At 32.3% G+C, this 54,191-nt stretch overlaps 2 protein-coding genes across 2 annotated transcripts; both read right to left on the bottom strand.

Moving 5' to 3' along the window:
• Window positions 1-5,143: 5,143 nt before the first annotated feature.
• Window positions 5,144-12,848, bottom strand: LOC123705083 (6-phosphogluconate dehydrogenase, decarboxylating). The gene is made up of 12 exons (XM_045653693.1): window positions 12,726-12,848; window positions 11,705-11,816; window positions 11,277-11,391; window positions 10,782-10,933; window positions 9,934-10,026; window positions 9,228-9,378; window positions 8,723-8,833; window positions 8,230-8,373; window positions 7,485-7,639; window positions 7,136-7,225; window positions 6,283-6,483; window positions 5,144-5,712 (listed from the first exon to the last, which is right to left on the bottom strand). Exons 1-12 carry the CDS (start codon window positions 12,731-12,733, stop codon window positions 5,593-5,595), a joined length of 1,452 nt encoding a protein of 483 aa, XP_045509649.1. The 5' UTR covers window positions 12,734-12,848; the 3' UTR covers window positions 5,144-5,592.
• A 2,561-nt stretch (window positions 12,849-15,409) lies between these two features.
• Window positions 15,410-31,293, bottom strand: LOC123705277 (sterol regulatory element-binding protein cleavage-activating protein). The gene is made up of 22 exons (XM_045653993.1): window positions 30,958-31,293; window positions 30,649-30,770; window positions 30,214-30,321; window positions 29,358-29,466; window positions 28,404-28,590; window positions 25,853-25,998; window positions 24,403-25,575; window positions 23,957-24,165; window positions 22,623-22,776; window positions 22,195-22,288; window positions 21,516-21,676; window positions 21,048-21,133; window positions 20,918-20,952; window positions 20,625-20,752; window positions 19,878-20,208; window positions 19,391-19,577; window positions 18,963-19,070; window positions 18,644-18,753; window positions 18,220-18,367; window positions 17,695-17,840; window positions 17,179-17,299; window positions 15,410-16,937 (listed from the first exon to the last, which is right to left on the bottom strand). Exons 1-22 carry the CDS (start codon window positions 31,074-31,076, stop codon window positions 16,807-16,809), a joined length of 4,113 nt encoding a protein of 1,370 aa, XP_045509949.1. The 5' UTR covers window positions 31,077-31,293; the 3' UTR covers window positions 15,410-16,806.
• Window positions 31,294-54,191: the final 22,898 nt, after the last annotated feature.

Here is a 54,191-nt window from a genome sequence, read left to right as displayed (position 1 = left end):
AGAATAAACGAATAACACATCGACCAACGTTATTCGTGTGAGAGAGATAAGATTGAGAACAACTCCAAAGGTGATATTAATATAAGAATAAATTGACGAATGTTTTATAGAGAATATAATCATGTAACTTTTAAACAGCCGGATCAAATGATGTACACGGAATTCCCAGTAGATATAGTACTCTCCATCACATCACCAGGGTATTTTTACCGAATTTAAAATTATTAACTTCGGGCCCATCTAAAATATAGTTACTTAGTCTGTTCAAAATTATAAGTTTTTTGGAATTTAATATAAAATTACCGGTAAAAAGCTTTAAGGTGTATTAAAGTATGATTCAAATTAAACTTGACATTTGCGCACAATCAGTCAAGCACGTAAACCCATTACCGTACATTTTAATTTGCACAATTTCTAATTGTTTCGTTTGGCATAAAATGAAACGTCTGTTCCCTCATTTCACTGGAGCAATTATTAACGTATTAATTTCTATACTTTCTACATATATACTGTACAATCCTCTTGCTGAAATTCAAGTCTCCGTATCCATATTACGTATGTACAGTATAATGATATAAATATATAACGGAGCGTGTTACGTGTTTCTTCGAAATGAAATGAAGATACATTATATTCATCGCATTTACTGTGGTAACTCTACACAAAAAATTTGTGGAACACATTTCGATTCATTGCATGACAATTGATTAAGAACTACTTATGAGGCGTGTAAATATATTTGATAAGTTGATGGCACCTACGCCGTAGCCTCCGTAGCAATAGCTACAATTTGGTAAAATATAAACCCTTCCTTTAATATCATATCAGATAAATATATATACATATATATACGTATCTATGTATTTATAAATATAAAATGATTAGGAAATTTGTACATATAACTTTAGTATAGTATTATAAAAAGTGGTACCAAGTACACGCTCTAGATATTATAAAGGTTTATTGTACCCAATGACATTATAAGTAAAAGGTGTAGATAGGTTATATTAATACCAACACAAGTCACAACTATCATTCGAACATTCAAAAACAACACACGGCACACACGATTAGAGGTCAAAATTGGTCAAAGTGAGAAAATGGCATGATTGAACTATCGTGAGCGACAGAGACTATTGAAGTAAAATGTGACTAATTCGCCTTCCAGTACTAACAACCCATCTGACTATCTACACCTTTTTACATATAATATCATTACCTTTAAAAAATAGTGTCATAAAAATTATAACTAAGTCGTATACAATTGGCTAAGGAAACATTACCTTTTGATTTAGGTGTGTGTCTCGTTTATTAATTTTCAAAATCTAATATATAAATTACAATAAGTAAGTAGATAAGAAATAGATTTAAGAAAAGTGAGCTTATTTCATGGACCTATGATTTTGTGCGGTATTAGGAGGGAGGTCTATTTTTGTATTAAAATTTATTGTACAATATGTAAATACTATAATTACCCCTATATAAAAACAGAATGCCATTTTCGTATATATTTGAAATTATTATTATATAAGTACGTATATTTTTTCCAAAGTATGTATAATATAAGACTTAATTTTTACAAAAGGGACCTACATAGTTTTCCATTATCTATGTATAAATATATATACATTCATAAATAAAAAAAATATTCACTTAAGTTTCAGTTAAAAGACCGGTATACCAAATAAAAATAAGGATGAAAAAAGTTCTTCCTCACAAAATTGTCCAAAATTATAGGAACACAGTAAAAGAGCCCTTTATGCATGTCGAAACGCACAAAGAAAGTAGATTCTACTGGTTGATTGAACAAGTCCCAGTAGATTTTTGTAGAACATTTTGTGTTGAAATTTTGTTGTAGATTTTTATTAGGTAATATAATATAGATGGGAAACTTCTTAAAAAGAAGTGTAAATTTCCTTTAATTAGTCTAATATAGGTAATCAGAACTTAAACTGATTTAATGAATGTCGTAGAAGTAAGAACATTTATACATTATGTATATTTAATTCTCTTAAATGCTCAAGAAGCATCAGTAGTTGATAAATATAAGTGTTAGTGTACGTAGCTAGTCAGTAATTATAAATATCTACTGAATTAGTATGTTGTCTGAAAAAACAAATTCAACAACATAAATTTGTCTTTTATCCTCCAGTTTTAATGCTGTATGATAAAAAGGCCGACAGTGTCCTGTATTAAAATAGTCATACTGAATGGAATAAGACCATAGACGAGCGAACGAATTTAATGTATGAATGTTCTTTGTTTTGGATCTCTACGATCGCATAATTGCAAAAAAGAGTCCATGAGAAAAGCTAAACGAGACCTTGTAGCTTACAGACGTAATAAATAAAATCAAAACTTCCAAATTGGCTCTACATTTCACTCAAAAGATTAACATCGTATTTCGGAACCATTTTATTGTTACTTAAATTTAATATGTATCTACACATATTCATCATATTATTATCGCGATACTTATAGGAACGCGAAATTTAGCTCAAAAAATTACATTTTGGCCACCAAAAGGTTTTCATATGTCAATAAACTTTGTAGCAAGTAGGTAGATAAGTATATTGACACTGACGTCATTCGAATTTTGATGTGTCTTTAAACTATTTTCTATAACTTGATAGGAATTAAGGATTAGATTATAATTGTACATACAATTGAAAGACATAATAGTGAAATTAAAATTTAAGCTTTAATTATTAACTTTGATGAATGGCCTTGATGCAGTGAGAGTGAAGAGATATTTATTGATGTTGGAATAATTATAAAATTGAGTAGTTTTTATTAACCCTATATAATTTGTTATCATTAAACCTTCTTCATTTCATTCTCAAAGAATATTATAAATAAAATACTCTTCGTCCAGATTACCTACATAGAAGTAGGTACTTATATTTTGAAATCGATATTATCCTAAATTTAAGAATATTATATTTTTATAAGTATAAAGCTTGCTTCCATATAACGTTTAATAATACATATTATATTTTATGTACAAAACAATTAGTTACAGTCCGAGAAGATATATTTAATTAAGTAAGTACCTAGATATAATATCTAAGAATATTTTCTGAAAGATATTTTTCTAAAATTGTATCCGTATTAAAAAAATATTAGTTCTTGCATTAGTCACAGTTTTTCTTAAAAAAGTACTATATTATACGGTTTTCATTTGAAACAGAAATAATTCAATAGTTAAATATATTGTATCCTGCCATTATCCTGCAAGCAAAGTCCGCCCCTAGTGAACATCGTGTCCAGACTCCAGAGTTAAATTTTGTTACTATAAATTATGTAATAATTGATTTTAAAAATATATCATATATGACTTATAATTGTGTTACGTAAATTCCATAGTGTCAGCTGATTTTGTTTATATCTAGAATTCTTAAACATATCTACTACCTATCCCTGAACATTCATCCACCTTTGATTTCATTTGTTTTTTATTGTGTGATGAAATGGATTCTGAATGACTGCGTTTCATTTAAATGTTACTAGTTATTAAGATAGATATTATAATTGCTCTACAGTGGTGATAACACGTAGATAATTTTAAGTAATAGGTAGTTTAACATAGTATAAATACATTTTATGATAAGAAATCTGTGTTTATTAATAGTCAATAAGTGTGTGAGGATTACAAGGTATTAAAATACTGTTAAAAACTAGATCTTAGTTCACTTAATGAGATTTCATACCATGGATGCCCGAGATCTATGACGAATAATAATTTATCCATATCTACCTTAACACCCAGGTAGTCACTAGGCATCTATAGTACTATTATTAATCACGATTTCTTCGTGCAAATTTATGTTATTTAGTAATATACACTTTTTTTGTTTACTTAATTTCGCAATGCCGAAGGAATTGATAGTTTAATTCGGTTTAAGAATATCTGGACAGTTCAGATTTAACTTGATACAAATGTTTTAGGATAACTGTGTTTACTGTGTACTTTGTGCGCATTAGGTATGCGTATAAATACGTTAATTTCCAATGATATCTAATTTTTGTCCATAGTTAAGAAAATATAAATTGTAGTTATTGGCAATATTTATTTGCAAATAATAACTACTTACTGGACTAATTGTTATTAATTATTATAAATAATTACGTAATATTACAAAGTGGATGTTGTTTTATTGATAATGAAGTATATTGTCAATAATAATAATAATATGTTAATTTACACTCTCTCTCTGTTAAGAAGATAAAAATTGTAGTTGTTTGCAATATTTATTTGCCAATAATAACCTACTTAACTACTGGAGTAACTAATTATTATTTTTAATTACATGTTTCAAATTGGATGTTGTTTTATCGGTAATTGATGTACCTATCCATGCTTTTGTCAACTGTATTACAATTCTATCGATGTGATAAAAATAAAATGTTAATTAAAATAGAACTTTTACTTATCACTTTATTTTACAGCACTCGGAAGTGGGAGTAATGAGGAAAACTCGATTTTTTCTGTCCTTTGCGAATACTGGTTTTCCTGGTTTCGCCCATAAGCCTCTCTTCAAACACGGAGCCCATAATATTATGACAAGCGTTGTTAGCAAAACTCCACAGACCATTATTTTGACACAACATTGATTCACAGATCGATTCTAATACATAATACCATAAGTATGTTATTAATTTAATGGTTCCATCCCATAATTTTGTAAAGCTCTTGAATAAACATAAATTTTGAGCTGATCGTCTATGCCATTTGCAAATGCATGACAAGTGTCATGATAGCTTGCTATTTTGAAGTTCCCTGTCGATTAATGATAGAAAAAAGTTTATGTACAACAAAGTACCTTTTTTTATAGTGGGGAAATCTTCCAAAGATACCCACAGCCCCCGGGGAAGAAGCCGTGGGTTATGTTGGATTCTTACCAACTAAAACCCCACTGAGTTCCGTCGAGCCGCTTTAATGATGGGACCGCGGGTAACAACAAAGTACCTACCTACATGCTACCTACGAATTCTAGTTCAAGTATAAAGGAAGGCCCAAATTCATACTTTATATGAATGAAATTATGAATTATATTCTTCTTTCATTATTATTGTACTATTATAGACACATACATAGAAAAACAAACATTCAACGGTTAGTTTAATAATTGAAACAAGCATGTTCTAGAATAGCCCATTTATTTCAACAGCATTTAAAAACTATAAAATATGATTCATTTTGGACCCATAATTTCTAACGACGCATACAGAACATTCACCAATACAATAACAAATAATCTATAATATACAAGTCTGTGTAACCATTGATGTACATTAGGATCGATTATCGAAAAAAAATGCAATAAAATGGAACGTTATATAAAATAATACCAAAAAATTAAATAAGATACATCGAAAATTCGCAGAGCGTTCGCACGTTATTGTCTTAACCTAGGAACAATGCGCTTACACCTAAGGAATGTTCATAAAAGATCACAACACTAACAACTGTATGGTTATTACAAAAGATTCGTAATTTGATTCCTTAATACGTTTTTATGAAAGCATTTCTCGAATATTGGCCGAAGAGAGGTAAAATTTATGCGCAAGCGTTGTTCTTGTACAAATAAATTAATTATTGTACGTGGAAGCGGAGACATTGCCGCCATGGCCGGTCCAGTTGGTGTGGATGAAGTTCCCGGGCTTGTCCACCAACTCGTAAGTATGGGCGCCGAAATAATCCCTTTGAGCCTGAAAAATAAGGTCTTGTTAAGATAACCTCTTTGATTATTTCTTGAAAAATTTCTTGGAACATTTTCGTATCACAGAAAAGAGCTTGACCGCCTACGAAGTTTTAAACGTATACATAATATATTTGCTTTCCTTTATTTATACATAAACAAATTCTATAAGGAAAGCTCATTGTCTAAAATGACTAGGTTACGAGATCCCACAATAATGACTAACCTATCTTACTGACATTACCTGCAATAAGTTAGCTGGCGACACCACAGCCCTGATACCCGAAGAATTCCCAGGATTTATCATTGAGATATACATATAGAGACGACACCGCCTACATCACACATGTTCCGCTCACCATAAGCCATATGGCTTAACTGCACGCTCATTTTTTATTTGTTTTAAAGTGAAACGCATCAAATATGCCTTCGTGTGTGTTACGATATTGCACAAATAATATAAATAATACGGAAAAGTGCAAAGGAATAACTTTTCATTGGTAAGATTTTGTTCGTGGTGTCTCCTCCATACGTAGTAATTATCTCAATGGGATATATAGACCTCAAGCAAATCATTTACCTGCAGCAAGTTAGCTGGCAGTACCGAAGCCCTGTATCCATCATAGAAAGCAAGGGCAGAAGAGAACGCAGGCGTTGGCACTCCGCTGAGAGCAGCCTGAGCGACCACTTCACGCAGCGCCTGCTGGCTGTTGCTGATGCGCTCGCTGAAGAACGGGTCCAGGAGCAGGTTGCTGAGCTGCGGGTTCTTTGTGAACGCGTCCTGGTGGGGAAAACATGTTTATTTTTAAATTGAAAAATTCAAATTCAAAATTCAAATTATATTTATTTGCAAGAATGTAGTCTTTAATTTACCCATTGATTGGGTGTGCAAATATTAAACAGAAAGTTGATTAGTCTAATTATTATTTAAGTATACACACAATTAAAATATGATTAAGATAATAGCATTAAAAAAACAAAGTAGAAAATAATAAGGAATAGACAAAAATTTGATTGTGTGGCATAGTGTGGCAACGCTTGGTAGTATTGTCTACTATCCTGTTTTTTATTTTCTCACTTATAGTCCTTTACACCTAAGATGATTCCTGTGACATATCGATTGTTGACACGTGTAGAAATTGCCTTTACTGAAATCGTATCAATTGTTTCCGATAATCGATAATATTTTAAATGGAAATGAATAAAGGACCAAAATTAGTCATTTCGGCATTTCGCCAACAATTTAACTAAGGAATCTATGAAACAACAGCGACAAAAAGTGAACAACAACAATTAGTAATATAATAACAGAATACCCCGTAAAAAGGACAGTAAAAATAGAATATAAATTAGGATTGCATATTCACTCTAAAAACGAAAATAACGATAACACATAATATTGATTTTTGTTAAATATTACAAATGTTATTTACCTTGATGTTTCCAAGGAAGACACTCCTGATGATGCAGCCTCCGCGCCACATGAGAGCAATACTGCCGTAGTTCAGATTCCACTTGTTCGCCTGCAACAATAAATATTATAAGTCTGTTTTTTATAGAAACAAATATTACAAATACAGACAATTTTTATAGTTATGAAGTTTGAAGAAACTTTATGAATGCTAAATATTTTTTGGAGCGATAATTATTTAATGATAATAATTATTTGCCTATATGTCTACTCTAAACAATGGAGTCTGTTTTCTATTTTATGCACAATACAAAAAACACCCTGGCGTCATTTAGGTTTGAAATAGAATAAGTTTAATTTTATTTAGATACCTTAGCAGCCTCTCTAAGAAGCATGAATCCTTGTGCGTAAGAGATCATCTTACTAGCGTAGAGGGCCTTACGAAGATTTTCGAGGAACTTTTTCTTGTCTCCGGAGAACTTGGCCGCTGGACCGGGCAATACTTTGCTGGCTTGGACACGCTCATCTGTTAATAGTAAAGACATATTAGTTATTTTTTAATTTTAATTTTTATTTTGTATTTCTTCTTTTTGTTTGTTTTAATTAAGTACCTTATTTTTGTAAAAATTGGTGCCAAATAAATGAGTTTGAGTTATAAAGTGAAGTCCCATGTCCTCTAGTGGGGTAACGGGCAGATGCAATATACATCTGTTTCACTGATCGATTTTCTTTAGGGACAAGTAGGTGATCAGCCTTCTTATCTGTGTACTGCCAAACCGAGAAATTATTTTTTTTTCTTCGTCTCGGGAATTGAACCCAGGACCTCTCGGTGTTACGCGGTGCTCACGCGTCAACCACCGTACCAAGAAGGCGGTATTAGTAATTATAACTTCAACCTATATTCAATATTCATATAAAAATAACCTAAAATATTTTTTAAACAAAATTAATTACAATATAGAAAATCATTGTTAAAACAATCGACACAGAATACCTAAAAGTTTTTGGAACAACCAAAATTTTAATATAACATAGATTCACTAATTTTATTTAACATAACTATTAATAGGAGTGTTTCTTCAGTTTTCTTAAGAATATAAAAAAAATATAATTTACCCTTAAGAGCAGAGAGACAGCGAGCGAACACGGCTTCACCAATTAGAGTGACAGGCACTCCATACTCCAAAGCACTGATTCCCGTCCACTTGCCCGTTCCCTTCTGACCGGCTGCATCCCGAATCTTCGGTAATAGGTATTTGCCTGTAAAACAATTATTAATAAATATTACTTATCTTATAATACACTAAATGCTATGTGAGGTATTCAAGATAGATAAGATAGAATATAACAACACTAATTGATCATAAGTTTAATAAAAACTAAATAGAAAAATACATGAACTCAGAATAATCAACCTGAATGTCAAACTTTAAAATTTTCATAGGATCTCTGAAATAATTCAGCCCCTGGAATCACAGACACAATAGAAAATCTATTGTGTCGTGGACCGATCGGGCCGCTTGGGGCTGAATGGGTAAAATAAAATTCACTGAGAAATTATGAAATCACTTTAATTTCTGATGTTTCATAATGCAAGTATTACACTTACCATCTGAGTCCTTAAACTTCAATATGTCTCTTGTGATTTCAATAAGGAAAGAGTCCAGTTCACCTTTGTTCCATTCTTCGAACACTTGAGCCATTTCATCTTGTTCAATGCCTGATAACATAATATACAGTTTAAACGTTTAGTATAATACCTAATATGCTCTACAAAATAAATACTTTTTTTAAACTCTAAAATTTTGTTTTTATTGTTATAAAGATAGTCTACAGTGATCATTACAAATGTGTTGAGAAAGATATAGTCTAGTTTGTTTATCTGTGAGGTAATGTTATTGTTTTTTAAATGTCTTTCTATATCTAATCTTCTTCTTATATTATATTATTAACAATTTATGTATATAATCTTATAATTCAGAACTAATCAATTGGTTTTCCTTCGAAAGCAATAATTATATAATGTTAATCTTGTATACTAAGTAAATAAATATTCTATTCCATTAATCACACTTAACAAATGTACAATTAACTAATATTATTCAATTACTTACCCAAAACATCCTTCATCAGGTTATAAGCTTCACAAATGAGCTGCATGTCACCATACTCAATACCATTGTGGACCATTTTGACAAAGTGACCGGCACCTGACTCGCCCACCCAGTCACAGCAGGGCTCGTTGTTTGCCTTTGCACTTATTGCCTGTAAATAAATAGGTGTATTTAAATCATTAGGTATCTAATAATATAATAGTTCGTGATGTTATTTAAAAAAGATCATGTATGCTGAGGACACGTGTCAAAAGTGATATCGTCACCTTACTCCATGACGGGTATAGCCATGCCGCGAACTTAAAATTTTACTCTCAACGCGCCTAAAGAAGAATATTCTTTGAACAGTAACGAGCATAATTTAAAGTTTTAACTAAATGAAAAGGATTTAGACTTATGGAAATAGGATTTCAGTTATCATGTATATTTTATGAAACACCAGCTGTTCCCCGCGGTTTCACTCGTATTGCTCCGCTCCTGCTAGCGTGATGATCTATAGCCTATAGCCTTCCTCGATAAATGGGCTATCTAACACTGAAAGAATTTTTCAAATCGGACCAGTAGTTCATGAGATAAGCACGTTCAAACAAACAAACAAACTCTTCAGCTTTATAATATTAGTATAGATTAATTAGAAACTATAACTGCGATAAACCTTATGTTAATTCTATGAAATGTCAGTTACACATTGCTATAATTATCATACCTGGAAAATAGGTTTAACATGGGGCCACGCAGCGGGATGACCACCAGGCATGAGAGATGGACCATAACGAGCGCCATCTTCTCCACCGCTCACCTACAAATAAAAAGTTTATTAACTAAGAGGTTTCTTAAAAAAATATGACTTACGAGTTAAGTTTGAACAAATATATATTTTAGACTTTAAAGGTATATGGACGGATTGCATAATATTATGAAGTAAAATTTTGGAAAAAAATATTTTGTTTTTTTTATTAAACATATTACTATTTTTCATCATAAACTATAAAAAAAAATATATATTATTAAGACTCTATTCTGAGTGATTATTCTTATTAAAATTTTTCAATAACAAATACAAATTAAATCTAAGGAAATTCACAAAGTGGTATCAGTAAAACACAATGACCTTTGTACATTCAAGGACTGAGAAGGTTATTTGCAAAGCATATTGATGTAAGTAGTATAGTTAAATGAATAATTATCACAAATGAACTAATATATCATCCTGTATTCATGATCATAATGGTATAGATATTTGCAAGAATATCAGATATAATTAATGAGGCATCATTATTATCATACAGAATTATAATAGGTATAACAAAAATATAGTTTTTTCCACAAACATAGTTAATATCCTCGTATTTTAATGAATAATGATAACAAATCAATTTTATTTGTACCAATGTATTTACTACAGCCAACCAATATGAATTTGCATGTACACTGTACAGGCAGTATTATTCTGGAAAGTTTTATCAATGACTTCTATTTGATTTATATTTTTACCTTACTTGAATAAAATACAATCATAGTATAGTAGCTAATAGTATATCATAGATGACTTACACCCATTCCAATATAGTAGATACCAGTCGATTGCAACTGTTCACACCACCTCTGCGTGTCGGTGTACTGTGAGTTTCCACCGTCAATAATGATGTCACCCTTTTCCAATAAGGGCACTAGCTTCTTCACAAACTCATCAACAGCAAAACCAGCTGTAATTACAACATATGTAAATAATTTCACTAAAGAATTTTCCTTACTTGCCAAATTACATAAATAAATCTAATAAATGTTCATAGAATAATTTATTTAATACATAATAGATAAATCAAAAGCCGTTATTACTTATACAATAAGCTGGTATTGAAGGTTTCTAAGTCACTCCCAGTTTTTGCGGTCAAGGTTTAATAAACAGGTGTCCAAATTACCTTTCAAGTGACCTCTAGTACAAATTATTTTTGTTTATACTATATTATCTTGAGCATGCTGCATGCATTCTTAATATTAAGTTATATAGATATTTAATTTAGTAGAATGGTAGAAAATAATGATTACCTTTGACCAATAACATAACCTTCCTGGGCTTTTTGAGTTTGGCCACCATGTCTTCTAATGACTTGGCTCCGATGATTTTTGTTCCTTTTGCCTCATTTGCAAGAAATTGGTCAACCTATGCAATAGAACAAAATTTGTAAATGGATGGAATTAAGGACTTAATTTCTATTATTTCATTTTTGTAAGAAATAATTTATGTTCTTGGAAACAGGTAAAAATTGGTCACAAACTTTTGCATACAAATTGTTTGTTAAATAATAGAGGAAGGGAAGAACATTAACAAAATTTTCCTCAAATTAGGCTACAATGTGTAATAATATAGGCAACTGAAAATTTATGAGTTCTATAACATTCTTTGATTAAGTAGAAGATCTTGCAAACACACGTACAAAATACGAACAAATAATTTTTTTTTGGATGGCACTTACTTTTTCAACAGTTCTATTGAAGGCACAAACAACAAAATCCTTTGAGTCCATGTTTAGAATGAGGTTTTGGCCCATCACGGCCAATCCTATGAGAGCGATATCTGCTTTCGGTCTAAAATATAATTAAAAATTTCAATTATTCAGTTTATTAGAAATTCTGCGTTCATTATTATACATTTCTCATGTTATAAAACAGTATTGAATGTATATTAAAGTATTATAGTTAAACTGACTTAGAATGTATTTTACATAAATTATCCTTATAACCTTTTAACTTATACATGTGCAAAGAAATTATGCTTAACTCGGTGTGTTTAAACTATAATGTAATATTACGCCTAACGGTAACACTTTCTCAAAAAAAGTTAGGGTCAATTTTATTATTTTTTAGTCAATAGATATAAATTTTCATATTTTAAAGACATAACTTATTTAACTTAATGCATCTAACATCATTCACCTTCAAATAACCTTCTCATGATAGTAAGAAATTATATGGAAATTTTGACTATTCTGTAAAATATTATATCAAGGCATGTTTCAGCTTTCACGATGTTAATATTAAATCATCATACTATGAGTTTTAATAAATACATTTATCATACAAAAAGGTAATGTTAAGTTTACAAAATATTATAACTTAGACTTATATTAATTGACTTGCTAATTTATTTAACAAAAATGAGCCTAATTTAGCTTTATCGTTGCTCTAAATCATTTTTTAACATCAATCAAGCAACACTTACATTGAGATAGTTCATATCTCATTAAGACTACATCAATTTTAATTACAATTAGATTCCTGTATGTATAATTATATCTTTAAAAATATATTTGGAATTGTTTTCATATCTATCTAACTCATTACCAGAAATAAATTAATGTTTTGAAACATATCTCAATAGTTTTCTAATAGCATCCAGTCAATTTCATAATCCAAAGTCATGCTAGGTCAGCGTTCTTTTTAAAGTTTTTTTTAATCATTCTGAAACAAACTTTTCATAGGAAATGCAATACTTACTCGGCCATTGTAAAGTAAATAATTGAGAAGTAACTTAGATAAATAAACTACAACTATTCATAAATTTAATTTTGTCACGACTGCACTACACGAGCAATATAACACGTTTGTTCACAGTTCAATAGCGAAGCCTGAAAGCCGATCATACGATCCAATTGCTCATACCGGTAGGTACTTGAATCGTTGATGATGATGTTGATGACGACATCCTTGACCTGACACTTACAGCATGACATTGACGTTAGACGTCACTTTTTACTTTTTATTAATTGTTGCCATACTTATAAAAAAAATCTCAGGCCACACACGAGTTGGCCGACAAGTTGGCCATATCTTAAAAAACCTTGAAGAACGAATTAAAAAGGTGACCTTTTTTTCTTATATTTTCTTTTTCGTATTTATCTATGTAAGGATCATTATTAATTATTTAAAAGCTCGAAAATGTAAGTATTTATGTTTCAAAACCACCCGCCGCTCTCGCGAGTTTTTCCTTTTACCCCTAATGTTCCTGTAGCAATATCGGTATGAAAAATAGCCTTACTTACTCCTTATACAACAGCTTTATATCAGGTGAAAGTCCCGTCAAAATCGCTGCAGCCGTTTCTAAGATTATGGGGAACAAACAGACAGACAAAAATTGTAAAAATTACTATTTTGGTCTACATACAGTGTATAAATCAATTAGGCCGGTATTTTTTTTTTTTTTTTTAATTTATGTACACCGATTACTCCGAGGTTTCTGAACCGATTTACGTGATACTTTTTTTGTTCGATGCGGGATGGTGTCGAATTGGTCCCATAAAAATTTTATTCGGATAGGCCCAGTAGTTTTTATTTTATGAGCATTTTTGTCTGTGCAAGTTTGAAGTCGGTTGTTTTTAACGCAGTTATTTCAATATTAAAAAAAAGACACTCCAATAGTATTATTGGTATAGATGAGGTGCATTTTTAAAGTAAAAACATTTTTATAACAAAACATTTATTAAAAATATTTCATTTACAATGTATTATTAAAATAGGTAGTGAAAGCAGGAATATGTGTGAATAAATAAGATTTTACAAACTAGGCAATCCCAAAATTAATGATTACATTAATTGTATAAAAATTAATGTCTTCTAGAAATATTCATTACAAAGGATTTATCTACTTAAAATAAGACCGTACCTTAGAACGTTATATAAATAAGAACAACCCACTAAAATAAAACAAAGCATTAAATAAACTATTACAACTATGTAACAAAACTACAAAAAGGCTTATTTAAAAATGCATACAACACTAAAAACTGGCCCTGGAAGCAACACTTCAAAACAATTGACATTTTTATCAGGGGATTATTGAAATGGATTTATAATTTCAAATTGTTGAGATCGCGTTGGTCACAATAATTATCATTAACATATTCATCATAGATAAAACTAAAGTATTGCAAGTGAGTTTTATGGTTAAGATGAGTTATAGTCCTATATACGTACCAAACACATTATCTAAAAGTAATTAATGGATATCAATAATTGTACCTTAACAATTTTAAACAAGTCATATATTGGGAAGAGGGACGGATTAAGGAAAGAAAGAAAGGTATTGCATATATTATTTACATATTGTTTAAATTACATTCTTCGAAGAATATTAATACATTCCTTCGCACCAAAATACAACATTTACATTGAATTATTGTAAACAATAAAAACTCAAATAATTCAAGGATTTTTTCCGAAACAAAAATCCTCTAAAAATAATATATGAATGAATGTCATTCGTTTACACATAGTACCTACTTCCGATATACATAAAACTACACAAATAGTGCTAATAACCAATTAAGTACGATTATTATAGCAAATAACCGGTATTTTTTTGCATGGCACTGTTATTTATTTTCTTTTACAAATAATAAACACCTAAATATTGCACAAAAATAGAATTGTCTTATATTTTTCTATAAAATTGTGATGTCGCAAAATACTATTTTGTATTTAACTATAGTCAGAAAGATTTTTGCATGAATTATATTATTATTTTTCGATTATGGCTCTGTTCTTAAACAAACTAACCACATTCCAAATCAATAAATCGATTTAATTAAAAACAATTAATAGTCAAATAAATATAATATTTAAAAGCTTTGTCATACTTATAAAAACTTTATTCTGTCTATGTCTTTGGGTCTATATGAATGAAAAGAGATCAGAAATAAACCGAACAAAATAAATAATATAGGTACCTAATGATGTTATATATAATTTTACTCTCTTTTCTGCATATGTGCAGATATTTATTTCTGTACCTTGGTTTATTAAAAAATAATCAGAATCCAGGAATCAGATGAATTATAATTTATATTTTAAATTATCTGATACGAATAAATATACACGAAATTAATCTTACGCTTACTTCTGTCATTTCACACTCAGATCAATGTCAATTATATCAAATTCACATACATCATATTTTTGTTCTCATAAGAGCAGCGCACACGAGCAACTTTTGTCTCCGCAACTATTTTGTCTCTCCCATCAACACTATGGGGAGTTGCGTCGCTACGTGCGCGCACTTTCATACTAGCCCATTTGTGGAAAAGACAAAATAGTTGCGGAGACAAAGTTGCTCGTGCGCGCTAGCTCTAAGTCAGATGAAAAAAAAAATTAACATTTGATACTAACAACTCGATTTTACAAATATTACCCTATCTTACTATGATCGGAAAATATTCAATAATTTTATAGTTCATGGAAAAAAATGTAAAACACATCAAAATCATTAATAATAATTAATAACTTACCTTACTCACTATATTGAAACGCACATATCTTAATTTCGATTACAAATTTTCTTACAAATTAATAAAACTTAAGCAATAGTAGAAGCATATAATTTACAAGACATTGTTAAATAAATAAATAGAACATCACAAATAGTTAACATGTAATTATTCTTTAAATAATAGGAAATGGAAAAGTATAGGATATTTGAAATATGTACTCATCTTAAAATTACATCACCGATAATAATGCCAGATATGGTAAGTATCATTAAATTAAATTATTGCATTTTTTTTCGAAACACTTTTATAGGGCCAGTTTTACATTCATACAATTTAAAAGGAGTATTTCAGTCGTGTGACGACATTCAAAACATAAGTATAAAGTATTCCTGAAAGTTTTACTTCCAGTTAATACATAGGACTCGTATTTGTAAAGAATTAAATAAATTCGGAAATTGGAAGAAGGAAGTTTACAAAATAACAAATAGATTATAAACAGATATTAGATAGAAAGTAAAATTACATAGGCACTTAGCACATTTTCTTTCACATTCACAAAATAACACCTTTTTTGGGACAAAATTAATCATAATTAAAAACATTTTAAAATATGAATCGTGTGCGTATAATGGTAACGAAAAAAGGTTTACTGTAAAATTAGTTTATTATTTAGGCATATTTAATTTATGTAAATGTTGATCAAATAGTAATAACTATCTGTTTGTGTTGAGAATATTCGAGTAGCTATATAAAAATAATATGCAATAAGTTTCACAGCGAAAAATGTAACGTAGGTATTGATTGTAAATCTGATTCAATTAAATATAGCATATATACGGTAAGTCACTTGAAGTCTTGTCTATAAAATTATTGCCTTACGCTAACTAAAATAAACAAAGCTGAATGATCAGATGTTGTGACTTATGGCACAGTATTGCCATGTAAGAAATTTAGAGAAAATATGTATTGGTGGACTTGAAAATAACGAATGGAAAACAGATTCAAGTATGAAGACATTAGTAGAATTATAAAATTACACTTAAATAAAGCAATGTTACATATCTCACTATTTGTTAGGTATACGTATTTCTATAAAACATTAATAATACACTGGATGATAAAGGATACTTGATACATTTTTACAGTCAGTTTATAAAATAATAATTAAAAGTTCATTGATTCATTAATACTCAGTATTAATGGACTATGTATGGAGATTTGAGCTCAGCGAATCCAGAAATTATTTCGTATTCGTAGCATTTTCTTCCATATTCGAATTCAATATATTGCCATATCAATTAATTAACAACAATTTATTCATTTTTCATATCAAACCTTGAAACGAGCGGGAATCGCACGATACGTAGTTGGTTCGCGTAGTCACAGACTATGGCGTCCTTTAGCGGGAGTATTTGTCGTACGAATATACAGCCGTCACTTTGACCTGCAGATTAAAATAAAAAGATAATATTCTGTACAATAACTGCAGTTATTGTATACCGAAATATCACATTTTATTCAAGTAAAATACGAAAATGTTGTATAAATTCAATAACAATTGTTCTAATAAGAAATAATTGCATTTAGAAACATTTATTAAAGATCTTAGTATTATCTACCTTCATCTGCTATATCTTATATGAGTCTTCCTCCAAATTATACAGCAAAATAATAAAACATCTTACCAAATAAAACCCTTCGGATAACATCTCCACTGCTTAAATCGTAGGCTGTGAGTCCACTTCTATCGCCCATCACTAAGAGAGTGTGAGTCAAAGGTAGCATACGACTCATGTAGTTTAAACCCTGATAAAAAGAAAAATAAATAAATAAAACAATATTAAGGCCTTCTACACACCGTAGAAAAATCCGATAACTTTAAAAATATTTTCGAAAGTATTTATAAAATAGAACAAGTGATAACTGCGTTAAAAACAACCGACTTCAAACTTGCACTTGCAAAAATGCCCATAAAATAAAAACTACTGGGCCTATCCGAATAAAATTTTTATGGGACCAATTCGACACCATCCCGCATCGAACAAAAAAAGAATCACGTAAATCGGTTCAGAAACCTCGGAGTAATCGGTGTACATACATAATAAAAAAAAACATACCGGCCGAATTGATAACCACCTCCTTTTTTGAAGTCGGTTAAAAAAATAAGTCACATTTCAAAAACAAATAAATAAATGACTCACAATATGTATAGAATTGAGCATATGCCCCTGAAATCTATCCCATATGCAGAGTCGTTCGTCCGCGCCCGCAGACACCACGTACGAGGCCGTGTACGTGAGTGACGTCACCGCGCCGTCGTGCGCTTGCATACTGTATAGACACGCACCTGTAAGTACGTCATATGTTTTTAACACTACCTACAAAATGTCGAAATAGGAAATATATATTTTTTTTATTAATAATTGCTATAAAAAATAAACATTTGAATGCTATAATACTAAAAAATATCAAGTTCTTTTAAAAAAAAATATTTTACATATTTTTACTTTAATATATGTACTTAATCAAATACCAAAATTGACCAATGAGATTGAATACTAATGTTGATATAAGAAAATTTACGCATTCACTTTTTTTTTCGTCTACGAAAGACAGGCACAATTTCAAATATGTACATTATTTTTGGTGATAAATAAAATACCCTCCTATGAAATAATTTAATAACATATCTACCATTCGAATCAGTTTAGAAAATGTACACTCACCCGTATGTAAATCCCATACACACAGCAGCCCATCTTGTGACCCACTGCCCGCTATAGTGGGATTCGCGTGATCTATGAAACAACTTGTTATGGGCCCGCAGTGGCCGTGCAGCGTGAATAGCTGCGTTAGATCCGGACTTGAAAATACCTGAAAACCAAAACAATGTGTAACATTACTCATTATCTTATTTTTTCTTAGGACATCCGTATTTTGATGCCATTCTCTTCAAATTTAATTAACTAATATAAATAATGATACATAACGTTCAAATATATAATTATGGAGTGTTTTTTGCTTAGAAAAACTCACTAAGTAATCATAAATATGGTTTTCTTAGATTTTCAATCGACGTTCTCATAAGTTAAGGAGGTTTTCAATTCCTAATGATATTTATCTAACAAAAAAAATTAAGAAAAATCTTACTTTAAGCACATGGTCTTGCCCTCCGGTGAGTATACGACCTCCTTCAGATTGTAGTTCATTGATTGGTTGCTGATGCGGCCTGCAGTGTGCGACGCGAACGCATACAACTTCTAAAATAATAAATAGCAATACAAATGTAATTCATTCATTTTAAATCATATTTTACTGATGATAAGGTTTGTTCTGCAAGTTAATTACTTTAGTGATATTATTTTGAATAAAAATATATGGTTTCAATTCTGTCCGTCTAATTGTTACTAGGTCAGGAGAAAATTCGCAATAATTAATGAGTTATAATATAAAGGAGGCCATTACTAACCTTCACCGTCACTATTTTCTGCTTCATATGAAAAGCTCATCCGGCCCCGCGCCATTTGATCTTCCATCCCATATTTTAATGAATCCGCTGACCCCGTCCTCTTGTGTGCTGTAATAAAGTTATTTAATTTATCTACCTACACATAAAAAAACAAAATTTTCGATTCGCATATAATTTTGACAAAAAGGAATAGTATAGCTATCGGGTACTGTTCCTTATATTTGGTCGAAATAAACGTAACATTTATCAATTTTTAAATAATATCGCCAGCAAAGTTCAAACTAAACGAAATATTGATTTTTCTTAAAAATCATTACTATATTAAACCAAAATATAGAAAAACCTGACGCCATCGTAAAAGCCCTCAACTTTTTTTTTAAGTTTTTATATCCATACAAAAAAATCTAAAATACAAAATCACAACTCACTCCTCCGATGCGCAGTACTAAACCGCCAATCAACGTGCGCGCCTGACGTCGCATTGTACGCATCCAACCTGAACAGCGTCACATGACCCGTTAACAAGGCGACGCATATCCGTCGACCACCACCCAATACTTTGACATGAGTCACCCCCGTTCCACTGGGACGCTTCTCCATACACCACCATACACACTGTGGAAAACAATATCTTTAAGTGTATTTTTGGATGTTTAAGCTTCTCAGACTTGACATTATACTATAGAAGAAGTGTCTAAGTGACGACACATAAATATAGTCACCCCCATACGACGGGGACACTCCTCCATACTACACAATGCTAGGTATAAGATACATTACACATAGTATATGTTTTGAGTTAAACAAAAAGTTAGAACCACAACTACGGTGTCATACAGAAAATTATAGCTGTACCACTTGATGTAAGTTCTTTAAAATATCAATCTATTGTTTCACATAAAGAATATCAATTACCTTTAATTTACCAGAAGTCGCATCCCAAAACTCCAACCTGCCGTCCGCACAGCCCAATATGATAAGATCATTGCAATAGTCCATACACCACACCGGCGACTCCTTCATAGGTTTCGACCTCCAATTCAAATTGGTCACAGCATCTTCACTATCACTTTTCCTTAACTCATGGGTATTTCTTAACACTTTATCACTATTCACATAAGTACTTTCGTCGACCACTTTATCTTTAATGTTATTACCGCAGAACTCCCTATTAGCACTACATTTATTAATGTCCAGATTTTCTTTTGTCTCGTACATGTCGTGCTCGTCCGAAAAGTACAGATCTCTGTGAACGGGATAAAGTAAAATGTCAACATTACAATGTTCTTATAAGCTAGCTTCCGCCCGCGACTCCGTCTGCGCGGATGTCGGTCTTCCCGTGAGTAACTCTGATAATGACATCTTATAAAAAAAAAATTAATCACATATTTGGGTTTGGTATTGATCCAGTAACACCCCCTGCTATTTATTTTTTTTATATTTTCAATTTACAGAATTGACCCTTCTACAGATCTATTATAATATGTATAGACTGGATACATGTCAACATTACAATATTATTAAAAGCTAAAGAAAGATTATCTGTATCAATAGGAACAGAAGTTTAGTCTTTAATTTTCTTTTTAAATTACAAAGATGCAATTATTATATTCAACCTGCGAACTTTTTATAATACATTATTGAAAACATTGAATTCCTTACCTATATGTCTTAGCAAAATTATATTTGGTATTTTCAGCGACTGACAGACACAGCGATGGATTTCGTTTATTTGATTGAAATTGTAAGCGACTTAGGTGATTATTCAAAACACCTTTTCGTAATCGTACCTATAAAGAAATAAAATAATTAATTCATCCATAGAGCCCCAAGCGACCCGATCGGTCCCAGACACAATAGATTTTCTATTGTGTCTGTGGTTCCGGGGCCTGAGTTATTAAAAAAAATAAATTGATAATAAAAATTACATTTAAAGAGATAAAAAAAATACACACCTCAGGCCTTTGTATAATGTCTATATCATGTGATTCTGAAATTATAAGAAAAAGATACATAAATGACTATTTACAATACTTGATAATAGGCGTAAAATAATATATAAGATAAACGAAAACCCTAATTTACCTTGTATTACAGGATGGAATTCAGTATTTTCCACAATCTTCTTGTTATTTGCTTTATCGTACATTTCCATTTCTAATTTGAAATAGCTGGTAAGGATAAAAATACAATCATCATAAATGAGCCAATCAATATTAAAACATGCATGTACTATGGAAATTAGACAACTGATAAATATAATTACTGTACTTTTAATAAACATATGCATAGGCATATATTACACTTTAAATTAGGAATATAGTTGCTTATTTTCAATCACGAATGTAGTAGAAATATAATATTAAGTACAATAATTGTAAATATGTTTTAATTTTATATATTGCATTATGAATTCTAATTGCGTTTCATTACTTATTCATTTGAGATACAGATATAAACAGAATTTAATTAATTTTTTGCACAACTAAAAACCTTATCATCACATACAAAACCACCTACTAAGTGTTTAATAATATAAAAACAAATACTCACGCACTACGATCAATATTGGTTATAATTTCACCATTGAGCGAGTCCCACACTTTAATATTGCCCTGTAGGCACGAGCTCACAATTTTTTCCCCATCTGTGACTAGACATTCCACCTCTTGACTATGGCCCGCTACTACTAAGGGCACCGCTTCCATGACCAACTGGAAAAAGGCGGGAAAATTAAATAAAAAAAGAAAAAAAAATACATTGGTATTATATTTATGAATTATTGGCAATTGTGGAATGTAATAATTTGTTTATTAAATAAGTAGTTAAATTGGAATTTGATATCTTTTGTGTACAATTGTCATAAAGCATTGTTAAGGAACTAAAAGTTAAATTATTTATGAGAACTTTTTTAGATATTACATTTTTGTGAACATTTAAATCTTATAATGTAAATCTATTTATTAAGAATTACACCACTCGTTAACTAAAACAATTACTACGCAGAAAGAATAAACAATAATATTATGTAAATGAGCTAGAAATCTTATTGTACTCTAATTACAATTACTCATTTCAATAAAGAATTTTCTAAATTATTATTATTCTTCAATGTCAATTACACTATGAATGCAAATAAAACTGTTTACGCAACAATTGAACTTTTTAAGAAGACATTCTTGTAACAAATGAATAACAACGTTAAAAATAATAATAATAAAAAAATAAATACTTGTACGGCAGGTTGTTTCGCAATTATTTTTCTGTATTCGTCGTCTTCACTCCAAGAGGCGCGCCATTCTGCGTAGTGGCGGGAGCAGATACACCTAAACATAAAGCTAGTTATAAACACCTATGTATTTTTCTTTTTCTAATGCAAATAGACAAGGACACTGATAACTCCTATTCATACTGCGATGTTGTCTATGTTGCAGTTATTGTTGTGATTCTATTAATTCTATTATTCACATATTACTGTAAATAAGTGCATACTATAAAAAAACTTATTTTAAAGGTAAACCTAATTTAATTCAATTGCATTTACCAATTAGAATCAACATTTTAGGATATTTATAGATTTGGATCTATAAAAAATTAACTGAAAAATAAATTAACACTAAATACCATCCGCATAACGTAGCTCATATAAAAACAACTTACCTGTAAAGAACAACCATCATATATGCAATAACAGCTATACTAATTGAGCACAGTATCGTCAATAACAGAATTTCCATAGGTGTTGTCGGATAGATTGGTATCTCGGATCCTTTACCCCATTGTTGTTGCCCTTTGCCCTCGATCAAGTCAAATTCTAAAGAAAAAACAGAAAAATAAGCGGGAATTTGTTTAAAAATAATTAAATACCCACTGAACAAACATACAGTTTTTTAAATGGGAATTATTTTTAAGCAAATAATATAAATACAAAATATTTATAATAAATTGTCGTACCAAAAAAATATTACTATTCCTTGATCTTAACTATAACGCTCCCGCAAAACACGCGTGCATCCAGAGCAACAACTTACAACGAATGCAATATTGAATCAAATCCTTTATTTTAAATCTAGTCTAGAAGCGCGTTTATATTATAGCATTGTGCAATAGATCTTATACTAAGAACAACTATAGTGTTTCATGAAGCTCTCTGAATATAATATAGGCTGTGTGACATTGAAATCCTAATAATCCTAATAATTTAGGGGTGAAATATTTAAGACGAATAACAATAAATTACTATTTTGTTTTTATATCTAGAAAATATTATAATTATACGTAAAGTTCGCACGTATAATTATTATTAATTCAATTATTGCTATAAAGCGATATAATTTTAATGGATAACTGTAAATACACATACATATTTTTGTAATATTTGTTTATTGTTTTTCTATAATATTGATAAGATTTCGCAAACAGATAGTAATTTGAAAATGATAATTTTTATTCCTAATCAAACCCTGCATACCAACAACAAACAGATATAATGACCAACTTCTATTAGGCTAGAATATACCCCAGAACACTTACCGGCTAAAATATCGATAGGGTCTAAAGCAGCAGCCAACGCTTGGCAGCATAACGGCTCTAATACTACTATTAAAATGACCCGCAAGCACTCACCAGGTAATATATCATAGGGTCTAAAGCAGCAGCCAACGCTTGGCAGTATAACGGCGCTAATACTACTATTAAAATGACCCGCAAGCACTCACCAGGTAATATATCATAGGGTCTAAAGCAGCAGCCAACGCTTGGCAGTATAACGGCGCTAATACTACTATTAAAATGACCCGCAAGCACTCACCAGGTAATATATCATAGGGTCTAAAGCAGAAGCCAACGCTTGGCAGCATAACGGCGCTAATACTACTATTAAAATGACCCGCAAGCACTCACCAGGTAATATATCATAGGGTCTAAAGCAGAAGCCAACGCTTGGCAGCATAACGGCGCTAATACTACTATTAAAATGACCCGCAAGCACTCACCAGGTAAAATATCGATAGGGTCTAAAGCAGCAGCCAACGCTTGCCATCGTAACGGTGGCGGGTCCCGCTCGTCCGGGTGTCTCACACCCGCCGCCACTTCTGGGCTCACCCGGTGACTCACAAGTAACGGTGGTAGTACCACCACGTATTTACCGGCTAGTGTCTCGTTGTATTGAGACAGTATTGCCGACCAGTGATAGGGGGTGAGCCTAAAATTATATGGAAAATTATAATAACATAAATAGTACAATTCTATAAAATCGTCATAGCATTTTCTGGCCTTTTTTTTTAGACTCGGTCCTTTAAGACAAAACTATTTGCTCAACAATCTCTACAATGTATCGGACTATTTAAATTTCTGCTGATTTAATTGTCATTTATGGCTAATGCGTTGATTCGGACATACTACAAATAAAGATCTGTTATTATTATTATCTAAAACTCACCTAGACCAGGGCCGGGAATGTGAGGAATGTTTCAGATATATAGTATCATTTTCATCGACTACACTCTTCTCACCCTCGATGACATCCAGCAGAGGCGAGAATACCAATGGATGCCGACCACTATTGTTATAATTCATGTACAGATTCGTTCTAGGTGTTACATTATCGGCGCTTTTGTTTCTCTCTGTAGATGTATCTTTATCAACATTTGTTATGAAGTACTCTACGATTCCAGAATTGTAAACAATCATTGATATCCACACGAGCATCCATACCATGAAGGCTCTCTGGAAAAATCTCGTTCTTGCCCACATATTGACTAAACGAATCCTTTTTGGAACGCGGTTGTCCGGCGTTCCGGGACTAGAATTCCTTTTCGCAACAACATCTGTAGGACTATTTTGCGCCAATCCATTTAATCTTGGATGCGACTTCGACTTTGTCATTCTTTGAGGAGATAAACTATGATCGTCGTATCCATTACTGTATCGCCAGTTCAAAGCGTAGCTCGAACTGAAATATTCTTTTAAATGTAACTTATTGTTCTGCTCGGGCAAATATTCCATTCGACTCACGTCTATACCGAGTATAGGAGCGAAAAACATCATTTGCACTAAATAATCCGAGATGAGACTGACGATCATGTAAATTGAAAATTCTTGAATGAAAGGCACGAACGTGAATAAGCTCACTGTTAAAATTGTTATTTCTGTGAGTAAGTTTTTTGTGATCGACCATCCCTCCTTGCTGAGACCTTGAGCTAAACGAATTTTAACATCTAATCTTGAGTCTGTTGACGTCACACTTTTTGTCAGTACCAAAATATTCTCGAGGCCGACGATTATGACTAGATAGGGGAAAATCTCTTTACCTTGTAGGCTCAGAGAGAATCCGAAATAGAAGCATATTCCCATAGACATTGATAAACTGCCCGCAATAGTGACTACGGAACACGCCGCTAAGCCCAATTTTGATTTGATGAACTCGATTTTTCTTACAGAAAAATAAACGTACAAAAATATCCCAACAAGTGATATGAGTAACGGGACTAATTCGTGGTAGTTAAACTGTCCTGGATAATAAATCAGAGTGGCTTCTTGCGCGTGTGTGTACGGTGTTTCTTGATACAACGGATACATGTCTTTCAACTTCTTCGTAAGAGTATTAATGAATCTGGAATAATAATAACAATACAGATAAACAATTCAATAATAACTGATAATTCAACTGACATCGAACGATTTTTGAACACATTATTTGTTGATAAATATGTAAAAGCATTGATAAGTGAAGTTAGTTTTCTGTCTTGAAGCGTAAAGTTTAATATGTTTTCGTTAATAAATAATAATAGCAAACAATGCAAATCGAGCTGAAATCTTAATACGATTATAATTTTACAATAATTACAATTTTATAATTTATTACAGGAATACCTTTTTACTCAACAAACCTTTGATCTGCACTTTCATAAAATATTGTAACGGCATACTGTAGAACGCGTGGCCGAGCCCTCAGCGGGTATCGCTTTATGCCAGTGTCTCGGAGATGCATACCGAATGCCATTTCTGAGATAGAAGCCTTGCCTTTTAGAATATTCTAGAATAAAAAACCTAATTAATAATATAATTTTGCGGAATATGAGACTTAGATACATTAACACCCCATAATTCCTTTAACTACATTACTTGTTGAGAAATAAATTTACGTTTTTATGTATTTTGCTCCATTTAAAGGAATACATTTTCTATATTAATCCAAGTGAATGGTTCTTATGCTGAGAGAACTCACAAAGAAAATCTACAAAAAACCTAATCAGCTTAATCGTGCATAGTAATAAAAATATGTAAGCGGCGAAGTGTAATTAATTAAATACAAAGTTATTCATGTTTAAACGACTTCTAAATATGATAACGCTACGATAATGGCAATCAGGTGAATTACAACGAAAATCTACAAAATATTTTAGGTTACAAATTTCGGCTAATCTTTATAGGGATAACCACAAATTAAATGGAAATATACAGAGAATATGTTTTATCTCCACTATCTTGATTAAATTCAACTTATCTTTAAGCGAATAATGAATCATCAGGATAATTGGTAGAGAAACTATAGAGACCCTGTTTTTGTTGTGCAACACAACTTTTTACAGTAGGTAGTGATATTTTTTTATGTAATATCAATTCACATATTTTATTGACCTGGGAAAATAATACCAGTTGCTAGTTATTCACTTGTGGTTGATATTCTCAGAAGTGAATATGGCCGATCATTTTTGCCAATTATATGCATGCAACCAAGGGTGTGCACTACAACCTCGTGCAATAAAATCGTTTGATATAAAGGAGATTTCTTTTGCTAAAAATAGTTTCCGTATTAAAAATGATTTTTTGTGGATGGTGTATCTATCTCCGAGTATAGATAACAGTGAACATTGGCTCCTAATGTTCTCGACTAAACAAATTAGTCGATAAGACTGAATGGTTTTCTATTTCGGCGCTCTGTATTGGACAATAATTATTCACTTTGATAACACTCGGCATATTTTTCCATTCTCTTAAACTTAAAGCATAAATTAATACGTGCACTAGACGCATTTTATCTAACTAACTCGTAATTAATATGAGTGCACCGTCAAGCTATACTTTATTCAATATTTATTTGTAATAGAAAAAGTAGGTAGGTTCGGTTTTTCCGTGATGTAGACTAGAAATACAAGGATATTCAAAGCACAGCTTAAAAAATGATAGAAACTATTTCTGACGTTACTAGAACTTTCTATAAAATAACAGTCGTTATTTATTAAGGTAAAGTAAATTGATAAAATCGATTACTACTGAGAATTTTGAGAGTTCATGTTAGGGCTCTCCTCACGTTTCAGGGTAGGAACCCTATGTCAGGACATTGCTATAAATGCGTCTTCATGCACCACGTGAGTGTAAAATTGGTTCAATATCAAGGCACTTGAAGCAATTTGTATTACTTTAGCTATTTGAAAATAAACGCCTTATAATTTGGATACGTAAACAGGTTTAGTAGCAGAAGATAAATAAAATTTGTTATGGAAATTTAATCAATGCTAAGTAGCATTTACAAAATTTATAATTGATTTCTTTTTACATTGAAATACATTTACAGGAAAAATAGCACTGATACATAAAGATGATAGGTCCAATGTTTTTTTTTTTTTTTTGCTTTACCTTTTGAATAATACGTTTGCGAAATATTTGTTTAATATCTTTTTTGATAAAGATGCAGTCTCAATGTAACAGGATTCTAAATACCAAATAAATCGAGAATGTTAATTGTTAACATATAAGGACAATAAACGAACTTATAACCTGTGCTGTGTACTATAATTATACTGTCATTGACATGACCTAAATAATGCAGAACATCATATAGGTATCTAATGAATATAACACCAATAAAACAAATATTCAAATAAGTAGAGAGTAGAGCCATATTCTCATGTTGAAGAAAACTATAGGACAGAAAAATGGTCATTATAATTTTTAATTTTTAGAAGTAAGTATCTACTATATATACATTGTACAGTTCAAGATGGCTTTTATATGATAAATAATATAAATTGAGATTTTTTTGTATTTTTTTTTTTGTACTTTATACTTTAAAACATAAAAAACATTCTGTTGTGAGTTTATACTTGTAAATTATGTATATATGTGTATGTAATTTTTACTGAATTACTTTCTTTACACACAAGAAACTACAAAGAATTAATATAAAAAAAATAGAAAAATAGCAAATTTTAATTTAAATTCTCATAATTCAATTATAAAAAAGAAGCTCGATAAGAATATAATATTTTATAGGAGTATTGAATTTTCATTTAGTTTATGATTTCTTTGTGCAATTCTCTACACTTTCACCCCAATTATAAACAAATATAAGTACCATTAGTTCATCTAAATATACACTAGCATGCAAAGATAGCTATAGAAAAATAATACCTCAGAAACATAACAGTATTACTTCACCTGGTAATTATGAACTGTATTGACAATATTTGCATCAAGAGAGAATGACTGCAGGTTCTGCTGCCACAAGTTTGCCGGTGACAACAAAAGGCAACTATATTCCGGAAGGACTCGGTCCACACTCGCTTTACTATTGGACTTTTTGATTGCCTCTATCTGATAACAATGCTGCAAAAGTGTGTCCTTTCTGCAAATAAATTATTAATATAAATTTATAAAGAATAGAAAAAATTCGATCACGAGGCGGGACTCGAACCCGCATCGAGTCCCGCCTCGTGATCGAATTTTTTCTATTCTTTATAAATTTATATTTATAAAAAGCATTTGAATGTCATAAAAACCAAAAAATATAAATTCAAATAAATTATTGTTAAACTAGCAATTCTATCTTTTTTTAAACTTTTTCAAACTACTAGATCAATTTTTATTTGAAATTAAGATTTAAGTGATTGTTATTATTTGTTATGTAATTACTTAGTAATTTTGTCTTGTGTACTATTGACTCGGTTATGGGTCATTTAAAGATAACAATAGACAATTGATTGGATTCATTAATTTCAAAGAAATCTTTACATATACATAGTAATAATATTTCTAATAGATGTTCATATATATTTTGAAAAATTACACACATGGTATAAAATAATATGAGAATATATAATAATCAATTTAATCCACATAAATAGTATAATAATTGCACCATCGCATAGCAGTCAAAAATTTTGTACAATCGCAATTTGCTTCAGTTTCAGGAAGAAAATAGAACATAAATTAGCTACGGATTTGTTGTAAAAATTTGGAAATTCGAGTACTTAACAAATATTTCACATAGACCAAAACACAATTACAACACTGTTTTCATCAATTTTATTATAGAAGTCTTTCTTACATAATACTTAGAAAAAAATCGCACATGTAGCATAAATACAACATTTTAAGGTAAGAATGACTTACGTTTCAGGATTTTCATGGTTTCTCACAGCCTCAAGCAACCTGAACACTTCTTGTAAGGGAGCACGAAACGCATCCCACATTTTCAGATTATTGTTCCATGGTGATACACCTAGTAGCCAAAAACAGCATAATAACTAGGTATTCAAAGATAGATAGCTATATATAGCAATAGCTTCTTAACAAAGACTAGTTGCTAGATATTTGATTGAGTTTTGAGTTTATGCATTTGAGATGATAGATAGTAACTTAAAAGGAAGATACAGCACACAGTTAAGTAAAAATTTAAAGCACACTTTTTGTCTACTTCTATACAAATTTTTATCTTTAAATAAATATTATGAAGATAAATTTTTTGTAGTTTATAATACACAAATTAATTCAACACAAATTTAATAATTTTAAAAATCTCTCAATATTAGAAAGTACATCTTTTCTGAGTAGGACTACGTTTTTTGTGTCTCATGTTAATTCAGGCAAAATTTTTTCTGTTGGGAATTGCATGGTATTTTCCTTTTATTCAGAAATAAATATTTTCATCAAAGCAGTTCATATCTATACTAATATATTAAAGCTAAAGAGTTTGTTTGTTTGAACGCGCAAATCTCAGTCATTTGAAACAGTCTTTTAGTGTAAGATATCGAGGAAAACTATAGGCTATATTACTTCATCATGCTAAGACCAGCAGGAGCGTAGCAATGCGGGTGGAAACCGCTGAGCACAGCTAGTTTTAAAATAATAGTAATAAAAAATATGATTATTAGATGTATCTGTTTATAAAGTGCTTGTATTTATAAGCAACTGATTGATAAGCAGGATAAATATAAATAAATTATTGTACAATTAAAAACAAATATACCTATCCTCATTATAATTTGATGAATATAGAGAAGCGGCTTATCTTTAACCCATACATATGGAAGTTTTTGAGTTTCATTATGTAAATATTCTAAATGTACAAAATTTTCTGAAACAAAATAAAGTAATATTAGAGCCCGGATAACACAACTAAGAAATGATTTTATAGACTATGCGACACATTCTTGTATTATTATTAGTTTGATTATGTTATTTTATACAATTAAAAAACTATTAAAAACATGTGTGAAATATAATATTGATCCAAACTCATACTTTTCTTTAGTTATGTAAACAAAATTTGCTGCATTTTGTTTGTAAAAATAATACAACAATAAGTTTTGACAGGTACAGGGCAGAAAATGTATATCATGGCTCTACATATAGTTCAAAAACATAATATAATACATAAGAAAATAAACTTATTTGAACTTACTTGGATGTAAACATGGTTTGGTCGCACATTCCACATTTGCTAAATGTTTATCATTTACACTAAAAGGCACATTTACAACTGTAGGTATATTACCAGGTAGAGGTACATTAAGCAGAGGATAGCTGAAAAGTAAAAGAATAATACAGAAACTATTTACAAATCTATAGTATGTCAGTCCATTTTTCTATTACAGACAATTCATCGTACAATCTTACATTCATTGTTATGTTGACAATAAAGTTATTGGAACTGAATAGGAATGGCAATGACCTCTCCTGAATGCATTGCATTGAATACAAGAATACTTACCAGCATAACAAAACAATAGAAAGCGCCAATGATATCGCTGTTATTGGATATGATGAGCAGAAGAGCCCATAGGTGTAATATATTTGGGCTACCCTTTCGGGTAAAGTGGATCCAGTCATTGTTGATATATGTTAATTATAAGTCCGAGAAACTGCGTGTTTCAAAAGAGAACTTTAAGAAACCATTGCACGAACATTCACATCACTGACAACGTTTGAGAAACATTTTGTAATTATATTGCACTTAATATTATAGATGTTTGCATGTCCCGCCGTAATAAGAACGATTACTTGAATAAAGTGCATCATGCATGAATATACCGCTATGCTCAGTACTGTGCACTGTTACATCAGTCATCAAAGTTGATCAAAGCAACCACGCAATTTTGACATTTGACACTTGTGCATATTCCGGGTATTGCCACAGAGTACAAACTGCTAATGAAATCTTGAACTAACTTATACACTGTATAATCTGTGGTATAATCACAAAATAACATTAAAGATCTTTAGTAAAAAACTTTCTTTTTAGATATTACTAAAAATTTACTCCCATTATATTTGTTTGTTTAATGTAATGTATATTTATTTCTAAACAGACAAGGCTGTTTAGCTGTGAGCCTTTGCTTTCATTCTATAGATGTCAGATGAATAAAAAAATTAAAAAATGTCATCGACTAACGCGCCCTTTTTGAGTTACACCAATTACCAAATTCAGGTAAACAATAAAAACTTTGGATAGGTACTCATGAAAAAGTTATTAAATTTGAAAGTGATGAGGAAGATATTATAAGGAGGTTAAATATTGGACATAATATGATATATTCATTAATGAAAAGTAACTAGTTACTTGGTAAGTGACTTTTACCTTGATATTATGAACAATATAGTAATTATGACCCAATTCAATTTCGATATATTATAAGACCCCAAGAGTATGTCTACAAACAAATAAGTTTTTTAAAATCAAGTTTTTGCCTAGCGCATTAGGCTTTGTCGCTTTGGTGACTCGTCGAAATCTCTATTAAGCAAGGTCCAATTACAAAACAAAGTTCTCCTTTTAGTTTGATAATTATGCAAGGCTGCGGGCTAAATACCTAATCAAAAAACAGTTTTTCACGTGTAATATATAATAATAATAAGTACTAGATGAAGAATTCTCCCGATCTCAGAAAAGATTGAAAAGTTTATAATTTCGACAAATTGAATCAGTTTTTACGATAGAGGCGGTGAGCGCGCAGTTGGAATAAGGGAACCACGCTTGAAGCCCAAAATGAAACTTGAACTAATTCAGTATATTAATCCTCATCCATTTTTTATTATAATGTGACTGGGTTAGTATGTAGTCAATGAATATGTGTTTCACGTTATATCTAGATTTTAGGTACATACTTACATATTTTATTTTTTTTAGAATTTGGGTCTTAACTCACCTTTATTCCCAAAAAAATTTAGGCGCTTTAGTCATTTGTTAAATTTATCTTTTAAGGTACAAGTCCGAGACGGGCCGCAGACCGCAAACTGCAACCGTAAACTGCAAGCGACAGCACTTGTTTCTATGAACATCTATTAAATTGATTCCAAGCGCGGCGACACTGCTGCCTGCAGACGCAACGCGCGGCGATTCATAGATGTTCATAGAAACAAGTGGTGTCGCTTGCAGTTTGCTGTTGCAGTTTGCGCCTTGCGGTCTGCGGCCCGTCTCGGACTTGTACCTTAAGGAGTGTGCAATCGCTGCATGCTGTTGCAACTTGTTGCTTAAGCGTTTTTTTTTTTCAAAGCGGAATTCGCACATTATCTACTTAGGTATCTTCTTCTTTTCTTTAGTTACTTCATCTGTAATAGGTGACTATTCTTCTATATCAAGTCTATATCATTTCTATTGCCATAAATTATATAATAGTAATCACTTTCAAGATAATATAGAAGTATTAAAATGTCATTAAGTGTCGCAGATTAAAGTGGCCTCGCAAAAATAGCTTGATTATCCACCATTTAATTTGTTCGTCGAAATGTTTCAAGATCTGACAAATTAGTACTTAGCCGGGGATGTCTTTAGAAACAACACTTAAGCGTATTATTAAATAGCAAACAGTTGGTAAGATTCGGGCGGCCTGGGGAGTGTCATCTTATCGCTGGAGCTCTCTGCGGAAAAGCCGCGGCCACTCGTCCGACGTACGAAACAAAACTTGTGGAGAGGTTTTTGTGTTTAAAATATGTTACAGACAAAGGACATGGTTATGAGAAAAATTTTGAAAGACGTGTCAGTTACACCAATAAATCAAAACGGCAAAACGGATTTTGATGATTTTTTTGATTATAGCTTTTTAGTTAGATATCTTACTGCCTAAAACTTTAAAATATTTCAAACACCTAAAAAATAAAACAATTGCGCGGACGGCGTGCTAGTGCTGTGGTACCTAAGCAGCCAGTATCTATATATTATTATTTTTGTACAAAAAGGTGTATTACTAATCAAATGATTTATTATTATTTACCAGCAACCTGACCAGGTCTACATGGGCAGCACTGCACTATTAAAAACTGCATTAAAATCAATTGCTTAATGCTTAGTTTTAAAGATCTAAGCATGCATAGATATATACAGACAGTGGGGAAACGGCTTTGTTTTATAAAGTAGTAAGCATTTGCAACTCCATAGCTTTCTTTATTCGATGCGCTCACTTTTTAACAGCGTTAATAACGGTGGAATTAAAACGCGAGAGGCTGCTGAGGACGATTTAATTAAACCTTAACGAAGATCTCCCCTCCCTGCCCGCACCTTTACCTGCCCGCTAATTTATTTAATTTTTCAATCTATTTTTTACTTTACAATGTTCTAAGTAGCCCACAATGTTTTTCTTTGAGTTTAAATTCTGACTTCGCCACAAAACGTTATATCTACAAATCATAACATTATAGTTGAGTAGAGCTTATCATAATGTTTCATAATTTACAGCTAGTTTTGAAAAATAATAAGACTTTGTTTGATTTTGGTCTGAATTTTAAGACGAGGCCTGTATATACTATAGGGGAAACCAAAATAGACTGATCATGATGATAATGTTTAGTATGTAAATTGTTTAGCATGCGGTCGCGAAGGGTCAAGGGTGTTCACTGTTCTTGCTTTAGGAAATTAACCAACATTATATCTTACTAGCCTCTTCTTATACTTCAATTATTGTTCATAGTTATACCCACTTCTGAATTAACTTTATAATACTTCCATATTAATAAATCATCAACATAAATCAAAGAAATTATCTGCGCATTTCGGTTTTCATCGTATTACGCTGCATACGTAAAAATACATCGATATATAATTTATTTGTGTATGTAACGTATGTAATACATGTAGGATCAAAAATAGCCTGTCCGTTATCCATGATAACGAAAATGTCCCAAAGCAAATCTGTTTTTAAAAGCTGATAGTGACGTCGACGGGATTGCATGTCAAGCGTGATCCCGTGATTTACGGACATTTTAACCCGCCACATACAAGTTGCACCTGCATGAATGTTGTCTTAGTCAACTACTCTGTGTAATTCGATTTTACTGTTGAGTTTAGTAGCCATTGTTCTAGTTTACATCACTAGGTGAAAATTCTAGTCTATCTCAACACAATAGAGCAGTTTAACTTATTGAGCCGACGCCACTGCATCGAAAGTCTTTAAAAAGAATAATCAAAAGAATAGATATTAATTTATATAATTCAGAATTTTTTAGCATTAAGCAGTTACCTTTAACGAGGTGAGACTGTTCGTTTGCAAAATGATAAATATGGCATAAATTATTTCATTTAATATTCAATTTCGTTCTTTCGCCGTTGCTTCAAATATTACAGACGACAAGTAGATACTTCGGTGCCGACACCCTTTTATTTTTTTCCCTACAGCAATGATACTGTTTGCTTGCTGGCTCTTAATTTTGAGTTTAAACATAGGGGAGAGATACGCTCAAAAGAACACTCGACAAATCCTAGACTAAATACGTGAATACACCTGGGTCTTTTTTTAGCTTGATTACTTTGAGTGTGCACTCGAAAAGGCTTTAGATGTGTTCGACTTTGTGACTAGGTATATATCTATTATTATCTATAGAATGAGTTAAATTAACAATGTCTTTAAACTGTTTTAGAAAATGTTTTTCTGACGTCGATTAAATTTTCGCGTTGCCCTTATTAAACCAACTGCAAAGATTCTTAATCGCACACGTCAGTATCGGATAGTTTCTGAAATTTACGACGTGTTATATTATAATTTAGTGTCGCGAAGCAGCCGTAAAGTTAGGCTTAAAAGATCAGGGAGGGGTCGCCGTCGGGGTGTTCTGCCCGGGAGCAGCTTCCTCTGGCCCAGCGGGGATCCACCACTTACTTCAATTTTATCTTTCAAGTATTGCACTATAATATGCATACATGCGATATAAATGGTATAAAATATAATTTCCCAGTTCTTGACATGCCAATTCCTTGTGGGTACAATACCAATAAAAAACAACGAACTCATTTTATTGTATCTCTTTATTTTTATTAATCACAAAATAAGTTTTCAATCTAAAGCCATTTTTAACAAAAATTTGTAATTTAATTTCCTCATAACACAGTTTTAATCCACAGGCTCATACCTTGAAATTTACATTTCAGCACTTTCCGGTGTAACGTTTTTATGAAATTTAAAAAGTTTTCGCTAGGGAGCAAAAAATGTGATTAAATATGTTTTGTTCAAGAGCAAGACATTAAAGCGATGTTAAGGGTGTGATAATGAGGGCGTTGATAAGCGTTTATTAGCCGGCGGCCCGGGGCCAGCGAGCTCAATAAGAGCCGCCTGTAACGCTATCTAAGGGGAGCTAAATCATTTTAACGTAGTTTGCGACGAGACTCCTTTAAGAAAAACGCGATGATACGACTTTTATTTGCCTTTAAACTGCTCGTCCACGACTCGACCGCGATTGCTTCGAGGGGTTCCGCTTTTGTTTTTGTAAATTATTATTCTTTTAACAAACTGCTAAACGAATTTACCGTAGATAAGTAGACATTATATAGCATTGTTTGTATTAAAGCTGCATGTCTTAAATATAATTTTTGTATCAAATCTCGCAAAAATCAAAGTAATAACAATAATGGGAGTCTTAAGTCAGAGTTTTTTTTTATATAAACTATATCTAGGCTTCCCAAATAGTCATATAAATAAATTAATAGATTAAACAATTTTTAAATAATGTCCATCCTTTTGGGTAATTACAACAAAACAAAACACTAATTCTACACTCCGTGCACGTTAGAAAAAAAACATATCGATTATTATCAAACGTTCACTATTCAAATGACGGGTTGCGGGGTGGCCAGGCGGGGTCGGAGCTGCGGGCGGTGGTCACAGGTGCGATCGGCGAGGCGGCTTAGCGAACCGCACTATTGATACGTACGCTGATTTACACAGCGGCATCGTGATTCCCTGATGACAGTGTAAATTATTGCCTCTAACATATCTAGCGCGTTAGGGATATGTGTAAATTGATAGTGCTAATAGAATAGCAATTTCAGCGGTTAAATATTTGAAGGCATTATGGAATTGCATGTCCATGTTGCAGGACATGTAGAATTAAATATAGGGAAAAACTAAATAGAAAGGTAGGCAGGGCCGCGCCGCCCCTGTGTGCGAAGTGTGCGGCGCACACAGGCGCCAAGACAATAGGGGCGCCGCGCCGCCACTGCCACCTAAATTATTTTTGTTACCTTTATGATTATGATATGATTGTTTTTTGTAGTGGAGTATCGACAAGTAAGTAGGTACAATAGGCGTAACATAGGCCTTGTAAACAAGAAAACATCTCTATCGCTTATTGAACAAGACTTTCAATATTTTCATGTTTATTATTATTCACGTTTATGGTTTCATTTTACGTTTAGGGTTTTAGTTTACATTCCTTACGAGCTCAACGTTAAAACGGCGGCAGTTCTTTGAACCAGAGACGTAAAGGCACCGAGTTTGTATGAGTATGAGTGAGTTTCTGAACGCAACCCGATGCGATGCGTGCGACGCAAGCGGGGCCCGGGCGCGGGATGGGGTCACGGGTATTCCCCGATTTTAACGAACGAGATAGCTAAGGCAAAACAAAACAAATGAACAATCATTTGATTGAAAGTGTGTGTGTAAGGTGCGCATTGAATTTTTATAATCATTGTTTGGGTGTTACCTACTGATTGTTTTAACGTGTTTTCACGAGGAGTGATAGTAATCATGATAAAAAAAAGAAATTATCTGGTTACCAGAATCTAATAAGGAAAAGAAAACAAGAAGAAGAACGTAATAAAAATGCAACTAAAATAAGTAAATATTTTACGGCACAACCATCTACTTCGACACAATCATTAGAGACAGAAGTCAGAAACCAGTCATGTTATCGATGAAAGTGTTATTACTTAAATCTGATTCAAAAAACACTTCATGTAGTGGTAAGTGTGTACTTTTTATGTAATTTTGTATAAAATAAATATTATAACTTCTGTTTGGGATATTTAAAAAAAATTTTTTTTTAAATATCCCAAACAGAAGTTACGTTAAGTTAATAGAAAAATTAACTTTTTTTCCGGCCGTTTTTAGAGATTAGACGGAAGGAACAGACAGACAAAAATTGTAAAAAATTATATTTTATTTTATGTACTTTTTACTGAATGCGTACATCCATAAGCGGTAAAAAGCGGTTATTTTAATATTACAAACAGACACTCCTAATTTGTATAAATATAAATAATTATTCATAGATAGATAAATCAGTTTATGCAGACAAGGAGATACATAGATTAGACTCATGTGAACAATATTATGTATTTGTTTGTCTGTTATTAATTTAAGATGATGCCGCCGAAGTTACGTCTGTGCCTGTGCCTGATACACCATCGTCACCGTTAAGACAATTATCATCACCAATACCAACTTTTTCCAAAGATGATCCTGGAGCCTGGCCAGAAGTTTTAAACGCTACTTTGATCAGCTTCTTTGTTATTCATATTTAAGTATTAAATTATTTGTAAAGCATGTTAAAATTTTGTTCGAGTTTTATTTTTCGCAGTACCTAATTGGCAAGCAGAAGCGAACGGGATTTACCTATTCAGTATCCTAATTCCTAAATGTTCCACAGTTTTGTACACTTAGATATTAATGATAATATTATCTAAGTACTGTAAAATTGGGGAACATTTATTTCAGTCAAAATTAACAATTAAAAATATTCATTCAAAAATTAAATTCGTTTTTTATGATGATTCGTTAAAAAAGAGGCGCTTCATAGGTTTCGCACACAGGCGCTGCCGGGGGTCGGCGCGGCCCTGAAGGTAGGAAATTATCAATATAATTGGGAATAAGAAATTGTGTGTTTTTTAATCAAAAAGTAAATGGACATATAGTTTAATGCAGATATGTTATGTGATATAATACCTATATAATATATATTTTTAATATAAGTATAAAGTACTTTCAAATAATTGAAATACTTTTTTAGTTTTTGCTGATTACGCCGATGTTTAAATATCAATTTGGTACCTATTAGCAATAAGCAAATCTAACTTCTGTTTTTAAAGTGAAACTTTTATTACATGCATCGTCTCAAACTTTTTGGTTTGTGTAGCGCATGTCGCATGACGCACGATACGTACGATAATTATCGTACAAATACGATAATTTTTAGTTAAATGTCTAGTGTGAAAAAAAGTTTCACTTTTACCGTGGTTTCATAAAACCACACAAAATTTTTTTTAATTTTTACAGTATCATTTTTAATCACCAGGGGATAAGATGGAACACCCTCAGTCATGCAAATATCAGTCCATTCGGATTAGACCGTGGCCATAAAACATGTTGAGCGCAATTAGTGCGACAAAATTTCAATTTGATTGGTGTAATTGCACCTCTTTACAGGAGCACCACCGCCACAGTTGTTATTAAGCGTTTCTGATTAAATATCATTTGCATAGACGTGACTTGCGGTATGTCGCTACTCGCTGGGTACATTTGTTGGGAACACTTATTACCTAAGCGAAACTTATGAAGTTTTGAAAATACAATTTGGAATTATTTTATATTTTGATTACGTATCAAATCGTTGACCGGTAGAAAAAATAACATACCTACGACGGTGCATCGTCTAGACTCTAGGTCGTCGTAGGTATGCAAATTATATGGTTTTATTCAATCTATCTATAAATATAAAAATGAAACCTTTTTCGCGTTGTCACGGGATCACATGTGAACGGCTGAACCGATTTCGATAATTCTTTTTTTTTAATGTTTGTGGAAGTCCAAGGATGGTTCTTATGTAGAGAAAACGTAAATATGTAGGTACCACGGGCGAAGCCGGGGCGGACCGCTAGTCTAATATAATTTCCAATAGCTGCCACGCTTGTAAGGGTGTGTACAGTGTAAGTTTCCCTTATAATTAATGTTTGGTTAAAAAATGAGAATCATCGCAGCTCAAAGCATAGGGACATAAAAATGCAATAAAGGCTTATTGTAGTTGCGGTAGAAATATTATCTGTCAAATTAATTGTTAGAGCGAGGTCGAGAAGGGTGGGGGGTGGGGCCCGCACACCCCTGTCACAGATACAAATCGCGCGGATTTACGCGCACTCCAGCCCCACTGGAATTTATCCGACGCTTCTATTTACGTATCCTTTTATTTGTTTCGCTCCTATTAGTCCCGATAGAGAATTTTTATGTTTGCATGTTACCGACGTCTGCCCTCGTAAAGCGGCGACTTGTGAACGCTTTACAGCAACGATAACACAATTTTCGAGCGAGCGATCTTTGTTTATCGGATTATAGAGCAATAACTTAACGCTTGTGACTCTAGTAAATATTTTCGTTCGTATCGCGATGGCTTAGCGTGACTAATTACGACCGTTTGTTGTTGCGAATCCAGGTGCGTTGACAAACGTAATCCTCTCAGAAACCTCACACCGACAACTCTAATATAGCGCTTAACTGTCTCGAAGATGCCGTGTAAACTTGATTAGGATAGTGTAAATTGTTCGTTTATAAACATTTATTTCACCATGTGATTACACATCTGTATAACTAAAAACCCATTCAGTGGTTTAATATTATTATAAAAAATCTACTTTTCTATATCGACACTTTCAGAGCTCTGAAATGAATATAAGTTATAGGTATCTATATCTAAATGTCGAAATATATTTTTGGCGTTGTCGAGAGAGGATCAGCGGCAATCTGCCGGGCAAACATTTAAATTAATGTAATAAAGAGGCGTGAAATGCTCGGCTTTCTCGGATGGAGGGATTAGCGTAGCGACTCGTTCATACCGCGTAGCAGACGCGTCCGCCGCCCGCCGCCCGCGTATCGTAGCATTTATTACGTTTTCAAATTGTTATAAATAATAATAAGTTTCATTGTTGATTGGGTAATTTTTATTTATATATATTTTTGTATACTAATTTGAAAATTATTAACGTTAACAAAAATTAAAATAACATGCGTAAAAAATAGTATCTATTCTATAGGAGAAATAAAAATAACTAAAATAAATCTGAAAGATAAAGATCTTATTGCAAATTTTCACTAGCTCCTTACTTCCTGTATTACCTGCCATCTAATCTCATTGTAAACTATTCCAACCTGGCATAAAGTTAATCATTTGAGAAATACCAGTGGAAAGGCCAATGGTCAATAAGTGATCGGATAGGAATCGGCAAATTACAGCGGGTTGGCATAAATCGAGCCCGTGTCGACGGCTTAATGCGCACTAAGCCATCCGCCTGATAATGGGGTTAACATGTCCACAAGGATTAAAACTCAGCTTCCCTTTTGGTAATCGTTCACTTACACCTTTGTAGCGTAACGGAGCCTACATGATTGTATTTTGTATAGGTACAATATGCATATTATTTCATTATCATCTTTTATGATTTGCTTATAAATCAAAAAGTTTTATTAATTATAACGTTTTGAAATATGTTTTTAAAAGATTTATAGTAAATACTAAAATACGTAGTTAGAAGTAAATTTCTATTCATATTTTATAATGTTGATAATAATCACAAATTATTGTTGTTATAGATAACAGGTAGCAGATGTCGCGTCGCGGGGCACGTGACGAGAGGAGTTCCATTATTGTACAACTTTTATACGACGTGACGAGCTTTACTTATCGACATGACGTAACTGAACCTTCAGCATAATATTGTTAAAAGAAAATTACGCCTTCTTTTCGGAAAAGACACCTAGACTACTGTCTAAGAATTAATATGAGATAATGTAATGCATTACAGGCTAATAATACATTTCATGTTAAAGAAAAGACATACATCATACTAGTCTCATATGTTTGAAGGGTCATATGAAACATTCCAATCACGTTGGCTTGCTTGTTTTACAAACCGATACGACGTGGGTCACGCCAGCTCCGGATAGTGGTATTCAATTATAATGTTTATTCGGTAAGTGCGAAGGTTCAAATTATTGCATAAAAATATCGTCCACTAGACATGACAATGCAATCAGCGGTGACCGAGCGGGATTTGGTTCATACATGAGCGGATTTGCGGGATGAATAAGTTCTGACCCCACAAAATAACAAAGAGATCTTATATTGCGCGTAACGCGTTTTATAAGGCCGTTTGCAAAATTCTTTCCTTTGTATCGCATATGGCTTCCGATAGGTAATAACGGAAGGCTTTAGGACAGGTTGTGAAGTATATTTACGACGGCAATCGGACCCAAATAAATAGACATAAAATGATGATAATAGTAGCAATAAAATATTGGGATTTTACAACGTACAAACCATTTCAACTTGAGCATAAAAATATAAATTAATTTAACATAAAAAGATTTATAAGTTAATTCCTTCATAAAAGTCTTCATTACATTTGCGTAAGAAGAAAACAACCCATTCAGTTAAACACCATCCAAGCAAACACTACTAAAACTTGAAAACTCAATGCCGGATGTTAGTCTACGGCCGGAGATCACAGTTGAAAACGATGGTAAACCGCGACTTTGCTTCAGAATGGGCTTTTTGATTGTTTGTCTGGCGTAGCGGGGTTCGGGCGGCCGGCTGCGGCGACAGATTAATGCCGCCGATCTAATATTCTGACAGGTGCGGCCGCGATCACAGGCTCGCCGCACACGCATTTTGCCGTACCACGTGGCGCAGCGAGCAATGAATATAACTTCTGCTAATTAATTTTAACGTAATGCGTGAACAAGCTGGTCCAAATGAATTCGGTTAATGTTATGAAAGTACGCAAAATTACACTAGTCTGAAATGCCGTCAAAAGGCCGTCATAGTAGTGTTGATAAATTGGAGTTACGAATGAATGCTGCTATTTCCGATGATAATTAAAATTATAATATAAATTTGTGGTAACTATCATAATTTCACAACCTACCTACATACATGTTTGCAAAAATCTGTAAGATTAGATTTTGCTATGTAGGAATGTATATAATATAATTTATTTCATTTTCGCAATAGTCAGCTGTTACTTATCGCGTCATACTGAAGCGTCATGGCAACTGGCATTAGACTCGCGGCAAACTAAAATTTTCTCTCCACGAAACTTTGCAAACACCATTAAGTCAATCTGCTCGTTTTACAGATGTTAGGCTGATATTAGCCGTGTTCAACGGCTTGGGGGAAGAGGTATTATAATATTATACAACTAAGGTATTTATCGAGAAATTTGTTGGTGAACTTTCTTATAGTTAAGATTTGGTTATCCTATTCTAATCTATAAATAATATACAAAAAAATCGAAGAAAGTAAGAGCACATAAAATTAAAATTAATAAAAATAATAAATTAATGATAAATAAATAAATATATAAAATTGGGATCTTATTTGGTAAGGTCGTCAAATGTTGTCGTATCAATAATGTTGCCAAAAATGTTTTTAACAGACGACCCTAGTAAAAACGTTTTGACCTTAGGTTTTGACCGATTTTTGCAGTCAAAAGTAATTTGTTGTTATAAAATAAATGATTTTACAATTTCAACTAAGCACCATAAACACAATCGAGGTCGTCACTGCTTCGCCTCGTCTAATTACAAGGTAGGTACCGAATTAAATTAAAAGAGGGTTATAATCACAATTTTCACTTAGAATTTTCTGTCCTTTCTTTATCTTTATAATGTAATGTTTTTATTTATTATTTGAACTATCTACAAACGTTTCGATAAGTACATCATTAGACATCAGATCTGCTGTGAAGAAATAACAATACAAAAATAAAACAAGGTAGGTATGTACCTATATTGTTTTATTTTTGTATAAGATATCTTTGAGAAATACATCCTTATAATTGTACATATAAGGGCCAAAGTAGTAGTGAAAAGCATTAGTATTATTTTAATTCGTGTAACCTATTATGACAAATTAATTACGCAGTGACGGCAGTTGGGCGATGTGGTGGACGATGAATGATGCGCACTTTGTGCCTTCTAATCGACGTAATTTATTACAGTATTGCGCTAATGTTCTTTGAAATATAAGTATTTATTTATCTCAGTTACGATTTATATATTCTTACGAAACTTTTTAGCTAATTAATTCCAACCTTCTTTCAATAAATAAAATATAAAGTAAGTCGGCTTGAAAGTATGCATGAAGTCATTTAATTACTTTTTCTCCGAATTATTTACGACTACCTACACCGTACTTTTAACATCCAAATGCATTTCCATTGTGTTAATATTTCGTACTCTAGACATAGTGTAAATCCGCTCATAACATATCACGAAGCCCTATTTTCAATTCACTAGGCGGACCGCTCGTCAACATCTCACTTATTTACGAGATTTGCCCCTAACGACTTCAGAAGAACGTCAGCTTAGAAAATTTGAAAATAATATCGCGATGTTGGTAAGTGAACGAGAATAACTAGAAGAAAAAAATACATTAATTGCATCATGTCTTTGACTGAATTCATATTGATAATTAAAATTGAATCAAATATTTATAGTTAGATATCAGTTTTATTTTACAACGAATCGTGTCAATATGAACAGAATATACAGGGATTATGAAATAAATTATCTTTAATTAATTCCCAAAACTGGCATCCCAACTATCATCGCGGTCACTGCTGTCTGGTTAATGGTTATAATAATAATTTATTTTAAATTTTGTAAATGACGTCGTAATATTTTTTTTGCATGAAATATATTAAAAAAGTTACGATATCGATCTTTAAAATGATGACTCTGTAAACTCGTATAGAAATATGAACGACAAATTGCTCCTTTTATTCATATTACAAAAGATTAAGAATATGTATTACTAGCTTCCGCCCGCGACTCCGTCCGCGCAGAAAAATTAAGATTTATTTTTTCCACGTATTTTTCCGGGATAAAAAGTATCCTATTTTATGCCCAGGATAATAAGGTATAAATATACCAAGTTTCATCGAAATCGAACCGTTAGTTTACACGTGATGCCTGAAAATACAGACAGACAAAAATTTTTTTAATCACATATTTGGGTTTTGTATCGATCCAGTAACACCCCCTATTTTTTCAATATTTTCAATGTACAGAATTGACCCTTCTACAGATTTATTATAATATGTATAGATAACAAAATAATTTAATATCTAAGTTCAATTCGATAAGTATAGAATGTCAAAAGTTTAGTACAAAGTAGGCGAGTTTAAACTCGTAGTAACGTAGGATCGTAGCGCTACGCGTAGCTGCACCATCTGCGGACAAATTGCTCACACTCGATAATGGCGTTTTCAATTTGCAAGGATTTGCGCTCGGATTTTGGCTAGACAAGATATTTTTCACACTTAAAATACCACCTGTATCTTATAAATATTAAGTTAACTTTGTTACGAAACTGCAAAATTTCGTAGCGCGATCAACGATATTTTATAAAATTTAATACATCGCTGTATAAAATAAAAGCTACATATTATCGTACACACACGGGATCCGCGAAAACATTTCCGTGTAAAACACGTTGATACGGATAATCCTTGTGCGACATAACAGAGATTGTATTACGGCAATAAGTCCGCCTCCGAGCTCGATAAACGGGCTCTTAATCCCGGGAAGATTTTTTTCACACGTCCCCCGCGAGCTCGGGCCGCCGCCGGGAAAACTAATAAGGAAACCATCTAGCAGTCAGCTGAAGCTTGAAATGTATTTTTTATATAATTTACCACGGATTGATTGTGCGAAACCGAAGACTCACGGTACCGCTACAACGGTGTTTCAATTTAAAATACTTTTATCCCTCAAGGTATAAGGTAAATGTATTTATAAAATACTTCTATATGTAATCCGTACAAAATATGTGATTATATATTTTATACGGATATGCAAAAAAACAATATTCATATTTATTTGTATTCACATTAACTTCATAAATTCACTCAGATACACATTAATGGTCCATGAACATTAATGCACGTATTATTTTAGAACTTTATTAAAAAATCTGTATAATATCAAAGCAAAGCTAGGGAATATCTAAAATTATGAAGCTAGAGTTGTAAACAGGTCTCGCGACGTGTCGACATGGCGCTGGGCGGCGGTCACGCACTAATTACGTCGTCACGTGTCACCCGCGCAAAACACGTTCTCGTGAACTGGCCGAGGCATGCAGCAACACTTGTGTCGATAAATTAATTTCATTACTGTAATTTTAATCTCGTATGAGGTAAGTGAACAAATCAGGTCGCATCATATTTATTACAGATGTGGAACAGCTATGAAATTACAGCATAAGCTGAAAGGTAATAGGTATCATTGTCATAAAATAATTGAGTAAGTTACATACGTTACGTAGAGTTATAGTATAATAGAAAATTAAAGAAATATTCGTACTGAAACGTAAAAATCGAACATCAATTAAGTAGCCGGTTCTAATTTAGACAGTCATGGAACACATAAAAATAAATTAAGTATATGTATTATAAAATGGAAATTGTTCTAGTATGAGTTCTATTTTCCTTCCTTCCTTCCTTCTGACTATTTCCCCTTTATATTTTACATTTAGTTTTCATGATAAATAGTATTATAAAAAAAAATTGAACAACTAAACAGCACTCTATCGATCTTTAAAACAACGACTTAATCTGCCTTATGTAAAAATCACCAATAGCCGTAAATACTGTGTATCAAAATATAGAACTATGAAAGTAATCATATTTAACGTAAAGACTCAAAATATTCGAGTACATCCCTAGGATTTTAGAAGCGGACGTACAGTGGCTGTCCACAGTTCGCTCTGGCTCGAGCATTGCAAAAACACCGACAAAATGGGGCTCAGCTCTCCGCTGCACTACTCGACCGCAACTGCATCCGACGCCATACGTACGTACTACATAATTAGTTGCGGCTACGACGGTTTGTTTATAATTAATTTCAATTATTATAAATATACTCGATGTGGAATTTGTCGCAATGACGATAACTTTTATTGACAATACTTGAGAATAAATATTGAATACTTACATATTTCATTCACTACGTTATTAGACTAACAATAAAGTTTAAGATAAATAATGTTGATACGTTTCTATTTGAAACTAAAAATTAATACAAAAAAGCTTCACTTTAAACATCTTTCTATTGCAAAGGGTGCAGTGAACATCGCTTTGATTCTCACTCCAAATTGCATTACAGTTGGCGTGAAACGAGCTCGAGCGCCTCAAAACCTTTTTCCTTTACCAGATGAAACCGTGTACGTACTTTTATTTGATGGCACTTGTGTAAAGGTAATTATAGCGGGTCTGCTGTGTATTTATTTTTATCTCTGTCTTTTATCTGGAGGTATGTCATTTTATAAGTACCTTTTACGAGTTTCATTGCTTTTGTAAGAACACACAAATGTATTTATTATAACAACATCTACAGAGATGAAAATCTTAATTATAAGCTCTACATCATTATAGTACAATCTATATTTAATACTTATGAATAAGAAAAACAGAAAATTTTAATTTTTGTATTGTTTCTGTTTGCTCTTTTAATTGCTTTATTAAATAGAACGAAACACTCGTCGCATGCCACATTTATACCGAATTAAATGGACGTACGTTTGTACGTCATGATTAATTTGAAACAATCTAGCGATTTAGATGGGCTGATTCAATTATGTTACATTTGGAGTACGACCATTGAGGCGAAAAGATGGGGAAAAACGGGAAAAATTTCGGCGTGAGATCATGCCGATAAGTGGATGACTTCTCGCATGGTTTACCCTCAAAGGGCGGCCAGTGAGGCGCGAGCCTGCACTCTCGACACCCGACGACTAACCACCGCCCATCGGTCATGACATTCAATAAAGCTTTGTAAACAAAATTAGAAATACGACGGCACAACTCGGTCTTCGCTTTATATTTTCAATAATAAATCAAATTGATTTTTAATTAAGTACAAACTTGAATATAATTAAATTGTTGTTAGTTTACTATTTTATGTATTGCAGTGACTTGTGATTGTAAAATTTTAAGTTAAATATGAATGCCGAGCTTTATATAACCTAACAATAAGATTGTTTCCTTTGAAAAGTTATTATGCAAACGTTAAAATCAAGATGTGCGGTCTATGCTATGAAAATGCATAAAAATTTCCCATAAATTGTTCTATCTAAAGAGGACTAAACGCGGCAGTAAAGCAAATCCTACCTAAATTGCGTGTCGGATGTTCACATGTTCACCGTAGACCCGATACGTCGCTTGTCGATATTATTTTAAAAAGTACGCGAGATTCACGCAGCGTAAAAGAGATAGGAGAGTCAGGACTTAAGAGGTATCCATTTGCCGAAATTGGCCTTTCACGATAACAACAAGTTTTCGCACCCTCATAAAAATGTGCAATTCACACGTGTACTTGTGTTTCAGTGGTGTTCTATTGTGTACGCTATAAGGATCAATTTAATTCCATGTTTTGACATATGCCCTAGCTGATACGTAGCTTTATTAGATTGCCTGAGACCACATTAGATGTCTTACCGTTATTTAAATTTATAGTACCTAACACTTTTTACTTTTTTGCCCCATACTTTTTATACTTAATACTCATGCCTTATATTTTTGGTTTGAGATGAATAATTATTTTATTTTTCACTATTCGAGTGCTTGTTTGCCCTACTCAGTTCCATGCGAACTACATAAGGTGTATCAGTAGGTACTTTTGTTTTATATCTAAATCTAGTATAATACTTATAAAGGAGGCTCTTATTATATCGACTAGCGAGATCCGTGTGTACCTACTATTTCTATTTTTCGTAAGTAGACAGAAACTGAAAAAAGGTATTTTAATCGATTAGTAAACGTGAATGTATTTTCCGTTATAGGTGGGTGAGTGAGGTTTCCAAACATAAACGTATTTTAATGTCGACAACGTACGTTGTTCATGATATGAGTTTGCATACGATTACACGCGCCACTGAACAAAGAAAACTATTCGAGAAGGTATACGCCATGTTGCATTCTTCCACGGATATTGCATTTACTGGGCTATGAAATCTTTTGATATGAATTGTTATTTGAGTAATGTATAAAATTATAGGTAATGAAGTTTAACCCTGGAGGAAAATTGATTATTTTATTGAGTTTTGTTGTTAAAATATCTAATAGCTGACTTTACTTACGAATAAATAATATTATTACTTAACTACCAAAAAAATATTTTTAAGGAGTCTTTGTTTTATTACCTACCTAGTAAGAGCTTGAGACTACCTACTTTATGTCTTTCGTAAACATATTGAGAATAATATTTCATTTCAACACTTATGTAATCAACCATAGATTTTTATACTTCTACCTTTTAACCGCAGATTTTTCTTTGTTGGTACTTTTTGTGTTTACTTTTATATTATAACTGGGCGAACTTTTCTGGGCTCAGTCTGATCCCATAACTGTCAACTTGTCAAACTATACACCGCCTGGAAATTCCTTACATTTCCATATAACCATATTTTTGCCTCAACAGAGAATATAAATATCAACGATAATATAAATATGAACATTTTCTGAACCTCCGTCGGGTGGAATTTACATATCAGTTGTTGACAATAAAATCCCTAACACGTTAATACAAGACTGGGGTGAAAAATATGATTGAAATACGATCACATTACTCTCCAACAATAATTGTGTGACGGAAATGTTACATCCTGCTATTGTGTATTGTTTTTGTTATTAGGTAAATAAGTAGCAAGTAGGTGCTTACGTACCTACTGAGTAATAGAAATAAGAAACTTCTGACATGCTCGGTACAAGTACGGATATGATATTACCTCATGAAAAACTATTTAAACTGGGTACATAATATGAACATCATTGTTTATATTGATTTTCGTACGGCTAAAAAAGTTGTGCAATTGTTTAGATCATATACATATACATATTTACAATAGTTGCCCATCCTCATATCAAACACAAGATTTCGAAGAGCACACTGCACATGTAGTGTAGTGGTAGCACCCGTCGGTGAAATTGAGCTGTCTCGCCGCAAAGCCTGCAAAGCCGACAACCGACGTTCGATTGCGTGATGGATGTCCACACTAATTTGTATCAACCCTACGTAGGCGCACTAATCATCATAATGGAAAAAAAATCATTCATAGTTACATAATTGGAATTTCAAAACAAATAATACCTACTCATTTTTTTTATTTTTATTGCTGATAAAGTAGATAAAATTGAACCACCTAACTAACATAACAAATAAGTACATACAATAATTTGAACGAATTTTGCAAGAAAAATTGAATTGTTATCTACCTAGGTAGTAACTAGGTATCACGGACTTTGTAGAGATTTTTTAAAATAGGTACCTAATGTTTGGATAATTTTCCTTTATATAAGAGACTGAAAGGTTTTATAGGCAAAACCTAAAATTTACACTCACTTAAAATTAGGTTCTGATTTTAATTAAAAATATGTCAATAGTAGGTACATACCTAAATTACTTATTTTTATTTTCTTAAATGTAATGTAGGTTCAATTGAATAAACCTAACGTTGTGCTAGACTTAAATGATTAGGACAACTTCATTCCAAAATATATAAAAAAATCTATTGTACAAAATTAAATAGTAGGTACAGTTTAACTTAATAACTCAGCCCCCGGAATCACAGACACAATAGAAAATCTATTGTGTAGGATTTGTGCCGTGGCCCGATCAGGCCGTCGTTATGCAGTTGCATAGCACAGAAGACCTCAGTACACAGTAGGTATGAGAGCATAGGAGCAACCCTGCACGAAAAGAGGTTTAAAATTTTATTATGCGTCTGACTTTGGCATCGTAGCTACAAAACGGATAAATTGAATTGAGTATCGAACTCTTCGACTACCTATATTTGCTTTTAGCTACCTATAGCTATAGATTGGTAAAATTTCTGTAAGGTTGTCTGAACAGCCGCGGCCGAACGAACGGAGCGAGCGAAGCGAGCGTGCCTCAGTACCTATCTACCTACCTGCTAGCGGCTTGGGTATCGTCAAATTGCAATTGAAGTATTTGATTTTGTTTCAGTAATTTTTTGGTAGGTACATCACTTTTTATGTTGAAAGTAGTTAAATACCTAAATCAAAAACCTTTCTAACTATGAGCGTCGCGTCGTTTTTGATTCATTTTTGCAGTCAAAAGTTTTCAGTTAGGTATCATATTATTATAGTCTTATTAGATATAGTAAGTAACCTGTGTGTGGTTATATTATGTAGATATTCTTATAGACCATAACCATAATATTTCAATTTTCACTTATTAGGCCGACCTTTTAACTTTATTTTAATTCTGAATTTAAAAAGATACCTAGGTAGGTATATTACTTACTTAGATTGTACCTAAGTCCTAAATATAATCTAAAATTACTTTTGTGAGATAATAATATGAAAAAGTTATTAATCTTGGATTTCTTGGTGTTGGATTCATTTATTTTTCATGGCATTTTTAAATTAATCATACTAGAACCTGATTGATTAGTATATCGAACATTATATTATATGTATACACTATAGGTACATACCTACACTAAAAGCTTATCTAGTTTAATTTAAAGATTTACTTACGTCTAATTCATTTTGCAACACTAATATGTAGGGGGAGTCCGGGAGACTTGAACCGCTTTTTACTAAAAACTCTATAAAATCTGATCAGTGACCTTGAGAGCTTTAAGATCTATAGGTACTATTTGGAAGCCTTATGATCTGGCTAAGATTTAATACCATTTTGAAAATAAAAATTGCAAGGAGAAGACAGTAAACTAAGTTTTACTGAAAAATGAGTTTTGATTCAAGTCTCCCCAACCGGTGGGACACTTGCTCATAAGGTGCGGGACACTTGCCCATACCTTTTTAGAGAGGAGAAATGAAACAAATAAAGCATATTACACATTATTTATGTATTATTTAGACACTTTCAACAGTAACTAGAATATTCATAATCACCTTCTAAACAAATTAGTGAAAATAATTAACCAAATGTTTTCAGAGCAACTCCATAACATAACATTCGCTTTTATTATTAATTAAATACTCGTTTTGAGGTATCTACTGCTAACTAAAAATAAATCTACAAAACTAATTTAAAGACATTTTTTTACTATAAACTAAGAATAGCTATCAGTCTCAAAAATGTGCCACATGCAAAATTAACATAGGTTAAATAAGTGGAACTATAATTCAATGAAATTGGCTTAGTCGAATGCTAGTTGCATTGCTTGCTTTCTGGTTTATAAGCCATAGTGCATTTTACTGCAGGTCAATAAGTAACGAACGAGCAATGTCTCTTTATTTACATTGAAAATCTGGGAGCATTTGTATTGGCTCCCCTTGTCTTGCAAAGGTGTCAACTTCTGTTCACCTAACAGGTAATACCGTCGTAAAATGGTTCTGTCTATCCCATACTTGATTGAAATTTGACGAATAGATTTGCCACTCTTTATTTCTTTGTCTGCACTTTCAATCTCAGACTAGGTAAACGGTTTCCTGTGACGACTACCTTCCTTAGGCTTATACTGAAATGGCATTTTCTTTCTGAAACAAAACAAAAACTAACTTAAATAGTGCACAAACTGCAAAGGGAGAGTTGAACCACTGTTTAAGTCTCCCGACTGCAGACTGGTTCAACTCTCCCACACCCGACTCAAGGCCATATCTTGATTTTTTCCAACAAATCCACTATCAACTGGAGAACAACACTGAACGTACGACAAAATATGATAATCTAGTAATGCAATAACGTAGGTGTCTGATACATACCTTCATAAATGCGTGCATAGCAATTAAAACAATAGATCCAAAAAAATTCACTCCGCGACAATGAAAACACTTTTTCGTAACTCACGGTCGCGTCTGTTATCACTCAAAATTTCGAGTTGCTTGTGATTTGCGGATTATGCGCGTTCATTTGTTTGCCACTTGGCGTAATTTGGCGCCTAATTTAAAAAGTTATTGAAAGTGGTTCAACTCTCCCACCTGGGCAAGTCTCCCGGACTCCCCCTACCTGACACAATTATTTTATTTTGGAATAAAAATAAGTAGGTAAACATGTTTAAATTTCATCTAACATAATCTTGCTGACAAACAGTTATTGGGTAGGTAATAGGTAGGTACTAAAAATAATACTGCAGTAGTCACATACTTATAAAAAGACGATTGATGAAACTGGCATCAAAATAATGTAACAGAGAATTTTCATCTTATATAATATGTTTTTTATCGTATGAAAATGGCGCATGGGTGGGAAATTTCCGCTGGGCGGAGCTTAGGGAAAAATCACCGCCTTTCCGACGCCACGCCCATAGTTTTCAACTTTTTATTTATATTGACGTTCCTGAAATGCATAATATCTAATCTAATCTAGTTTATAGTGAGATAACAGAATGAGATATACACATTTTAGTCTGCATCAGTAACGTCAGAATGTCCCCAGACACTGTTTTCCATTTTGTAATATATTTGCATTCGTATTTGGAAAACTTCTTGACTATTCATTTATTCTTTATTATGATAAGGCAAAGTTATTAGACAAATATTTCATACTAGGTTTCCGCCCGCGGCTTCGCCCGCGCAGACAAAGAATAACCCGCATAGTTCCCGTTCCCGTGCCCGGGATTTCCGGGATTGCGTCATTTTCCCGGGTTACAAAATAGCCTATGTCCTTTCTCGCGTATCAAAATATCTCCATACCAAATTTCATGAAAATCGGTTCAGTAGTTTAGGCGTGATTGAGTAACAGACAGAGTTTACGTTTGCATTTATAATACACTAGCTTTCCGCCTGCGGCTTTGCCCGCGTTTTCAAAGAAAAACCCGCATAGTTCCCGTTCCCGTGTGATTTCCGGGATAAACCCTAGCCTATGTTGCTCGTGGATAATGTAGCTTTCGAATGGTGAAAGAATTTTTAAAATCGGTCCAGTAGTTTATGAGCCTATTCATTACAAACAAACAAACAAAGTTTTTCTCTTTATAATAGATATTAGTGTAGATATATTATCCTAATAGGTAAGTAGATAGGGAGGCGAATAGGTAGGGGAATTTTCAGTAATACTCGAACGTGGCAGTTTAAGATATATGAGAGATATACCTTATAGACCTAATAGAACAACCTTGTTAATATTTAGCTCTGTATGTATAGTGACGCGCGCCTATAGGATATACCTACGATCAGATTAGTAAAAAAAAATCGATAGTCTGAAATACTCGAGCGCGTCAGATTAAGATATTGGGGGTTGATTTTAGTGTTTTAAGACTAAATTTAACTAATCTGACCGCTGACGATAAGTCCTTGACGCCGCCGAGTTATAGGCTCGCGAACTTGTAAAAAAAAAGTTATCCGGCTCGAGCGCGATTTTTTTTTATTTTTATTTTGAAGAATATAATCTATAACTTACCGCATGACCAGTCTGGAGGAGCCATTTCGTCTTCCGAAAAAAGCGTTGCAGCATATAAGTCGCGAACTTTACTTTTTCCAAAAAAAAGTTTAAATAAACAAAAAAGGTAGGTGATTTTATTTTACAAAAAAAGGTCTTTTTTGTAAAATAAAACATTTTTGTCCAAAGTTAAAACTTTTTGACTTGAAGCATCATAAAAACTCAAACTCCCGGTTTTTTTAGTACTATATCTCGAAAACTGAGGGTGTTAAGAAAAATTGATATGAAATAACGATTCTTTTTTGTGATTTATAATGAAAAAAAAGAAATCCAAAAACCTTTTTCGGTCAGATTAAGAAAATATACTTTCAGGATACCGAGATAAACCTCACCTATG

This window comes from Colias croceus, chromosome Z, assembly GCF_905220415.1.
Source record: "Colias croceus chromosome Z, ilColCroc2.1".
NCBI lineage: Eukaryota > Metazoa > Arthropoda > Insecta > Lepidoptera > Pieridae > Colias > Colias croceus.
This window is presented reverse-complemented; position numbering and strand designations above follow the sequence as displayed.

Coding starts and splice junctions, on each gene's coding strand:
- LOC123705083 (XM_045653693.1), bottom strand. Junction 7,640..8,229: donor CTGTCTCTCTGCTCTTAAGG/GTAAATTATATT, acceptor TACTATTAACAG/ATGAGCGTGTCCAAGCCAGC. Junction 5,713..6,282: donor TGCCAGCTAACTTGCTGCAG/GTAAATGATTTG, acceptor CTTATTTTTCAG/GCTCAAAGGGATTATTTCGG.
- LOC123705277 (XM_045653993.1), bottom strand. CDS start 31,076: ATGACTGGATCCACTTTACCCGAAAGGGTAGCCCAAATATATTACACC. Junction 22,777..23,956: donor CCCTATCGATATTTTACCTG/GTGAGTGCTTGC, acceptor TTTTTTCTTTAG/AATTTGACTTGATCGAGGGC. Junction 17,300..17,694: donor TGCTCAATTCTATACATATT/GTGAGTCATTTA, acceptor TCTTTTTATCAG/GGTTTAAACTACATGAGTCG.